The sequence below is a fragment of the Hibiscus syriacus genome, unplaced genomic scaffold (genome assembly GCF_006381635.1).
Source record: "Hibiscus syriacus cultivar Baekdansim isolate YM2019G1 unplaced genomic scaffold, ASM638163v2 tig00116959_pilon, whole genome shotgun sequence".
Lineage (NCBI taxonomy): Eukaryota > Viridiplantae > Streptophyta > Magnoliopsida > Malvales > Malvaceae > Hibiscus > Hibiscus syriacus.
In genome coordinates this window covers 4,901,511-4,973,599 of record NW_024063485.1, presented here as the reverse complement: position 1 = coordinate 4,973,599, position 72,089 = coordinate 4,901,511, and the positions used below count along the sequence as shown (strand labels likewise).

At 34.6% G+C, this 72,089-nt stretch overlaps 5 protein-coding genes across 7 annotated transcripts; 4 read left to right on the top strand and 1 right to left on the bottom strand.

Annotated features, from left to right (window-relative positions):
* Positions 1–18,770: 18,770 nt before the first annotated feature.
* Positions 18,771–20,214, top strand: LOC120189746. The gene is made up of 2 exons (XM_039192952.1): positions 18,771–18,863; positions 19,157–20,214. Exons 1-2 carry the CDS (start codon positions 18,771–18,773, stop codon positions 19,655–19,657), a joined length of 594 nt encoding a protein of 197 aa, XP_039048883.1. The 3' UTR covers positions 19,658–20,214.
* Positions 20,215–22,714: 2,500 nt separating this feature from the next.
* Positions 22,715–23,717, top strand: LOC120189769 (protein DETOXIFICATION 24-like). The gene is made up of 3 exons (XM_039192966.1): positions 22,715–22,833; positions 22,920–23,462; positions 23,613–23,717. Exons 2-3 carry the CDS (start codon positions 22,927–22,929, stop codon positions 23,701–23,703), a joined length of 627 nt encoding a protein of 208 aa, XP_039048897.1. The 5' UTR covers positions 22,715–22,833; positions 22,920–22,926; the 3' UTR covers positions 23,704–23,717.
* A 211-nt stretch (positions 23,718–23,928) lies between these two features.
* LOC120189770 (protein DETOXIFICATION 24-like) lies at positions 23,929–37,426 on the top strand. Of its 3 annotated transcripts, XR_005522552.1 has the most exons (5): positions 23,929–24,049; positions 24,135–24,380; positions 24,524–24,642; positions 24,721–24,816; positions 37,371–37,426. XR_005522552.1 is itself a non-coding variant. In XM_039192967.1 (4 exons), the coding sequence occupies exons 1-4, from the start codon at positions 23,988–23,990 to the stop codon at positions 24,838–24,840; spliced, it is 540 nt and encodes a 179-aa protein (XP_039048898.1). In that variant the 5' UTR covers positions 23,929–23,987; the 3' UTR covers positions 24,841–24,845. The 3 variants fall into 3 exon arrangements, 2 of the variants coding, with proteins under 2 accessions (XP_039048898.1, XP_039048899.1); XM_039192967.1 differs by lacking the exon at positions 37,371–37,426 and having other exon boundaries at positions 24,135–24,371; positions 24,522–24,642; positions 24,721–24,845; XM_039192968.1 differs by lacking the exon at positions 37,371–37,426 and having other exon boundaries at positions 24,721–24,845.
* On the bottom strand, positions 32,291–34,258 carry LOC120189745. The gene is made up of 5 exons (XM_039192951.1): positions 34,156–34,258; positions 33,206–33,829; positions 32,900–33,084; positions 32,559–32,755; positions 32,291–32,459 (listed from the first exon to the last, which is right to left on the bottom strand). The coding sequence occupies exons 1-5, from the start codon at positions 34,256–34,258 to the stop codon at positions 32,291–32,293; spliced, it is 1,278 nt and encodes a 425-aa protein (XP_039048882.1).
* A 9,036-nt stretch (positions 37,427–46,462) lies between the features above and the next one.
* Positions 46,463–47,917, top strand: LOC120189744 (ubiquitin fusion degradation protein 1 homolog). The gene is made up of 3 exons (XM_039192950.1): positions 46,463–47,201; positions 47,246–47,422; positions 47,589–47,917. The coding sequence occupies exons 1-3, from the start codon at positions 46,463–46,465 to the stop codon at positions 47,915–47,917; spliced, it is 1,245 nt and encodes a 414-aa protein (XP_039048881.1).
* Positions 47,918–72,089: the final 24,172 nt, after the last annotated feature.

Sequence of the window (72,089 nt, the reverse complement as noted above, 5' to 3'; positions counted from 1 at the left end):
TTTGCTCCGCACCTGTATCCAGAGGAATACTTCATCCTGTTTGCCTTGGAGCACTCTCCCGATGTTGCCTTTCTAATTTTAGCTCTTCTTTGCTTTGCCTCTTCTCAGTTTCGAGCTCGTCGATTTTTGCTTTCTAACCTCAAGTTCAAGTTGTATGTTATTGCCTTCATTCTGAGTTCTTCAATATTAGCATGCAATTCTTCTCTCGCTTCTTGCTCAAGGTGTACCTTTGTTAACTCTTTAGCCTCTGTCCTTTCGCTCTTCAGTGCCCTAACCCAGGACCTTCTCTCGGACTCAAGTTCTTGATTTTTTCTTCTTCTTCTCTGTCTCTACTTTTCTGACTCGGTGCTCTCTCTCGGCTCTGACGTCTCTAACTCGACGATCCCTCTCAGCCCGGAGCTCTAACCGCCACTGCTCTGAAGTTCTCCCGAGGCCAGCAATTGCCCGTGCTCGACTCATCTTTTGGTAATCGCTCTGTAAACTAGTGAGATTGGCCTCCACTTCATCATTCTCTTGCGCATAAGCTCAAACTGTGTATTATAGAACCCCCTATCGATGTCCAACATGAAATTCTTTTGTCTAAGGGCCTCACACTCTGCTTCCTTCTTGGCGATTTCCACTTCGAATTCACTCTTCAGTATCTCCAACTTAGACGGTACGTATTTAAACTGTGCTTCCAAAGGAATTGTTTGGTCACGATCTGCCAACGGAAGGATATCATTCTTTCACATCGCCCTCCATGCCATGTAATCTAGCGTCAGCATGACCTCAGCTGCTATGAAATCAGTTCTAAAGGTTGACTTCCACACCTCTGACATTGCACGAGCAGTCTTCTTGTAGTGATCTCCACAGTACACAAATTCAGATGCCTTCAGACCGGATGTAGCTGGGACGAATTGGCGTGCCCCAAATTGCCTCAGTACCATCAGTGGCGCATAGCCTACTCCACCCCATATCCCTAATAGGGTTACCCAATCGAAATCCCCGCATTTGTACAACATATCCACAAAAGCTAACCAGGGGACACGCCACACTATATCATGCTCATGTAAATTTCTAAAGAGTGAAACCCAATCCTTCCTGGTGAGATGCTCTGGCCACTCTTTAGTGAGGAAATCTTTTAAGGGTGAATAGGCCGTAGAAAACCGTCGACTATACTCTCGGTCAATTTTCCAGAAGTGACTGCGTATCCAACAGTAAGCAACTGGACACACCCGTGAAGCGGCTACTCTCAGCTCTTCTGCAACTGCTAAGTGCTCTGAATGTTTTGGCCAAAACTGCAGGAACAGGGTTTACCTTCCTTTCCAAACGCTCGAATAAATCGACCACTGCGGCTTCCACGTGATAAAGAACTTTCGGGAAAATCATCAAACCATAAATTCCCAAGGTGAACATCTCCATGCTCTTCTCGATATTGCTATGCTTGACGATAAGCTCCTTGAGGCATGACCAAGGGAAGCAATCGGACTCTCCCTTCTTTTGGATTCGATCAGCAACCCACTTCTCTCCCATCCCAGTAATCCTTGCGAGCTTGTTCTTAAAGGATTGTGTCCTTGAGGGTTTGAGTAGATTCGGTCCAAGTGTATCGTCTCGAAATGAAACAAGGAGGGTATTCTTCTAACGTGGGAGTCTGTCTTCCTTGTGAAAGTGAAGCACTATATGCGGGATTCTAAAATTGGATGAGAGCTTTGATTAGGGGTTCGTTTACTTTCACGTACAACAGAAGGGCGATGTCACCATACTTTTTCCAGAAAGAGTATTTCACATCAGAATTCCAACTTTCCCAAATTTCGCGTAACACTTGCAAATCGTTTTGCTTTAGACTGACCGGAGCAACCTCTGGTAGTACTGATATGTAATCTTCAGTCAAACTATCGCCTTTCTTCCTCTTTTCTTCGGACCATGACCTCACTTCCGCGTTATCCATTTCCTTGTTATGAAAGCTCTTGTCCATTTTATGACCGCCTTCTACTTTTATGACCACCTTGTGAATCAACACCTTTCTTCATGAATGATGATGCAATGCAGCAATAATAAATAATAAAACCAAACAAAAATAAAACTGTGTTAGTATATACAATGAATAGTCAAAGAATAAACAAACAACATGAAAATAAAAAATATATACATCCTAAACCTTATTCACATGGTATCTACCCAACATGGCATCTACCGAATCATGCTTTAGTAGATCCTACCCAACATGATATTTACCCACATGCTTTGTTACTCATAAAAAATCCTAACCGCATGGTATCTAATTCACATGCCTGTTCGAAAAATAAACCTAACCACATGATCTCTAGTTCGCATACTTTTTGCAAAAAAATAAATTCGAGGGAAAATTAGAATGAGTTTCCCCTTTGTGTCTGCGGACAGAGATTCAGCATAAGAAGGGCAGGGTTTTGGTATCACTAAAAGGGTCCTCGAATTGTCCTTTGCTGGTGCCCCCTTGAGCTTGCCAGACCCTCGATCCTCACCCATTATAGGCTTAAAACGGATCAAGTTCAATTTCGAGAGGATACATTTCCCTATGTCCATGCGAGGAAACTCAATGTTTCACTCGTAAACATAAGGCATGTACCCCAGAGGTTACTAGCTAAAGCCCATGCGGAGAAAAGTAATTTTTCTCACGTAAGTGTAGCTTTCACCCCTACCTAACGGGACAGAGCACAGTTAGAAGGCTCTAAATATTAAAGGTTTACAACAACAGTGGGGAAACTCATAATCCTTTGCCTCGATCCAAGAGAAACAATAGACTAAAGTGAAAGTCAGAAAACTGAAACATGTAGATCACACGTTAGTACAACTATTTATTCATTAGCCCAACTTACAAATTAAGAGGCAAACAAAACAATTCAAACAAACAAGGGATCAAGAACCAAATCAAAGTGAACTTATAACTTTCGTTTACAAAGACAATTAATTAATCGACTATAGGTATGACTCTCTAAAAAGTCCCCAGCGGAGTCGCCAAGCTGTCGAAACGATTTTTAAAACCGGGGCGGGGGCGAGATTTTTGAAAACCGCATCATTTTTAATTATTCCCTTTTCAATTGAATTTTTAATTAAAACAGTGCGATATTTAGAAAACCTCTCGTTTCGAAAATTTGGAAATTCCTTTAAGATAAAAACATATGGTTCGAGGAGCGCCACCAATCTTTGATTAGGGTGATTGGGCACCCAAAAACATTGTCATTTAAATAAAAATTATTTTAATTAAAACGACAAATTTACGGTCTACGTTACCAAAATCCAAGTTCGGGAGTCGGTTACGCGTGGGGAAGGATTAGCACCCCCACAACGCCCTAAATCGGTACCTAGTTGATTAATTAATTTCTTTGCAACGAATTTCGCAAGTTTAAATTTAATTTGATTAATGATCCCTTTAAACAACAAACATGCAAATTTGCAACATTCAAAGCAACAAAATAGATTTAATTTAAAATTACCAAGTCATTAGAAAGATAAAGAATATTCGATTATTTAAAAATATCGAGACCAGATCTTTAGTTCAGTTCTAACGACCTTTTCTCGAAAAGTTTAAATAGTCGAATATTTCCTTTTCTTTCGCTCCCAAATTTTACAATGATATATCCAAATTTAATTAGGCGTTACTGACGGGATACCATTTTAATTTAAAATCGTCAAAACAACTTTCCTGTAAGTTAAGAAAAGCCATTCTGATAATTTAGATTAAAAGGGCATTACCCTTAATTCCGATTATGTGATTAGATCGAGTTATTCACGTGAGGCTATCATGCAATTATGCTGATTGAATGTCATGCAAAGAGTAATAAATATTATGATTAAAATATCATGTAATTTGAAATACAAAAGAAAAAATATATACATATATTTTAATTTCAAAAAAAATAAATAAACCACACATATTAACATATAATGTACAAACATGACTTAAATGTAATAATAAAAACATGACATGCAAAACTACAAAATTAAAATATATATAGATATATACATATTTAAAAAATTGACTAAATATGAATAAAATCAAAACTAAACATACTAATCAAAAGTTAAACAAGGGTTAAAATATAAAGAAACTAAACAGTAGGCTCATTTCATAAAAAATTCATTTCCATGCACTGCAAGCATAATATTACAAAAGTGCCATGCAGGATCACAATGCACATTTACGAAATTACATATCCAATGTCAAATTTGCACAAAAATGGCCAACACAGGTAACTGGACTAAAATAAGATGCGCTATAAATTAAGAGCCGAATTTAAAATTGCAACAAAGCTCGGTTAAGGAGGTAAGGGTTTTGTTTTCCTTTTTTTATTGATTTTGTTCTCCGGTTGCTGATGATTGGTAGACTAGGGTTCTCTTTTTTTTCCCTGATGGTTGTGGGTGATTTTTGGCTAATGGCCCTCTATTCATTGTTGATGGCTCCTGTTGCTCTCTCCCTTTGTTCGTCCTCTGATTCCTGAACCGAGAGCCCTCTGAGCTTTTTCCTTCCGTTCGTCGACCTCCCCCCCACTCTATATCTGTTTTTGTTGTTGGTTTTCTCTCCTCGATTTCTCCGTGCCTCTCGTTCTGTTTCTTGTTTCGTGTGCTTGCAGGGCACTGGCGAGAGTAGATCACGGGCGGCAGCTGTGGGGAGGCGAGCTATTGTCCGGTTGGGCGTGCGTGATCTGGCAGCAGGGTTGGCTTCACGTGAGACTGCAGCTAGCTCGGGATGTTTGGGACATTGTGAGCCGTTGGATCTTGATGCCAGATCCAACGGTGGTAGCTTGATGGCGCTGGAACCTTGACCAGAAACCCTAGTGGTCTTTGATCTGGACCGTTGGATGAGAAGCAGATCCAACGGTCCAGGACAAGCAGCAGCTAGATCCATAAGCTGGAAACCCTAACGGGTTTTAGGGTTCTTCAAACAGGCTTGAACATCCAAGCCTGATTATTTTGATTTTTGGGCCACTTTGGTCCAGCTGATTGTAATTTGGTATAGGCCCTGTAACAAACATTTAATTAGTATACTCATATGTATTTTAATTGCTTAACATTCATTATAATTGCTTAGTTGCTTATATATCATATATAAATATAACCAAACATTATTCATATAAACGATAGTAAACCCAATTCAACTTCGGAAAAGATCCCGGACAAATCGAGCATCTACAATATCCAAAGTTTCTTGACATTCATCATTCCAGACTTCAGAATTGTTCTTTCGAAGTAATTTGAACACTGGATCACATTTGTCAGTTAATTGAGAAATGAACCGAGATATATAATTTAATCTTCCCAAAAAGCCTCGAACTTCTTTTTTTGTATTGGGTGGTGGAAGATCTTGAATTGCTTTTACTTTATCTGGATCAATCTCGATTCCTTTTTTGCTGACCACAAATCCCAAAAGTTTCCCAGAAGTTACCCCAAAAATGCATTTAGCGGGGTTGAGCTTTAATTGATACTTCCTCAATCTCTGGAAAAGCTTTCTCAAATGTTGAATATGTTCTTCTTCAGTCCGGGATTTGGCAATCATGTCATCTACATATACTTCAATCTCTTTGTGCATGATGTCATGAAACAAAGTTACCATGGCTCTTTGATACGTTGCCCCTGCATTTTTCAATCCAAATGGCATTACTTTATAGCAGAATGTGCCCCACATGGTTACAAATGTTGTTTTTTTCCATGTCTTCAGGATTCATTTTTATCTGATTATATCCTGAAAAGCCATCCATGAATGAAAACCATGCGTGTCCTGCAGTATTGTCCACCAAGGTGTCTATGTGGGGTAATGGAAAGCTATCTTTCGGACTAGCTTTGTTGAGATCTCTGTAATCCACACACATTCAAACTTTCCCATTTTTCTTTGGTACTGGAACAATGTTGACTACCCATTCTGGGTATTTGGCTGCCTGTAGGAAACCTGCATTAATCTGTTTCATCACTTCCTCTTTGATTTGTAACAACATTTCTGGCCTCATTCGCCTGAGCTTTTGTTGGACCGGTTTATATTCTGGATTGATTGGAAGCTTGTGCATCACTATATCTGTACTCAAACCAGGCATATCTTGATAAGACCAGGCGAAGATATCTTTGAACTCTTGAAGGAGATTTATCAATTTTTGTTTTATCTGGATTGTCAGAGTAGTACCAATTTTTACCTCTTTCATTTCTTCATTTGTTCCCAGATTCACAGTCTCAATCTCTTCTTTGTGAGGTAAAATTTGTTTATCTTCTTTTTCTATTAGTCTTAATAATTCAGTAGGAACATCACATTCCAGTTCATCCTCACACTCATTGATTTCCTCCAGACATATGGGCTGCTCTAAATTTATCTCTCGATTAAATTTAGGAATAAACATGCTATTAACATTGTGACACCTGCAAATTTAAGTCGGACATATTTCCGAAAGAATATAGTAAATTTATGAAATAAATAAATGTAAAAATGTAAGAAAATGTAAAGAATGATTGCCATCTGAAAATTTTAAAGAAACTTTCTTATATTTAATATTATGTGAACTTAACATAATTTCCTTTACAAGATAACAAAAAGTTTTCATACTTTTGGGCTAAACATAAAGATTAGTTCTGAATATTACTCTGTTTTAATATTAAAAACTACAGGAAAGTCTTCAACGGTCCAATTGTTGAGTGTTTCTCCAGGAAAACATGAGCGAATCTTATCCAAGTATTTGCCAGTCTTGTTGTCATTCATGATCATGTTGATAAATAATCCATTCATAGCTTCTTCAACTATGCTTTGATCTTTCGTCAACTTTTCTTCTTTAAATGCCTCAACAAGCTCTTGTTCTACATTAATTGTTCCCCCTGATCTGAATGTGGTCTTCAACTGTGGGAAAAACATGTGTTCCCAAAGGATTTCTTCTTCTTTCAACCTTGCCTTTCTGTCTTCACACCTTCTTTTCATCTCTTTGTTCTTTTGCTGAAAATTGGGCTTAAATCCAAGCCCAAAATGATCTTTCTTCATCTTTATACTTACAGGAACTGAACTCCCTTGAAGATTCTTTCCTAAACCTTTCCCAGTTTTAGCTCCGATGCCTAAAGTATGTCGTACCGTCATCTTGGTGCAATCAGACAATCTGGGATATGGAATTTTGCTTCCTTCTGCAATAAAGGTTGCATTGACAAATTCAAGAGCTCGGAAAGAGCATTCAAGAGCATCATCATTGGTTTCGATATATGGAACATCACTTGTTATAGACGCAATGATTTCTTCTTCAGCTCCTACGCATATTAGTTGTCCATCAACAACGAATTTCAATTTCTGATGTAATGAAGAATGAACGGCTCCTGCAGAATGAATCCATGGCCTCCCTAATAAACAATTATATGTAGGGTGGATGTCCATCACCGCAAAGTCAATATTGTACACGACTGGTCCGATTAACAATGGTATTTCCATTTTCCCAAGTACCTCTTTTTGAGTGCCATCAAAAGATCGCACTACATTCTGATAACTTTTCATGTGTGATTTATCCACAAGCATTCTTTGAAGTGTGACTAGAGGCATCAAGTTAAGAGCGGATCCATTGTCAATCAATACTCCTGGCAAAACATGACCATGACAATGTGTGGTAATATTCAAAGCTTTTACTGACCCCATTCCGCCTTCAGGTATTTCATCATCCGTGAACGTTATGTAATTGTCAGCGGCTATATGTCCCACAATTCTGTCAAGTTTATTGAGGGATATATCTTCAGGGATAAAGGTTTGATTAAGCATTCTCATCAAAGCATTTTTGTGTGCTTCTGAATTCATCAATAAATCAAGAATAGAAATTCGCGCTTGTTGTTTATGTAGTTGTTCAACCACACTATACTCACTATGTTTCAGGAATTTCAAAAATTCTTGCGCTTGTTTTTCTGTTACAGGCTCATTGAATGCTGGAGGGGATTCATCATCAAATACCTTTTGGGGTATTACCATGGCTTTTCCTTTTGCTTTCACTTGTTCTGAGGCATTGGATGTTTCGGGAGAGTAACATCTCCCACTTCTTGTAAAGAATCCGACTTCACTCACTGCTTCAGACGTCGAATCCAGACTCTTTATTTTCTCTTCTGTTTTTTCTAGAGAAACAGATCCTCCTACCATTGAAACATTGGTAGTATAATTCCAAGGTACTCTGCGGGTGTCCTTGTATGGAAATGGTAGAGGAGTGGTGATAACTACTTTCGGCTTTGTTGGTGCAGGAATCACCGTAGATGATTTCACATTAATGATCACAGGATCACTTGTTCTCTGACTAGGTTTAGAATCTTCTGATGAGCAAACATCATCTTCTTTTTTTCCTGGTTCTTCTTCAAAGAATTCTATCTCTCTGCTATTCATTAATTTTTATACCAAATCCCTAAACTCAGGACATAGTTGAATTTCATGCCTCTTCTCTTGATGATACTCACAATAATTCTTGCCTTCATTATGCTTTGGCCTGAATCTTTGTGGAATTATATCGGCTAAAGAGAGTTGTTGAAATATCCAAACAAAAGGAGATTTAATTTCAGAAATGTCAGTTTTTGCTTTCTTTCTGTTCTCTTCCTGAATTGCATTCACGTTTTTATCTACATGATTTGGCAGCGGATGATTTGATGTAGATGGTGAATTGAATTTCAACTTTACAGTGTTGATCAAATTTTGAACCACCCTTTTGAATGCCAAACAGTTTTCAATAGAATGACCTGTAATTCCTTCATGGTAAACACAGTGTGCCTTTACATCATACCATGGAGGGAATGGTGGTTGCATGGGAACCAAAGGATAGGGCCGTATGACATCTGCTTTTAATAGCGAATCATAGATCTCAGCATAGGGTACTGGTAAAGGTGTAAAAGACAACCTTTCATTTTCCTTTCGAGATCCTCTGGACTCTGCTCGATTAATGTTTGTTTCTTCTTTCTTAACCCTTGGCTGGGTTATTGTAACACTTTTTGATGAATCCTTGTTGTAAGAGTTTACATTGTTGACTTCATTCTGTTTTTTTCGGTACATAGGTCTTTTGGAACTAGACCCCTCATTTGATTCAATTTTGCCACTTTTTAAGACATTTTCAATGAATTCTCCAGAAATGACCAAATCTGCAAAATTTCTGGTTGCATTTCCCATTAGATGGTTTAAATAAAGAGCTTTCAATGTATGGACAAATATTACTATGGCTTCTTTTTCTGACAAAGGTGGTTGAACTTGGGCTACTGTGTCACGCCATCTCTGAGCATACTGTCTGAACGTTTCGTTATTCTTTTTTCTCCAAATTTTGGAGAGTCCATCTATCAGGGACCATGTCTGTTATGTGGCGGTACTGCTCTAGGAATGCTTTAGCCAGATCTTTCCAAGATCTAATGTTGGCTTTGGTCAATTGAGTATACCATTTTAAGGCTGGTCCTGTCAAACTATCTTGAAAGCAGTGAATTAACAATTTCTCATCTTTCACATATCCCGCCATTCTGCGACAAAACATAGTAATGTGGGATGAAGGGCATGTGGTACCGTCATATCTATCAAATTCGGGAACTTTGAACTTGATGGGGAGGATTAGGTCTGGAACCAAACTCAACTCACTAGCGTCAAACCCATAGAATGATTCAGTTATTTCCACAGATTTCATTCGTTCTTCTAAGCTCTTGATCTGTCTGGTCAATTCTTCATTTACTTTTTCTTTCTCATTCAACTCATTCAAATCTGGGATTAGATGCTCAGTATTAAAATCCCCTAGTTTTATATCTGACATAAGTGGATTTTTGCTTGAAGATGCAAGATCCACTTGTCGATTTTCATGTGGTTTGGCTTCTTGAAATGCTGAGGTGTGGGCATTGATTTGTATAGGTATAGTACCAGAGTGATAAATTGGATTTCTCTTTTGGCCAGAATAACTGCGATTGAAAAATCTTTTGATATTATTTTTTCAAATTTTTAATTAATGAATATTATCTTAATAATAAAAATTATACATAAAGAAAATAATGCAATGAATAATGAATGTATGCAGAATGTATGTATGCAAAAGGTATTGATCCCAAAAAGTTAACTGTCATAGAACAACTTTCATCGGCATACAAAAGTTTCTTTATAATAGTTCATAACTACAGATAAGGCGTAGCTTTCCTATTAAGCTCTATAATTTCTTTCATTAGCCATAACACCTTCTTTCCGAACTTAGAAACTGGATCAACGTAATGCTCAATTATTTTTGCTTCAACAGCTAGTTCCCCAACATATCTAGCAACTTCACTCATTTGTACCATGGCCTCGAATACCATATTACTTCTTTCTTCACTTCTTTCTACATAGAAATCAGTTGATTTTTGCCATTGTTCATTAGTTCCTTCGAGAGTTTGCTCTAACTCAGTGATTCTGACTTGACAATTGTGCAGAGTTTTTTCAAGATCTCTAATGCGTCTTCGCAGTGAAGTACTTTCCTCATTACTTTCTTTGAGATCACTAGGTCCTAGACGAACCTTTTCTTGAAATAATGACTCTTCAAGTTGCAAAATGTAAGAATTAAATTCTGAGTTTTTGTTTCTAGACTGATCCAAATCCTCTTCAAGTTTTGTTCGTGCTTCTTGCGTTCTCTGATTAAGCTTCTGGATTTGAACATTCTTGTTTCTGCATCTTTGCATCCAATTGCTAGCCACTTCTTGCTCTACCTCAAGTTTGGTGTTGAAATTCTTTCTTTCCAACTCCCATTTTTCTTTTTCAACCTTAAACTCTTCAATCCTTTGGCCCCTGACTTCAAGTTCGGCAATCAGATGGTTCATTTCAGATTCAAATCCCTTGAACATGATATTTTTCTCACCTTCAAATTTATCAAAGATGCCATTCTTTATCTCTTCTAAATCTTTAGCTCGATCCCTTTCTCTTTGTATTTCATTCATGATCTCGCGGTGTTCAGCTTTGTGTTTTATAATTCGCTCTCTTCTGTCAACCTCAAAATCTTCCATTTTTTGCTTTCCTTTCTCAAGGCTTTTGAGTAGACGGCTATTTTTTCCTTTCAGATCTTCAACTCGACTTTTCTCGATGTTCAATTCTCTGGTCATCTGTATTGTTGATCGGCTCGGTCCTGATGCTTTCCGGGATTTATATAACTCCTGGTAATTTTTCTTTAATGCTCTGAATTCACCATCAACTTTTTCTTTGTTTTCTCTCAACATTGCACATTGTGATGAATGAAAGTCAATGTCAACACCCAACATAGCTTTATCTCGTCTCATTTGCTCTAATTCTCTCGACTAATCTTCTCTTTCTGCTTCAAACTTAGCTCTCAGGATTTCAATCTCTGATGGAACCACCTTAATACGATCTTCCATAGAGATATCCTCAATTTGGTCTGGTAGAGGAATATTTTCATTTTTCCTGACAGATCTCCATTCCTCATAATCAGGAGTTAGCATTTCTTTTGCTGCTTTAGCTCGGATACAAAAAGTTGTTTTCCAAGCTGTAAAGGCCTCCATGATATTTCTTTTATAAATTTTGCTGTGGAATGCGAACTCCGATGAATGTAATCTGGCAGTGACAGGTACAAATTGACGACCTTCATACTGTCTTATGACCAGAAGTGGTGCATATCCAATTCCTTCCCACAATCCGAGCAGCATTATCCAGTTGTAATCACCACATTTATAAAAGAATTCCCTTTGGATTTGCCACGGGGCTCGCCAAACAATATCATTGCTTTGCAGATTTCGAAAGGCATTAATCCACATATCTTTCTTAATTTCTTTCGGCCATTCTTGCTCCAGAAATTCTTTCAATGGTGAGTAGTCCGTATTAAAGCGTCGGTATAAAACCTTTTATGTTCTCCAGAAATGGCTACGTCCAGACATATAACAATTGGGTACACCCTGAGAATCTTCCACCTCCTAGCTTTCTACAAGCATTTAATGATCTGAAAGTCTCTGCTAGAATTGCAGATGCAGGATTAATCTTTTTTTGTAGCTGCTCAAACAAATCTACTACGGCAGCTTCAATATATCCCAATACTTTTGGGAAGATGACCATACCATACATACCCAGAGCAAAGAGATCGAATCGTACTTTAGTGTCTGGATGCCTCTGAATAAGTTCTTTAATGTTGGTCCAAGCAATGCCTTCGCTTTCGCCCTTTTGTTTTGTACGGGATGCCACCCATTCTTCTCGTACTCCAGCAATCTTTGCTAATTTAACTCGAAAGGGTTGAGTTTTAATTGACTTTGAATAAATTTGATTCTCCAAAGCCCCTTCTATATGTAGCAAAGTTGTGTACTCTTCAATAGTAGGGACCAAGTCCTCTTTATTGAGAGTGAAGCAATTGTACCCTGGATTCCAAAATTGAATTAGGGCTCAAAGTAAGTCCTCATCAACTTCAACATAGAGCAAATATGGGATGTCTCCGTAAGTCTGATAAAACGACAACTTTTTGTTTGAGTCCCAACTTTCCCAAATGCTTCGCAAATCTTGCATATCATTTCTTTTTAGCGAAACTGGAGCATAACTGGCCAAATCAGATACATAGTCATCTTGCAGACTGTCTCCTCCTTGTCTTTGTAAGTCTTCAGCCCACTGTCTTACTTCTGAGTTTAGAACTATTTGATTTGAACACTTTTTATCCATGGATGAAGGTTTTTCAATGAGACAATTAACACGAGGATCAATGCCTTTTATCCTGTATGATGCTATGCAAACAAAAGAAATAAAAAACACACAAAAAGAAATGAATTAGTTTACATAAAAAAATAATTTAATAATAATGTCTACCTAAATATCTTTATTTAAACATGCTTTCTTCATACTTTAAATAATTTAAAATTCACATGCAATTTAATCAGTAAAAAAATAAATAAATTAAAAGGAAAGTTAGAATTCATTTCTCCTGTGTGTACACCTATTTTGGACAAAATTTCTGCATGGCTTCAAATCGAAAGAGTTTCTAGGGTTTATTATATGCAGGGTTTCAGATCTAAGAATAAAGGTACCCGAATTGTCCTTGTTAGTGCCCCATTGGGCTTTTAACCCTCAATCCTAGTCCATCACAGACTAAAGTGGATCGAGTTCAATTCGAGGGGATACACTTCTCTATGCCTGACACGGAGAATAAATTCTCACTAAGACATAGAGCATATGAACCCCGAAAGTTACTTGCTAGGTCTGACACAGAGAATAAATTCTCACGAAGACGTCGCTTTCACTCTCACTTAAAAGGGACAAACTCAATTATAGAGCTTTATGTTATGCAATGCAAGCGTTGTGTGTGAGGAGAAATGTTCAAACCTCTGACAGAAAAAAGAAATAATGAAATAAAATACTTGTAAGTAAAATGAAATATAAATATAAATATTATAAAAATAATAAGTATATAAAAAATTTGAAAAGAAATAATTATAAATTAAATATATGAATTTTAATTTATAATTAATAGAGACAATTTATAATTGATTTTAAAAGTTTGACCAGTCCCCAGCAGAGTTGCCAAGCTGTCGTAACCGGTTTTCGTCCAGGCACGAAATTTTTTATTTGGCGGGAAAAGTGATGTGAATAAATGGTTTTTAAAATAATTTGGGAGTCGCCATCGGCCTTTTGGGTCAGGTAGGTCGAATACATAAAAAAAAATCTTTTAAAAGAGTTTTTAAGAAAACATCAGTTAAAAGGTAAACTGATCTGCGTTTTAACCAAAAATTCATTCTTTTTAATGATAAAAAGGGATTCGTGGTCGGTTACGTTTAGGGACGGATTAGCACCCCTACAACGCCCAAAATTGGTACTTTTTAATTATAAATTGTCTCTATTATTAAAAATTTAAAAAATTCAAAAATATATTTAATTTATAATCCTATTTAATTCAAATATTTTTAATAAAATATATTAAACATAAATAAGATATTTACTTATTTAGAAATATCAGAAAATGACTTCTAGGTGCCTTAAGACAACTCTTTTCTTCGATATTAATAAATATTATAATAATTTAAATAAAATTAAATTATAATTTTTTTATCATAATATTTAATTTTAAAATACCAGAATAAGACATCTAGTTGTATTAAGACTACCATTTTCTTTGATATTGAAAAATAAATATATATTAAAATATGATAAAAACATAATTTATGTAAAATCAAATTAAGATTTAATATAAATTATTATTTATTATATATATTTATATGACTATATAATAATAAAAATAATATTTAAATATAAACAAGTAAAATTAAAACATAAATAAATAATAATAAAAATAAAATTAGAACTATATATTTAAAAAAAAATAAAACTTTATAATAAATGAAAATATTTAAAATTAGTGACTAAATTATAATCTAATAAAATTAAATACCTAATTCGTAATTAATTATTTAAAATTACAGGGATTAAACATGCTATTTTCCCTATTTATTAATTTGGTGACTAAAATAAAATTATATAAAATTCAAATATCAGATTAAAATAAATTAAAAATATATACTCGAGATTAAAATATTAATTATTAAAACTAAAAGACTAAATACGTATTTTATCTAAAATATTTATAATTACGGATAATGGCTAAAATATAAATAAATAAAATTTAGAGACCAAATTAAAAGGATTATAAATTTGATTAAGTGACTAAAATATAAAACATATAAAATAGAGGGACTACGGACAGGGTTTAAGATTTAAAAATTACACAAATAGCCCTCCCCAAAACGACGTCGTTCGGGAAGGGCTATTTAAGCCCGAAACGGCTGGCCTTTCGGGCCAGCTCTCTCATTTCTCACTTTATCTCCTCTCTCTAAACAGAGAGAGTTTAAACTCTCTCTCGTCTCTCTCTAGCTTCCCTCATCAGAAGGAAGCCGGCTACCGGGCGGCAGCCATCTACCGCCATAATTCTCACCGCCGGCCACCGCATCCGGTGGCCGGAAAATTTTATTTTTATACCATAACGTAGATCGGACCGTCCTAATGACGGTTCCGGTGTTCCTTTCTCCTAAATAGCTCCTGATCGGAGCAAATCTAGAAAAATACCTTCGATTTTCGAAGGTTTTTGGTGACGTTTAGAGGCTGGTGGTGACTCCGATTAAGGCGTTGTCTTCCCCGGTAAGTTTCTCTCTGTCTTCTCCTTGCTTATTTTGGTGTTTGTGGTTGCTGGTTTGTTCGTCTTTTCTCTTGTTTTTTTTTTCTTCTCTCTCTGTTGGTTGCTGTGGTTTTCTTCTCTCCTCTTTTTTTCTTTGCAGGTTGTGAATGGCTTTATAGCCATCACCGGTGTGGCCATCGGACCGGGTAAAAGAGTGGAGTCTGGTGAGTCACCGGACTTCCAGTGGTGACTCACCGTTGGGGCGACATGTGTGCGGCTGGAGTAGCGCTTCTGGAAGCTTTCGACGAGACGTGACAGCGGTGGAGATGGTGGGAGTAGCTGCGGCGGCCGCGTGGCCCTAGGGTATCATCACCCTAGGGTTTGTGCTGGATGAGTGTGGGCCGTTGGATCTCTCAGATCCAACGGCTGTGATGATGAGGCGGCTAGGGTTAGAGATCAAACCTTAATCTGGTTTTAGAGTTTAGTTGGGCCATCTGGATTTGTAATTGAGCCGGATAATCTGGGTATGTTTGTAATAATAATAATATTAATAAAAATAATATTGATAATAATATTTATAATAATAATAATAATATAAATAATATTAAAAAAAATGAAGAAAAAAATGAGTATCTTCAACCGCGATACCCACAATCACCGCAATAGTATTCACTATGTCCACAATCGCGATAAATACAAAGCAACCAAAAATGCTACCGCAACTACAATTTAAATCCATGCACTCTTACATTCATTTTCCGACACCATGTTGAAATAGATATAACTTGTAAAAATATCGAATATCGGGGAAATTAATTTCCTTCTTCTTTTTGCAGCTACTGGAAACAGTAGTGGATGATTATTGTTTTTCGCTTTAGTATTTTTCCAGTTTTCGTTGACTCAACATGGAAGCTTTTTGATATTTCTTGGCTATCATAGCATTCTTCGATTATATGTGTTTAGAGGGATTTTTAATGGAATCCACTCATATTATTTGAAAATTGACATTGAGAAAATGCGCAATATGTGAATTAGGAGAATCAGTGAAGCCAAACAATGAGCTATGAGATTGTTCTCTTTTAAGCTATTGAGATGAGGTCAAGCTGAAATCGATGAGAATTTGGTCGAAGATGGGGACTCGGGACTTGACTTTTGAGTGCCTTGATTTTTGTTAGATTTATTGCATGGCTGCTAGGCATGTTATAAGCTGAAATTACAGAGGACAACTTTATATTTGGTTCAATGCTATTCATCTTGAAAGTGAAACGTGATTTGATAGAAATTTATAGCCAAATCTGGTGGTTAGATCCTTTCTGTAGATGAATGAAACCTGGCTTCAGTTATTTGTGCCATAATGTAACAATTGGACTTTGATGTTCACCTATTTCGAAGTTGCTTATGCATATCTATAAAAAAGATTTACGGCTTTGAGTGCTTTGATAAAAAGCTTTTTATTATGTGTTAGACTTATGGCAGCCGATGATCCTGTCCTCAATCGTCGCTGCATGAGTGCTTTCACAATCGGTCATCTTTGTCAGTTTCGTTTCATTGTCCGCCATCTTCATCTACAACTCAGATCTGAAACAGATCGGAAGTTATTTTTTTTTCAGTTGCTCATCGATTTTCCAGATCTGGAAATCTTCAAAATTATTTTCTTCCTCAGTGATGGCTTTGCTTTTTGCCGTTTGTTGTTTCTCCTGTCATCAGTATCATTTTTTATCAGCTGTGTTCTATCACTGCCGATGAGCCATACGGTCGGTTTGCAGATCTGGAAGCTTCAGATCTCTGATCCGATGAATGTTGTTGCTTCGTTTTTTTTTCTCGTCTGCTTAGTTTGGTTACATTGGTTGTTTCGGCTGTGTTATTGAATCTGGTTCGTTGGAGTTCATTTCACCGTTCGTTGTCGGCGCTTCAGTTCAAATTCGTTCCTTTGCTTATCTCTTGATTTGTCACCATTCCAACCAATCAGCCTCATCTAGAAAAGAGGAGGTGAGATCGTTGCATTAGTGCCTTCTATTTTAAAAGCTCTTTTTCATGTATATATGATATATCTAGAAAAGAGGAGGTGAGATTGTTGCATTAGTGCCTTCTATTAAGTAGATGGAGCTGGAATATTTCGTTTAGGAGGAATTTATTTGATTGAGAAAGGGCTTAATGTGCTGCGATGTTTCATCTACTTAATAATTTTGTAGGTTAAACCTCAAACGCGGATTGGATAAATTGGCTTGGGTATAGTGACGGGCTATATAACCCTTTTTCGGGGCCCTAGCGATTCAGTTGAGTGTAATTGGAAGAAGGTTACTTGGCTGGGAATTGCACCGCTCAAAATTGGGGCTTTCGTTTGTCGGGTGCTTCACCGGAGGGTTCCAGTTAGAGTGGAACTCGAAAAAAGAGGAGAATCTTTGTTGTCAGATTCTAATTGCCCTTTCTGTTTGTTGCATCAGGATTCAATAGAACATTTATTCATCACATGTGATGTTTCCTGGAAAATATGGGGGGCTTTCCTAGCTTTGTGGGATGTTTTGTCTGCTGCCTCTAATGATCCGAAAAGCTTCATGTTGGCGTGGAGTGAGGTTCTCCCGGATAGCTTTCATCAGAAGATAGTTTGGTCCATCCTTCCTTTCGCGATTATATGGACCATATGGTTGCATAGGAACGATCTGGTTTTCAAAAGAAAATGGTGGATGTGCTGCAAATGGTGTTTCTTGTGAAATTCCGTGTGGCCTGCTGGTTGAAATCTAAATCTCCAGCTGCTCCGTTCAGCACGGAGGTGTTGATGGAAGACCTTACTCTCGCGGATGACGCTTTAGTGACGAATAAGCCCGAGCATCCCCATTCTTCTTGGCTGCCACCCACACGGGGGATTCTTAAATTCAGATGTGGACGGTAGTGCTGGAGGTATTGTGGGTTCTTCGCGATCATACTGGAAAGTCGCTCTTAACCTTCTCGGTCCCTATCGGGAGTGGATCCTCGGTATTAGCGGAAGTCCTGGCTGTAGAGTATGCAATAAAGGTGTTCATGGATTCGGAGTGTTACAAAACCTATGGTATGATAGTGGAGAGTGATTGTGCTGTGGTGGTGAATTGGCTCTGGAATATTTCAATCATTCCCACTGAGTGGACTGCTTTGATACAACCCATTGCTTCTTTGTTACTCCAAGAAAACTTTGTGGTTAGATTTACTCCAACGCGGTGCAACTCGTTGGCTGATCTTTTGGCTAAACAGGCAATCGATTAAGAGCTGAAGTAGGTGTAGATAAGAGGTGTTTAGTGGTTTTGGTATATTACTACTCGGTCTCTGCGTAGGTGGGATCCATTTAGCTGCTGGGTTTGGTATAGAAGGTTTTAGCCAGAGGGCGTTTCGCTTTGCAAGTTTTGGAAGAGGATAGCAAATTTTCTTTGATCATCATGTTTTGCTGTTTGTTGCTGGTTGTTTTATTCATGTAGGTGGTCTTCGAGGCGTTTAGCCCAGGCACCATTTCTTCTCGTATGGCTGATTTGTAGTTCCCGTCTGTCATTGTTTTGGGTGTACTCTTTTTCCTCCTCTTTGAGCTAGGGGGTTTTTTAATGAGACCCCTAACAATGTTTGTTTCTTTTGCACTTAATAAAGTTCCTACCTTTCAAAAAAAAAAAAAATTATCACGTTTTCAATGACATTGAGATATCTGATGTGCATACATAAAAGATTTTACACATAGTATTAATTTTGCACTTCTGGTTAATCATCCCGAGAATTCGCAATATCACAATGATTGCTGATGAAATTGACAAAATTAGATTTGTTGGTCCTGTGTGTTCGCTTTATAGTTTCGAGTTCTTTGTTATTGAGGATATTGAACTGGTCTTCACGAGCAAGATTATACTTTCTGAGAGAACCAACAACATTTTGAGAACTTAGAGGCTGATTTTGTTCGTTCACATCATTGAGGATGATTGTTTCGGTGCTATCGGTTAGATTCCAGCGTTTGTTGAACCATCCAGTGATGCGTGTGAGATATCGTTTTGTGAATTGTGTTATGAGCTGTGGTTTTAGTTTGGGCTTGTTTTTTCTTCATTGCTTTTCAAAGCTCCACTTTCAGATCATCAAATTCTTCATTGTGTTGGTTATTAGTCAAGTGTAATCTGTTGGGCCAGCTGTTGCAAGCTATCGTCTGTTGCTCGAAAAGTTTCACTCTTCTAGATTACTTTTCTTCTACGCAATCTTTTTCTTTACATATATCCCTTTTATTGCGTTGTCACAGACACTTGCGGCCACATTTTTCATCCTGGTGGATTTATGTAACATGGCTCCCAGATGGTGCTGTCACTGTTGAAGATGATGCCGCTGCAGATGAGACTAGTGTTGTCGAAGAAACATCTTCACCCATTTCATCGTTGCTTCAATCATACAAAGAAGCTTTGGCAAGTAATGATGAGTCAAACGTTGCTGACATAGAAGCATCTTTAAAATCCATTGAAGACGGGAAAATTGACTTTGAAAAGAAAATGGCTTCTCTGTTAGAAGAGTTGTTGACGGGGAAGGAATGGTTCTTAGGATTAGTGCAGACTTTGACAACTTTCGCAAGAGGATGTAGAGAGATCGCCTTTCTTCTTTATGAAATGCCCAAGGAGAGTTTGGTTGCCTGTTTTGGATAATTTTGAGTGAGTTAAGCCCAAATTAAGTTCGAGACAGAGGGAAAAGAGAAGATCAATAACAGCTATGAGAGCATATTCAAGCAGTTTATGGAGATTCTGGCTTCACTCGGTGTTGAACCTTTTGGACAAAGTGGGAAATCCTTTTGATCCAATGGTGAGTTAACTCTTGTTACTCTTTGTTTTCCCACCTTTCGTAGACATGATAACTAATTATTTGTTGCATAATTCATGTCTAAGCCTCATTCAAATTCTCATTTCTTGTCCTTATCAACAATGGGTTGGGGAGGCAGTTCGTGAACGAATTGCGCTAACGCCTCAAGTATATGATGCATTTGATTACTAATGAGAAGACTTTGACTGACTAGGAAATAATTATGGCAGAGAATACAATTAACTTGGCATATTCAATTTAATCTTCGAATGATGGACAGTACATTTGAATATTAGATGACCGGCTTCATTTTTGTTTTTTATTTGGCATGATGATTATTGGCTTAATGCAGATGAAGTACTGAGTTGGCTCGTTATTCAGTCAAGTACTTGATGAACATTCTCGAAAATTTGGACGAGTTTGTTCAGGATTTGTGAAGACCTGGTATGCTTTTAATACAAACCAAGTCTCGATTGATTCGAGCTGACTGTGAGTTTGAGTAATGATATGATATATTACGAATATAAGATCTTAGTTCTGGCATGAAACCTTAATTGTATTTCCTTAGGCAGGTAAATACAGATAGATGACAAGGAGAAACTTCATGGGAGTTTCTTTTATCTTCATGAATACTCCAATCTTCTTCTTACAAAATGATTTTTGTTTCTCTTGTCAAGCTGCATGAAGCGATCATGCGCTAGGATTCCACAGAATTCGAAGAAGGTATCGTTCTTCAAGAATTTCGCAAGGGTTTCAAGCTTGGAAACGAGCTGATGCGCCCTTCAATTGTTAAAGTATCGGCTGGTCCAGGGCCTCCAAAGCTCGAACAAGGAGACACTTCAGAGGGCACATATGAGGAAATAGGATTGATATTCTAATCTTAAGATTTTTCTTTGATACAATATGTCCTGATTTCAATAATAGAATGTTTTTTTTTATTTAAACAATTTTTTAAAGTAGACAAATAGGCCCCAGTATAAGGTATTGGTTTGTTAAGTCTCCCGACTATTAGACATTATAAAATGATCCTTTGATTATAGGGTGTTGTTTAGTTGAGTCATTTGATTATTGAAAATTACAGAATGATCATCTGACTATTCATACTTTCCGAGCGGTTGTCATTACTTGCTGAATGATATATGATAAAATCATATTTTAATGGTCAGATGACCATTTTGTAACTTCTTAATAATCAAGGGACTTAAGAAAATAACACTGATTTTATGACTTTTAATAGTTAATGGACTTAATAAAGCAACGTCTTATAGTTAAAGGACTATTTGTTTACTTTACCTTTATTTAATAGTTTAGTTAATTATAAAGTAGTATATATTCATAATCTTTTTTAATTATTAACAACATACATACACATTGCTTGAACTCAAAACTTATACAGCTTAATGGACTTTTAAATTAAATTGCATTAAATTGAATGCAATTTGGTAGGTACATTAAATTATAGTACCACAACCAAAAAACCTATGTTTCATGTGCGTGACCAATGATTTCGATCAGTTGATATATGTAGTAAAACTTAAATTCCAACAGGAAACCTACAAAGTTCAGTTGACGTAAGAGAACCCCGGGAAAGTTGGGCAACTACCAGTCAACTTTTTTCCACGTCAGGTAACCCCTAGAAATTAAAGCAACTAACGGTCAACTACTTTCTTCTCTTTGCTGGAGGGTGCAGGAAAACTCAAACTTGGAAGATATTAAAGTCTCCATTTTGTCCAAAACTAAGCAAGTTCAGTTAGTGTTCCAAAATTGTCTCATTCAGTTTCATATCTAATTAGCCATGGATGACAATTTGGCGCAGAGGTTTCTTGCAGAAGGAGAAGAAGAGGAGACTGATCTAAAGAGCTATGTTTTGAAAACCGGACCGGACCGGCCGGTTCAACCGGAAACCGTTGCTTAGTCCGGTTCAATCTAAACCGGTTGAACCGCTATTAGTGAACCGACTAAAATCGTTGAACCGTTTGAACCGGACCGGTTGAAAACCGGAAAAAATCGGGATTTTTTTTATAAAAAAAAAAAATTAAACCAAACAACGTCGTTTGTTAAACGAGCCAAGTCGAACTCGAGTATTGCTGAGCTCAACTCGAACTTGAAAACTTTAAAAGTAAGCTCAACTCAACTCAAACTTACAAGCTAAAAATTATCAAGTTCAACTCAAACTCGAAATATAATATTGAAACTTGAACTCAAAAAGGCTTGAACTCAAAAAAAATTAGAAGCTCGATTGAAGCCTAAAATTCGAGCTTGATTGAAGTGAAAGAATAGTTCACTCAATGCTCACCAAAAGGCTCCATGATTTTGAATGCCAAATTACCTCTATTATTTATAGAAGTTAGTTGTGATGCGCTTCTATGTTTTCTTAGCAATGTGAGATTGTTTTGTTCTCATATTTTTACTCTTTAGACTTTTGGGATGTTATTCTATATTTCTTAGCCATGTGAGATTGTTTTAAAAAAAATTAAACCAAACAATATCATTTTGTTATGATTTTTTTAATCCCAAATTTATTTTTTAATTATAGTTATATAATTATATTTATTATTTAATATATTTTACCTTAAATATTATGTTGTAGTTAATTTGAATCATTTTGTTTCACTTGATTTTATGGTTTTTAACTTATATATGTTATGACTTGCTTTGAATATGACTTGTGATATAAAAAATTATTTTTTATTAAATATTTTTGGTATTTTTATTTAATTTTTTAAATAATTATAACGTCGTCCTGTTCTTCTGACCGGTCGGACCGGTTCAACCGGTTGAACCAGTGAACCGGTAGCATGACCGGTTCGCTAACCGATCCGGTTCTGAAAACCATGCTAAAGAGAAGAGTTTGGGTTGAAACAAAGGCAATATGGAGGGTTGCTTTCCCTTTAATGTTGACGAGTGTCACTTCCTTCGGGATGATCGTCGTCATGCAGTAGTTTCTTGGTCACATTGGCGAAGTCGAGCTTGCCACTTACGCACTCATTAAAAGCATTTTCGTTAGGTTCATCAATGGTATTCTTGTAAGTAATCGATGTACAGCTCCCATTAGTTAACTTCACATTCTGTTTTTGGATGTAAGCTTTGTTTTTTTCATGTATTGTGACGGATTGGAATGTCGAGTGTGACCGAAACACTATGCGGGCAAGCATTCGGAGCAGGACAATACCACATGATGGGGATATACCTGCAACGCTCGTGGATCGTCGATGGCCTCACAGCGACTATCGTACTCCCGGTGTTCTTTTTCACTACACCGATCTTCAAACTACTCGGGCAGGAAGAGGAAATCACAGAAGCAGCCGGGAGTATATCTCTATGGTTTATTCCCATGCTTTACGAAATGGTCTTTGCACTCACCATGCAAATGTTCCTCCAAGCTCAGCAAAAGAATTTGATCGTTGGGTGCCTAAGTGCATTCTCCTTCACTCTTCACTTGTTATTTTCATGGATCATGGTGTACAAGCTTAACTGGGGTGTTGCTGGGGCAATGGGCTCCTTGAATGTATGTAGTTGGCTAATGGTTCTGGGCGAATTTGTGTTCATCTTCGGAGGGTGGTGCCCCAATACATGGGAAGGATTCTCCAAGGCTGCCTTCTATGATCTCTGTCCTATAATAAAGCTCTCCATGGCCTCTGGCCTCATGATTTGGTAACCTACACTGCTTTTATATGTTGTCCTCTGAATTTGTTTACTAGGATGAGATTTGTTAGCATTTGTTTCGGATTAAATGTAATCTTTATATTCGAGTTGGATTTCTTCGCGACGTTCCAAAGCAACTGATCGGTTTCGAATTAACAGCTTAGAGTTGTGGTACACTGCCATTCTTGTGTTGCTGGCTGGATATATGAAAAATGCAACCATTGCCATTGCAGCATTCTCGATATGGTAAGTTAATTCTTTAATGGGTAAACTACAAGCCCAGTACCCCAACTAGTAGTTTTGTTCTGTTTTGGTCACTTCACTGTTATTTTTTTCAAAATCATACCTAAAGTTACGTTTTGTGGTAGCCTCAGTTAAAAAATTAACAGAACTATTGACATGACGTTTTTAAAAAGAAAAATCAATGATAACGTGGTATTACCTTATGGTGACACCTTAACATCACCATAAGTTAATTCTTTAATTTTTCTTCTTCTTTTTCCCCTGCTCTAGTTTACTAAAAGCTCAAATTATATGCAGCCTCAATGTCAATGCAGCGAGCTAATGTTCTGCATAGGCTTCCTTGGTGCATCAATGTAAATTCTCTTCTTCTTTATATTTTCCTATCTAACTTATGATATTTTCCCCCTTTGAAGACACATTTTTGTGTGGTTTTTGCAGAGTAAGGGTGGCCAATGAATTAGGAAGAGGGAATGCAAAAGCATTGAAATTCTCAATAAAAACAATAATGAGCACTTCGGTCTGCATTGGGATGACATTCTTTGTTCTATGCTTAGTGTTCTGGCATCAAATTGCTCACTTGTTCACCAGTACTGAACAAGTTGTACAAGTTGCATCAACTCTCTCAACCTTCCTTGCCATCTCAATGTTGTTCAACAGCATTCAAATAGTACTAGGAGATAAGTTGTAATATGATGGTGTTTCAGGTAGGGATGGATCGAGTAGGGCTGGCGGGAACAGTCGCCTACCTGAAATTTTAGATATTATTTGGTTTTGATAATCTGTTTTCAACCCGTAACATAAAATCCTACATCCGTCCCTGATTTCAGGTATAGCAATTGGGGCAGGATTCCAGAGTTTGGTGGCAATGGTGAACATGGGGTGTTATTATGGTGTGAGAGTGCCTGTTGGAGCTGTGCTTGGTTTTGTGTTGAACCTTCAAGTTATGGTAAGAACAATAGGCATTTTTATTGGAAGCTTAAGTAAAAATTTATGGTTAATCAAATTGTGGTGTTTATTTTAATAGGGACTTTGGATAGGATTGTTTAGTGGAGTGGTATTACAAACACTCATTCTAGTGATCATAGTATGGAGAACAAATTGGGATGAACAAGTTAAGAAGGCTTCTGAACGTCTGAGCCGTTGAGAGGATGAACAACATAATCAAACCCTAACTCGACCTTAATTTGTACTTGCTTCATCTAGAAGCAATTTTTTTCAGTGTGCAGGGATGAATCAAAGGGGCGATCGAGGACGGTTGTCCCCCTAGAAATTTCAAATTATAATAAATTTTAGATATTTTCTTTGTATTTTCTATTGATAATATGTTTTCACCCTTTGGATTTTATATATTCGTCCTCCGCTAATATAAAATCTTGTGTATATTCTTGCTTAGATAATTAAATGGGTGGTTTTCTTATAATAAGATTTTTTTGTTATATTTTGCCCTCCCAACATTTTTAAGATTTATATTTGGGATTCTTGAGAATTCTTGTCTGTCAATTATATAGTATATCATTAAGTTAAAACTTTCAATAAATTAAAGGCGTTGAGTTAAATTAAGACTTTTTTTTAATGTGGACATGTGTATGAGTTGAGCTTCTAACACAATATGAAAATACAATCTAATAGGTAGAGGTGCACAAAAATCCGAATATCCGATTTTACATAAAAATATCCGAAACCGGATTTGGGAAAAACCGTTTTTTTTTAAACCGGATCGGATATTTTAAAACCGGATAGTATAACCGGTTTGGGAAAAAATTGGACGACCGGATTTTTTACCGGATTAAAAACCGGTTTGAAAAAACCGGATAAAAACTGGTTTTTTTATCTGGAAAAAAATCCGGTATGGGGTTTAAAAAACTGGTTTTTTAAAAAAACCGGATTTTTTCAAACCGAAACCGGTTACACCGGTTACATCATCCGACCCTCCAAACCGGTTATGATCCAAACCGATTTTTTATAAACCAATTTTTTGGCTTGGTGAAAAAACCGGATCGATTTTTATCCGATCCAGATCGGATTTAAATCCGGCTATGTGCATCTCTACTAATAGGTAGTAGATATTGTCACACCCTGATTTTCTAGATTAAATTTTTATTCGCTATATTTGAGGACCCAAATTGTAGCTTTCAAAAATCCAAAGACTATCATGTGAAATTAGCAAAGTGGTAAGGGATTAAATTAATCAGCACTAAAGTTTGATATCTAAATTGAATAAAAATTATAAAAATTAAGGGAAAAGTTGAATTCAGAGAAAAACTTGGGATTTAAAAGGTGAGCTTCATAAATTTTAGTGGCTTCATGTTCAATTTAACTATTGTTATTTTGATGGTACTGATGAGTTATAGGACCCAGGGGAAGGTCGAAGATCATCATACTTTACAACTCATTCTACAGTGCGTTTGAGGTATAAGTTGTTCCGAATTAAATTTAAATTATATTCTTGGATAAATCGACTCATTGAGGGAGTATATAACCTAAACTTTATGCCGAAAGATATTTATTTCCCCAGAATGTTTTCCTATTTCCCCTCGACCACAAATTCATGTAGCTTCCGATCAACGAACGTTCGTGTACGACACCGCGTTTGTCAAGTTAATTGATATGTTGTTCTTCTTCTATCAATGTCATCGTTATCATGTTGTTCTGCTTCTATCAGCGTAATCGATATTGTTGTTATCGTCCATTGATATGTTATTCTATTTTTATGAGTGTCATCATTATCGTTGTTGTGGAGAGAAACAAAAGAAATTTGGTCGTGCGTGAAAGGGATATACAAAACAACGATGATAAGAGGTTGGTGAAAGGTTTGTTCCACTTCATAATTATCATTTGATTGATGAAAATTGGATAATTTTCTTTTAGTTTATTTATTATGCTGCGTTAAGACTATATTTGGAATACAATAATCATATGCAAAGTCGAAGTAAATAGAAAGAAATAATTAGGTTTCTACTAGTGTTTCATGAATCAGCTATATCCCCCGCCGTTGGCGGTGGCCAACTTTAACGTTTCGGCGCCGTTAGAAAGACCGGGCTCCCCAATTCCCGTGGAGGTGCAACCGGTGTCAAAGAAAGGGAAGGAGGAATCGTTGCGGAACGTAGCAGCTCTTGCTCTGGTTTCGGGTGATATTTCTGCTCCATCTGAGATGGACGTTGAGTCGTCTGGGGATTTGCGATAAGGAACAGGAGGTAGTAGAATGGATCCTCCACAACCGTTGGTCTCTTTGGGAAGGGTAGAGGTTACTAAACAAAGGTCTTATGCTGCTACTGTGGCTGGAGGAGATGGTTTCCAATCATCAAGCGAAGTCTTCGGCGATGTGGACGTGGTGCTACAAGAGGGAGATGCAAAGGTGGATCGCAGTGGATTCTATCCGATAATCAATTTCTCTGATCGAGTCCATGAGCCCATTGATAACAACATGCGACGTTCAATCATTGTACGTCTGTTGGGGAGGACAATTGGTTATCGCATGCTTATGAATAAGATCAAAAGCTTATGGCATCCGTAAGGTCGATTTCAACTCATTCATTTAGATAATAGGTATCATCTGGTCCGGTTGGAACTCGATGGTGACTACAACAGGATTTTGACTGAGGGGCCTTGGATGATTTTTGGAAGCTATCTAACGTTGCAACCATGGTCAAGGAATTTTAGCACGTCCGAAAGCCATCCATCGCATGTCATGGTTTGGTTACGTCTCCTGGGATTACCATATCGATATTATACGAAGGCCCTTTTCGGGTTTTTGGCAGCTGAGATTGGTCAGGTTATCAAGATTGATTACAACACGAATGCGGGGGAGAGGGGGAAGTTTGCTAGGTTGGCTGTGGCAGTTGATCTGAACAAGCCGCTTCTTCCTTGTATTGGAATCGATGGTTTCGTTCAAAAGCTAGAATACGAGGGTCTCCCAACTATTTGCTTTAAATGTGGTAAGTACGGGCACTCGCATGAGATGTGTAAACCTCCTTAGCCGGAAAAAGAAGCCGAAAGTAGTGAAAATCAGGCAAATGGACAAATATAGGACATACAAATGGACAAGAAAATACAGCCAGAGTTACCGAGGATCCAGGAATTATTTACCGCCCTTGGATGATTGCTGAAGGACGAAAAAGGAGACCGAGGAAAATTCAGGAGGATCGGGATGCAGCCACAATAACAGCTACTCGGTTTGATGTCCTAGCATCGAGCCATACTGAAAATGAATCAGAGAATGTGAATCCGATTTAATAGACGTGGTTTTGGCGGATGGTAAAGTAATGGACGTGTCGACGGGAAGTGATGTTGCTGGGACTGGTAGCAGCCACTCTTAATTTCTTCTTTCCCATGTTTAGTTGCATGACTTGGGATCATGTCATTCATCACTTGGGATTTCCAAACTCATTTCGAATGGAAGCAAGGTGGTTCAGTGGTGGAATTTGGCTGCTTTGGCAACCTTCTATTAAGATTTATATTCTTCGGGTGTCAAATTATTACATTCATACTGTGATTCGTTTTTCTCAGGTGGGCAGAGATTTGTTCATAACATTCGTACTGTCATTCATCAAGTTATTGTTTGCTTGGAGGATCAGTTTGAATTTAGTGTGGGTTGAATCGGATTGCAAAATGCTATAGATGCGATCAAGGATACTTCGAGGTGTTAGCCTACTTTTGCACTGGTCCACCACATTCGAAGTTTCACAAAGAAGAATTGGCAGCTGGGGTTCGCCTATGTTCCTAGAGAAATGAATCGAGTTGCGGATCGCATAGCACGACTGGCTTGGACTAGCGATTCTATGTTTATTCGCTACCAGGATCCACCGGTGGCCATTGCTGATATGGTGCACAAGGAAGCAGAAACAGCAATCTCCTGGCATGTGAATCCTATCCACTTAACTTTTTATCATATTCACAGTAGCTGCATCGACAATATTCTCATATTTTATATGAAGAATACTGCACTTTTTATTTTATTATTATTTTTACACAATATCCACTTAAATCTAAATATTTTTTCTTTTAGTTTATTTAAAATATTAATGGAAAATTAATAGTTATTTCAGTTCAAATTTCAAAACAGGAGAATTAGATCAATTGCAGTATGTTTTGTTTTGAATTTTGGACTTGTATTAGGGTAAACTATACTAATATTTCTCTTTGTTTTCATCCTGGCCAAATTTAATCATCGATTTAAAAATTAAATGTGTTTGGTATTTAACGTTATCGGTTTGTTCGGCTTAAGTTTCTCGATCATTAACTTTTATTAACTTATTAACGGTAGTTTGAGTTGACAATTAAAAAATGGGTAAACTACACCAATAGTCCCTTTTATTTTTTATGTGATCGACTTTAGTCACCGATTTTTTAATTATGTGAACTTGATCCTTTACGTTACCTGTCTGTTTGGTTTAAATCTCTTAATTGTTAACTCCCGTTAACCTATTAATAGAAGTATTATTAGACAATTTTTAAAATAATAAAAAAATTCACATTCATCAATTGGAAGTAATATGATAATTTTAAAATAATAAAAAAAGTCATACTCCTTCCGCCAACAAGACATAACCCCCATAACCCAAAACATCCGCTGTAAACCCCAAAAATTTAAATTCTAAAGTCAAAGATTAACCCACTCTCACACATTCACCACCATCAACGCCAAAGCCATTTAAACTGACCACCCAAACCTCGATTTTTTGAAACTATAACTCTCATATGAACTTCACATATACCTCACCTCATCGTTAAACCCAAATCTCGTAGCCACAGTAGCCAAAAAAATCAAGCGAAAAGAAGGAAACTATCGTTCGATCTTTGGGTTCTCAGAAATCCGACGGTCAGTTGGTAGATCTGAACGGTGGGTAGACGCGTGGAGAAGATGGTAATAACATACTCCGAAACCAAAGAAATCCATCGGTGGAGACGGCAGATCGACGAGGAGACACCCGAGAGCTTCAAGCGTAGATCTATGCCATTTGGATCACTTATTTTTAAACTGGTGACTGGATTCATGTTCTCCACATTTACCGAGCTTTGATCCAGTCGAGTTCGAACTGCTCACGAGTTACTCAACTCATTAAGTACCCCTAAAAGTGAGAGGAGAGAAAGAAGAAATGGTGAGATTTTTTTAATATTTTAAAATTGTCACGTCACTTACAACTTGTGATTGTGGATTTTTTTTATTATTTTAAAATTGTCACATAATAATTTCATTAATGGGTTAACAGTCGAGGAACTTAAACCGAATTGATCGATAATGTAAAGGATCAAGCGTATTTAATTAAAAATCGGTGATCAAAGTTGATCATATCAAAAACAAAAGAGACTATTAATATAGTTTACCCTTAAAAATAATAATTTTTTTTCATAACATGCAAAAGAGAATAACGAACCATAAAATCTCATGCTATTTCAAATTCAATCACTTTAGTGTTTTAAAAATTACAATATCATCAAATATTGTACTCCCAAGAGAAACAAAATTAAATATGGGTAAACATTTTTGCTCAAGCCGTTGAGATTAAGGAAAGCTAATTGTTGTTAACCTCAAACTATGCACGTTGGTTTTACTTCCCTTTCACATTAATATATGCCCACTGCTCTTATTGGTCCCGATTTGACAAATTAAAACATGTCAAGCAATTGGCTTGCTGGAAGGACTGGTGGGGCTTCAAACAGGGTCGGTCCAGTGAGTTTTAATGTCCTGAGCGAGATAATAATTTTATGCCCTATACTTGTACCGTATAATAGACAAAACATAAATAATTTTTTTAAAACAAAAATGTAATAGAAATTATAGTCAAACAATATCAATACTAATACAAACCAAAACCTACAAGGCTACAAATAATTTTTTTAAACGATGCATTCGTGCATTTTTTGAAGCAAAAACCTCTATTATTTTACGATAATCAAGACTTTGTAAAAATTGACTTTCGATGCTTAGAATTGTTAATAGGTTCAATCTATCTTGAGTTATCGTGCTTCGAAGATAGAATTTCAAGAGCTTCAATTTTGAAAACTTCTTTCCGCGGAAGCAACCGTAACCGATACCGTCAACAAAATTTTATATGATATCAACACATTAGGGAGAATTGATTAAGCACCGTTTGGCGTCTGCACTTCCAAGGGAGAATTATTTTTTTTGGATCTTCGTCGCCTACTCTAAGCCTTCCATCGACCGATCAGGTGTTCTGGGCTAATTTTGTTGGGCCAAATATATATATACACACTATAAGCACTAGAAAACTAATGCCCCCTCAAACATGCTGCCCTGAGCTAAGGCCCATCTGGCACATGCATTGGGTCGGGCCTGGCTTCAAATTGGTCACTTCGCTCCATCAATAGCTACTAAGCTTCAACCAGCAGTTTCATGTATATAGTTTAGATATTTTTTGTATTGATAATATGTTTTTAACCCATTAACATAGAATCCTACTGGGCTGGATTCCAAAGTTTGTGGCAATGGTGACTGTTGGTGGTGTGTTGTGTTAGTTAGAAAAAATAGACAGTTTTATCTGAAGGCTTAATAAAAAAAAGCTTAAATATACAAAAGGTGCACAACCTATACCCCTTTTTCTAATTTAGTGCTTAACGTTTATTTCGTTTCAGTTTAGTGTCTAACGTTTCATTCCGTTACTCAAAAATGGGTCAAGTCATGACGGATCGTTAAGTTTGACCATTAAGTGACACGTGCCATAACCTGGTAATTTTAAAATTTTTATTTAAAATTAAAAAATTAAAATTATATACAATTTTTTTAAAAAGAAAACACAAATTTTGATCCTAGGAATTTTATGGGATTTTCATCCTAGGATTCGCGGGGTATAAAACGTTGATTTGTCATTTGATCGACCGTCGATCGTCATAATTTTATGGGGTTTTGGTCACCGAGGGGAGGTCAGGTGGAGCTTCATCAACGGTAAAAGGCATCCGCGGACGTGGGTTTAGGGGTTGAAATGAAGGTTTTCAAAGTTTTGGGTTTATTTCAAAAAATTTGTGTTTTCTTCAATGTTTTTAAAACCGGACCGGACATTAAATCGGTGAAGGTACTGGTTCACTGATTCAACCGTGTTTAAACCGCGGTTGAACCGGTTTATATAAAATAATATATATTTTTTAAAATTTTACATAATATTCAAAACAATATATATATATAACACTCTTTTTAAGTTCACAATATTAAAAGGTATAAAAATATCACAAGTCATAACATATATAAATTAAATACCATAATATCAAGTGAAACAAAATGATTCAAATCAACTACAACATAATATTTAAGGTCAATACCTAATGAAATTCATCAACAACTAAATAAAAAAGTACATAATTGATACAAGTATGAATCATCATAATATTCATTGAAATTGATTTCCTCAAATTCCAAAATATTGGGAAAAACTTCTTCATTAGTTGAACTACACCACCATCACCACTTTGAACTTGAAAGGTCACAACATCAAGATCTTCATCACTTAGCAATATGATAAATAAATACAAAGTTAAATTTAAATTCCCAAACAATACTTAACAATTAAAAGTAAAAGTGTAAAACATATTAAATAATAAATATAATTATATAACTAAAATAAACAAGCAAAGATTAACCTTCATTGTTTTTTTGATGATTGACCAACTTGAATTGCATTCTCATGATAAAGAAAATTATCAATCTCATCAATATCAAGCTCAGGAGGTGTTTCTACTTCAATTACCCAAAAATCAACATGATCAATAGATTCATAATCAATAGGATCATAACATGGCTTCTTGAGCAACCTAAAATTAAACATCACAATATCAAGAAAGAAGTTGATTAATGATTAATTGATTATGCTTAAAAGGATAAGGAATTGAAATAATATTTTGACATTATACCTATTCTTTAAACGCAAGTTATAAGTAACATAAACTAGATCATTTAGTCTTTGATGTTCTAGTCTATTTCTTCTCTTTGTATGGATACGTTCAAAGACACTCCAATTTCTCTCACATCCAGAAGATGAAGAAGTTTGGCTAAGAAGACGGATTGCCAACTTTTGCAAAATTGGAGCACTACCTCTAAACAATGCCCACTATTGATCTACATTAAATAAATTTAATGATAAAAAAATGGAAGTATAGAACACAATTTATACTTAACTATTTAAGAGTAAAAATATAAATTATAAACTAGAAAATATAAAGTAATATTTACCGGGTCGAATTGTCTTTGTTACGATAAGAGCACTTTCTCGACCAAAACTTCCTTGTCGTTCCCGGTACATATTCATCTCACTAATGCCTCTAGTTAAGTCATTACAAAAAGCTCTTTTTTCAAGTAAAGAAATGGATGCACTCATGACTTTGTTCTTGCTACAAAATTTCTCATCATAGAAGAATGCAGGATTTACAAAGTAAGCTGCTGCATGAAGATTGAGTTTTAAATGTTTATCCCATCGAGCCTTAATAATATTTGTGCAAGGCTTATACAAAGCTCTTCTATTTCTAAACATCTCCTTTATAACATTTTTCCCTTTGCATGCCTTCATTAACAAAACCAAGAGAAGGCTTTTCATCCCCATCTATAATTCTTAGTAATCGAATGATAGGAGCCACAAGTTTCGCTATCGTCAAACAATCATTCCAAAACTTTTGATCCATAACAATAGCACTAACAATTTTTCCTTCTGTAGTCTTTGATAATTTATGGCCAGTGAAATGCTTGTCTACAACTAAAGCTTGCAAATCATGTTTGTGATCAAAATTATTTTTCAATGTAATAAAAATAGTAGCAAAACGAGTCACTCCTGGACGTACAATTTCTTTCCAACCTTCTCTTTTTCTCATCCAAGATAAGAATACCATGTGATTATAGACAAATACTGTAATCTTGGAAGCCTTTGAGGCAAGGTCTGCAACATGAGGCATACTAGCAATGTCCTTCAAAAGGAGATTCAAACAATGAGCGGTAAAAGGAGACCAAAAATTATTTTCATATTTCTCTTGTATCAATTTACCAATAGCTACATAATAAGCTGCATTATCAGTCACTATATGGACAACATGTTCAGCTGCAACCCATTCAACCACTTCAGAAAACAAGCCGCATAATGTCTTAGCATCTTTTATGACATCTGATGCATCAACAGATTTCACAAATACTACACCTATAGTATAATAAATTAAAAAGTTTATCAAACATATATTAAGTATTCTTCATATGACAGTTAACAACAAACTAAAAAAAATAGTGAACTAATAAGTAATAACTATACTAAAGACTATTAAAATTTCACATAAATGATACCTGCAGGACAATAAACTAGAAAGTTGATCAAAGTTCTTTACTATTGATCAGTCCATCCATCTGCCATAATTGTATATCCACTCTTAGCCCAATTTGCTCGATAACCTTCTACAAGTAAGCAACACTATCTCTTGTAATCTCCCAACAAGTTAACCCTTAATTCATGATAAGATGGGCCTTTAAAACCGGGACCAATAACATTGATTGCATCTAAAGCAGGTTGAAAGTATGGAGATAGTGTTGCATGAAATGGAATGCAGGCATCGTAAAACCAATGAGCAATTGCCATCTTAGCTTTGTGAATTGCTTGCTTGCTTAATAATACACTTTTCAAACTTGGTTGGATATTGGAGTAGTCCTTGGAGCAAAATAATTACTAATTTCAACATTAGCTTTCTTTTCAATGTGGCTTGCATCTTACTCTTCTTATCCATATTTGAGCTAGGTTAAAATTCTTGTGCTTCCTCTTCAATATTTTGATCACCATATGCTTCATTTAGGTTACTATCACCACTCTTACTTTTTTCTTTGATTTCATCCAATAACTTAAGCATTTGGTTACGAACATCATGAGGCACTTTTCTGCAAGAGCTTATATTACCTGGAACCCCCACAAGATGTTGATTCATTCTATTTATGCCCCCTCCTTTACAAGGCTTACTACAATAAAGGCAAGTGTATACACAACTTTTTCCCTCTTTTTTAAATGAAACATGATCCCACGCAGGATCACTTTTCCCACAAGTTGTACTTGAGGATTCTATGGATTGTTTCTCAGATGGCATATTATTAGCATTATTATCTTGAGAAGCATTCTCTTGTAGAGCATTCAAACTTGGTAATTCCTACATGTTATAAACATAAACTGATTAGTGATTAATAATAAATAATTGAATAATTGAGAAATTTATATGCAATTATAAATATAACAAGCAACTAAATTTGTCATAGAGGGACAATCTCACTAGCACCAATTTCAATATCCTTGATATAGATAGGAGCTAGTTAGACTGTTAGAGAAATTGAGAAGCACTATAGATGAAAGTGAAAATGTCAATTAGGGGTGTTTATTTTTTGGTTTTAACCGAATTAACTGACCGAACCGAATTAGTTCGGTTAATTCGGTCGGCCACCGAATTAGTTCGGTCGGGGAACGGTTAATAATTTTTTTATAATTTTGTTAACGGTTAATTTAGTTCGAAATCAGTTAATTAATCGAATTAACCGAAATTAAAATTTAAATATTAAATATATTATATATAACACATGGGCTCAGCTCAAACCATTTAAAACCCAATTAATAATTTAAGATATAATGACTTTTAAACCTAAATCAATATTAATTAATTAAAAAATCCATATAAAATTTTTATTTTATAATTATATATTATTTAAATTATTTGTAAATTGTTTTTTTAAATTAAAAAATATTCAATTTTTATATAAAATAGAAAAATTTTTAAAAATTTCGGTTAATTTGAAAATTAACCGAAATTAATTTAGTTCGGTTAAAGGTTAAAGAAAAAAAGTTCGATTAATTCGGTTTGGTCGGCCATCGTTTTAATCGAATGAACACCCCTAATGTCCATAGGGTAGGAAAAGAGATCCTAAAAGTCATCCTCGAAATGAAGAGTTGTTGAATAAATTAAAAAAGTGTAGTAACATGGGACAAATTGTGTGAATCTATCAAGATTTTTTATCTGTGATGTCTAAGCTAAAATATAAAGAAAAAAAATGAAAAGAGAATACATGTTCCACATATTTTTGTATTATAGTTCTTATAACAATTATTTTGGAAATCATTTTCAAAATTTAGTCATTTTTAGCTTAAAAATGGATGGTTGAAAACTGTAATATTGCTTACCAAAACAATTTTTAAAATAATAATTAAATTAAAAAAACAGAGAAGAGAAACATATAGGCCCTTATAGTGAGTGCACTAGTGTAGCGTTTAGAAGCAATGATAGTTCTATAAAAGTTAAACTTCTAATAGTAATCTTTAGGCACAATGGTAATCTTTAGGCACAACAATTGTTACAAAGAGTTAAATTTTAGTATGTCAAATAATTCATTAATGTGTAATAACAATTGTTACATAGTTAAATTTCAGAATGCTGCTTCATATTAAGCATGATGGCCAGTGAAAGATGTCAAAATCTTGCAATGAATTCACAACTCAAACAACACATGGTAGTTGGGTTTTAGATGACACCTAATAAATGCATTTAAGGATCATCATATCTCAACACCTCAACAAATAAAGCTATGCTTTCATCCTTTCAATTTGGACTTCGGCTTATTGCTTATTATATAAATAACAAGACTCTTCACTTAAGACCAATCAACCATCGAAAAGATTATTTGCTGCAACAACCCAATAGTATTTATAAAGAAAGCAATAACCCAATAATATTTTACGAAGAAAGCAACAACATAATTTTATGATTAAAAAAAAACGAACAGGAAAAGAAAAATGGAAACAGGAACGCTAAACAAGTAAACATTATTAGCAGGAACTCAATCAAGCACAAACAGAAACACTAAAAAAATACTTGTGATTAAAGGAAATACTTGTGGTTGAGACATGGTAGGAACCGAAATGAAGATGATGTCGTGATGTTGTGCGAAATATGAGTAGAGTGCGCCGGTGATAGAGTAGGCTGTTGATGACGGAGTACGACGCCGGTGAGGGAGTATGATGCCGAAGATGGAACGGTGATGAAGGAAACCAAAGTGGAAAAGGGATAGGGTTCACCACTTGCAAACGTTCGTGAAAATGGCTTAACCCAGATGCAAAATCAAAAAATAAATTTGGGGCTGAAAAAAATCATAACAAACGAAGTCGTTTGGTTTAATTAAAAAAAAACAAAATCGTGTGAACCGCTTCAACTACCGGTTCACATCGGTTTTGTCGGTTCCCAATCGGTTCTGCCGGTTTTTTAGTGATTTATTGCAAAACTAGTTTTGGAGGCTGATTGGATCGGAAAGGGAACCAGTTCTCGGTTCAACTGGTCGAACCAGTCGATCCGGTCCGATTTTGATAACATTGGTTTTCTTTATATATATATATATATATATATATATATAATTTTTGTAATTTTAAAGAAAAATTTTAAAATTACCAGGTTGTGACATGTGTCACTTAACGGAGAAACTAACATTTTTAACGACCCGAGCTCCTAAATGAATAACGGAATGGAACGTTAGACACCAAACTGGAATGAAATAAATGTTACTGGAAAAAATGGGCATAGGTTGGGCACCTTTTGTATATTTAAGACTAAAAATGTTATGGTTAATCAAATTTTGGTATTTATATTTTAATAGGGACTTTGGATAGGATTGCTTAGTGGAGTGGTATTACAAACAATCATTCTAATTGGGATGAATAAGTTAAGAAGGCTTACGAACGTCTCAAACTTTGGCTTGTGGAGGATGAGCAACATAATCAATTAATTTGTACTTGATTCATCTAGAAGTTTTTTCATGTGTTCTTAAGATCAGAGATGGATCAAAGGGGCAGTTGAGAGTAGTCATCCCTAGAAAAAATTCAAATTATAATATTTTCTTATATTTTCTATGTTTGTACCCTTAAAATTTTATATGCTCATCTTCCTCCAACATAAATCATACGTTTATCCTTGTTTAAGATAATTGAATGGAAGATTTCCTTATAATATGATTCTTTTTATTATATTTTGCTCTCTCCTCAAGTGACTTCAGTAGTTAAAGGTAATAGGATTAATGCAGTTGAATTTGCCAAATAAAATTTTGGAGTATGGAGAGAAAATATAGACAATTTTCACAACAATTTAGAGTGGTTCGATGTAACACCCCAAACATCGGGTCAGTGACCAAAATGTAAGAAATTAAATTTAATGGTTTAAGTTGAATAATTTAAAACGTTCAAGGACTAATTTTAGAAATTTTGATTAGGACTTGTTATCGGAGATGAGATATTGGAGGGGCATTAAGGTCTTTTTGAAGGAAAGGAAATTTATATTCCGCTTTTGAGAGATATAAATATGTAGAGTAAAAAATCAAGGGAAAAAAGAAAAGTCTGGAACATGAGTCATTTTCTCTTCTTTTTTCTCTTGCCGTGAACCTTCATTTGCAAAGATAAATGTTCAAGCTGGTTGTTTCTTCAAATTTTGGTTTGGTTTTGAAGACTTAGGTGATATATAAGCTTAAGAGAAGCTTTAGGTGGATTAAAACTAAAAGATGAGTGAATTTGTGATGAATTTATAAAATGGGTTGTTTGGTGATTTGACGAGATTAGGTAGTAATTCAAATTCTAAAGGTATATTTGACTTGTCAAAGGTCTAATTAAGGGATTTGAAGTATTAGAAATGATTTAGAACATGTTTTAAAATATGGTATGATTTTTAGATTTAAGTGTTCTAGTGAGATTTTGGATATTTAAGAGTATTAAATTGAGATAAGTTGTTTTTGATAAGTGAAGTTGAGTTTAAAGGCATGAAAGGAGATTAAAGTCGGAGATTTGGGTAAGTTTTGGTTAAATTTTGAAATGAAAATGGTAATTTCTAGGCAAGTGTATCGATACTAGAAGAACATTACCGATACTTCAAGGAAAAACTAGTTTGACTTCGAGGATCAGTATTGATACTGATTGATGAAGGTATCGATACTGAAATGGGGGTATCGATACCAAGAGTAAGGTATCGATACCATTATCAAGTATGAAATTCCAGAATGCCAAAATGGTATCAATACTGAAGTGGTATCTGTTGAGTTAATCGATCGACGGAATCGGCCAAGAGGGGGGTGAATTGGCAATAAAAATTTTGGTGGAAGCTTTTGCAGAAAATTGAAAAGATTTGCACAGCGATTTAGAGTGGTTCGACTTTCTCAACCAAAGTCTACGTCCACTACCTTAACTATCCACACTAAGGATTTTCCACAAATTCACTTATTTGTCTTTCTTTTGAGGAAAGAGTACCTTACAAAACCCTCAAGAATTATACCCCAAATTCTTGAGAAAACTCTCTCCCAAAGAGAACAATACAAATTTGCAAACTTACAAGGAAATCCTCACAAGGTAGATTGTTTGCACAATTCTAGAACAAAGAAAAGAACACTCAAGAATGAATACAATTGAGTACAAAAGTGTTCTTGAAAGCAAAATGAATATTGAATGAAAAATAGGCTTGAAATGCTCAAACTTGAGGTTTAATGCTTTCTCTTTGATTCTCTCTTGATTCTAGTTGCTTGATGTTTCTTGTTATTGATCAATGGCTTCTAAGCTTGTTTAAATACACCTTGAATCACTTCTGAACGTTGGGGATGATTAGAGGAGTCAATAGAGCCGTTTAAGTGTGAAAACAATTAATTAATACAGTTAGGAGCGTCAGTGCATCGATGCATACCTATGGTGCATCGGTGCATCGGTGCATCAGTGTAAAATTCAAATATTTTGACCGTTGGAACCTTAGTGCATCGGTGCACTAAGAGTGCATCGATGCATCAAGTGCATTCGATGTTTTAAAATAGCCCGAGTGCATCGATGCATGGCTGGTGCATCGATGTATCAAATGCATTCGATGTTCTTATAAAATCCTCAGTGTATCGGTGCATGGTGTGCATCGATGCATGAAATGCATTCGATGTTCAATTTAATTCATGGTGCATCAGTGCATCACTCTGAAAAATTGATTTTAGGCTTGCTTTTGGTTCAAAATACTTTGTGAAAATTGTTTCAAAAATAGTTTAAGTACAAATCATAATTTTACACATTTAGTAAGGATTAAAATTGTTTTTGAAAGACTTGGAGTAATAGTTTGACATTCGATTAATTTGAATCGAATATACTTAGAAAATCATTTATAAAATCTTAAAATTCATTTAAACTTAATTTGTTATATCGAAATATCAAAATGTTTTCAACAATCTCCCCCTTTTTGATATAACAAAACATTTGTGTTATTTTACGATTTTCTAAATTTGAAATCAGTTTTGAAAGATTACTCCCCCTTACTAAAACACTTTTTCCCCTTTTAAAAAACATTTCAACACTTAACATTTATTTCAAACTTAACATTTCTCCCCCTTTTGTTAAATAAAAAAGCTTCAAAACGTTTTAAACAAGTTAGTGAAAAACATAGCCAATTGATATTATATCTATATTAGGCTGCTAAGATCACAATCAAAAGAGAGATTAGCCATTAGTTTCATAATCAATATTTATAATCATAAATGGATAATCGGTCATAATGCTACTATGATGATGCAAAAATTAATAACCATTAAGCTCAAAAAGAAATTTCAAACCAAACTAATATATATATTAAGTAAAATTCATAAAACAACCAAATCATATATCCAAACAAAGTCAGACAAGGTAAACAAAGTTTAACAATAAACGTTCAAGACGATCCTAAAACAAGATCTACTCATCCATAGAAGGATCAGGAGGAGGCGGAGGAAAACGGGCTTGCATCTCAAGCGAGAGATTATCCATGCGTGCAAGCATCTCCCATTGAAACTCTATCTGTCGAGCTTCCAAAGTGTCTAAACGTTGATTTACTGCTTCGTGAGTAGCAGTCAAGTGTGATTTAATGGAAGCACATCGTAAATCAAATGTCTCCAAGAACGATCGAAAATATGGAGGCATTTGATCCTCTTGTGGAGCTGGTTCCGGTGCATGCTCGTCATCGGGTACGTGATCATCTATGTCTTGCATAAGCTATTGGAATTCAGGATCATCGTCATCAGCCGGAGCCGAAGGAGGAGGAGGAGGAGGAGGAGGAGCACGAGAGGAGCTAGGAGCAGCTCGAGAGGAACTAGCTCCAGGAGTTTGCTTGCCGGGTCTAAAACCCATGACGGTTACATCATCTTGTTTCCAACACGCTTTCTTTCAAGGATGTGAGATTTATTTGATTTTGGAGTGGGATAGGATTGTCGAGAGAGACGTCTAGACCAAGTTGATAAAGAGGTTACTAAGAGACAACCATTAAATTAATGTTTCAACATGAGGAGCTAGGAGCAGCTCGAGAGGAACTAGCTCCAGAGTTTGCTTGCCGGGTCTAAAACCCTTGACCGTTACATCTCTTGTTTCCAACACGCTTTCTTCAGGATGTGAGATTTATTTGATTTGGAGTGGGATAGGATTGTCGAAGAGACGTCTAGACCAAGTTTGATAAGAGGTTACTAAGAGACCATAAATTATGTTCAACATGTTTTAAAGGAACAATGTTTATGATGTCCACTAGTTGACTGAAAATAATATGGGGCAGATTTATTTTGATTTTATTTTTGATACAATACATCCACCATCCCTGGCACGAAGTGTGGAGTACCTACCTCCGGATGGTCTAAACCACCAAGAGATCATCAAATGGAGAAAACGATCGTGATGAGATCGTAGAGTACTAAAACTTGAGTTTGGAACATAGAGATATTCCACATTATTAACACCACTATCATCTAACCCAAAACGGAAAGCTATAGTCTCGGGGTCAATATTAATATATTGGCCTAAGAGATAGGATCTAATGGCTATAGTTCCACATTGGGTTTCATTTTGAATACACACCGCATTGGAATAGAAAATACGGACCAATTGTTAATAGACTATGGGTTTAAGCTGAAACAGTTTATCATACTTCCAAGTTTTAAGAATTGGAAGGTATTCAAAGTCAATGTCAACCATGGCTTGAAGCGAAGGAATACGTTCTTCACGAATTCTATAAGTTTGGAAAGAATTTCTGTACCTAGAGTACAGTTCGTCTCTACGACGCTCAAGCATGTTAAAACAAGAACCTAATAGACTAGTAGGTGATGGAGGAATGGGATTTGGCGGTTGGTTTGAACGACAACAACTAGACGAAGTTCTAGGACATTTGGGATTAGACATGATTAAAGGAAACAGAATAAGGAATATTACCTGCAATTTTCATTTATGCACAATCAATCCCAAAACTCAAATGAGTCCTCAATAATTCAAGGTTCTCTAAACCATATCCTAATGGGCATGTTTTGAAAACTATTAAAATATTTGATAATCATAATAATATAGTTTTCACAAAAACAATTAAATCAAAAATCTTACTAATTAATTTTTTTTTAAAATTTCGAAATCCAATTTTTTTTGAAAAATTGTTTGTTTTGGACGAAATTGGTAGTAAAATCTAGTTTATAACCAACAAACAATCAATGCCCGATATAATGTACATCATAGAACTAATTAAAACTAGTTCTAAAATCATAAATTTGTAAAATAGAGGTTTTTAGAAAAATATCTTGAAAATTCGGATTGAGAGGGATGAGGAGTTGTTTTGCACGATTTAATGATTGAAGCAGGTTTGAGAGTTGAAAAGCTTGAAGATTCTGATGAAAAATCGTTGATTTTGAGCAAGAATGGAGATTTTAGAGAGAGAGAGAGACGAACGGCTTTGAGAGAGGGGTTTTTAGGTTTTGAGAAAATGAAAAAATGAGGCATTTTACCCAAAACCCGACGGATGCATCGATGCATGACCCCGTGCATTGATGCACATTCAAGGCGTGCATCGGTGCATCAACATGATGAATCGATGCACATTCAATGGTATGTATCGATGCATTAAATGCATCGGTGCATGAGGCACAAAAATGTTCAAAAATCTGTTTTAAAGACTCAAAATGCTAAATTAATTAGCTTTAGTGGTCTTGGCAACTCATATATTGAAAATTAACCATGTTCAATCAATCAAGTTAATCTCTTAAATAATTAATTTTCACCAAATAACATAAACTCCACCTAACTAATAGCAAATAATGCAATCAAAAATTATCATTATAAGCATTTTTCATTTATTCTTAAAAGTGCTAAAAACTATTTTAAACACTAAGTGAAGATAGGTCAGTTAAACCTAATTCTCTCCTAAGTGTCCAAAATCTTTCTTTGTCTAAAGGTTTTGTAAAGATATCAGCTAATTGATGCAAAGTATCAACAAATTCTAGAACTACATCTTCCTTAGTGATATGGTCTCTAATGAAGTGATGTCTTATTTCAATGTTCTTAGTTCTAGAGTGTTGGATGGGATTTTTAGTGAGAAAAATATCACTAGTATTGTCGCACTTGATAGGAATGGTACCTACTTTAATTCCATAATCAAAAAGTTGTTGTTTCATCCATAAAACTTGTGCACAACAACTACCGGCTGAAATGTATTCTGCTTCAGTGGTAGATAATGCAACACAATTTTGTTTCTTTGAAAACCAGGAAATCAGCATATTTCCAAGGAATTGACAAGTACCATAGGTGCTTTTCCTATCTAATTTGCATCATCCATAATCCACATCAGAAAAAGCATGCAAGTTAAAGCTAGAGTCTCTAGGATACCAAAGTCCTAAACTAGGAGTGTCTTTAAGGTATCTAAAGATTCTCTTAACAGCTAGTAAATGTGATTCCTTAGGGCATGATTGAAATCTAGCACATAAGCAAACACTAAACATAATGTCTGGTCTACTTGCAGTTAGATAAAGTAGAGATCCAATCATTGACCTATATAATTTAACATCTACACATTTACCTCCTTCATCTAAGTCTTGTCGCAAATATCCGTGGCATTTAAATAAGAGGAAACTCTTCAATATTCATTCAGACCTAATGCACAAAACAAAATGTGCATGACCTTAGCATTGAGTTGGAACTCTTTATTCTCTTCTTCACTCCACTTCATCATAACTGTAGTTGAAGTAGACTGACGGTCAAGATAGAGCTCCAAGCTCCTAGATCGTTATCTTGAATGAAGAGCATCATCCTATTCTTCCAATAAGCATAATTAACTATATTGAAAAATGGTGACTTGTTGACCGGTTATGAGTCTTCAATGTAGTAGGAGTTGGACGTTGAAGCCATCCTTTTTGGTTGATAGAGGAAGTGTATATATCTCACCTATGACATTCTCAAGGTTGTTAAATCGTCGATAGAGACTCACTTTGATACCAATCATTAGGATTAATGAAGCTCAATTGATCAACCAAAAATGGTGCCAAGAGTGGGTGAATTGGCAAAATAAAATTTTAGGAGTATGGAGAGAAAATATAGAAAATTTGCAAAACAATTTAGACTGGTTCGACTTTTCGACTAAGTTTACATCCACTACCTTAGCTCCACACTAAGTATTTTCTAACAAATTCACTAATTCGTTCTTTCTTTTTCTAGGCTCAAGAGTAACATTTTACAACTCCCTAGTTTTCAATGGCCAAACTAGAACCAAACCCTTTTTTACAAATGATAAGAATGTAAACAAGAACCTCTCAAGGAAGGTGTTTACACAATTAAGCTCACTAAAACACTTATGTACAAGAGAAAAGAAAAAAGGGAGAATAAAATAGCTTTTATTTTGATGTGAATTGCTTGGATAGGTGTTGCAAACTTCTTCAAGTGTCCTCAATTTGTTTTTATATGTTGGAATGAGTTACTAGCCGTTTCTAACCGTTGGGATGTTTTGCAGCCTTTGGAAGCCTTAATTTTGAGCATTAAATTCTCACCTACAACTTTGGTATCGAGACCAGGAAGTTGGTATCGAGATCGAGCATAAAAACATTTAAAATATATCCATTGAAACCCAAAGTATCAAAACTACAAGGAAAGTTTTGAAACTCTTGTTAAAGTTTTGAAACTCTTGTGAAGTTTTGAAACTCTTGTGAAGTTTTGAAACTCTAAAGTCTACTAGAATTTCAGTCTCGAGACTGCCATGTTGGTCTCGAGACTGACAAGGGTGTTTGGCTAATTTCAAGAGTTTTGAGCTTTAAAACAGTACTTAATAGTTTGACAAAGTTAGAAACCATTTAAAACAATTTTTTTCAAATTTATTTAGACTTTGAATTATTTTTGAAAACTTTGAATAAATTCAATTTAGTCCAACAAACATTTTGCCCTAATTTGTTATATAAAAATATAGATTCAACAAAAGGAAATGTTGTTCTCCTCAGAGAATTTTAATAGGTCAATTATTTAATATATCATTCAGTTAAAACTTTTAATAAATTAAAAACATTATTTGTAAAAATAAAAAACAAAACTTCACTAATATTGATACCCTTCATAATTATCATTTGATTAATGAAAATTGAATAAATTTTCTTTTAGTTTATTTATTTTTCGGCGTTAAGTTAAATTGATATTTTTATTACGAACGCCGATATGTGTATGGGTCAAGCTTCTAACACAATTACAAAATACAATGTAAAAAACATTACTACAGAGTTTATAAAAAACATTAGAAACAAAATTAAAGTAAAGAGAAAGTAGGATATTTAAAACATGGTTAACCTTACATGAACCAACAATTTCAATAAAAAAGAAATAATTATTATATTTTAAAGATTTAGAATTCGAATACATCATCTGCATTAGTTAGACTTAGATTTAGACTCTAAACTTAAAGATTTAAATTAAATCCATTTGGGAGCAGGGGCGGAAGCATATGGCCCCCATAGGAACCAATGTATACACATTTTTAGATTATATATTAATATAGTTCAATATATTAAAGGAAGAAGAAAAATAAGAAATTTTGCATACCCATTATATTGAAAAATAGATTATTAAAATTTTGAACATCATTTTTTAATTTCTAGATCCGTCATTGTCTGGGAGTTTAGATAAAATTATTAAATATTAAATAAAACTATTATTCTATTTTTTAAAATTAAAATTATGAGTGGATTTAAGATAATTTATGGATAAATTTATGGTTAAGGAAAATTCGGTAAACTTGACTAGACCGGTCGAATCTAATCAATTAGTTTTTCAGTTTGGTATAATGGGTTATATCAATTTAATTTCAGTTTTAAAATTTAAATTCGTTTTAACTAATAAAAGAGACTTTAATTTATTATATATATATATATATTTAAACATGAAAATACATAATTATATGAGTCCCAAGCAAATTAAAAAAGACACGAGAACGACTCGATTGTAGAATGTAGATGTTGGAAAAATAGATGATTATCCCTTATCATTCTAAATTATTATCCAGATAAAAAATAATATAAAATAATTTCTGATTAGTTATTATTAAATAATCTTTTTCGTATAAGGACTCAAAAACTAAATCCATCCATTTTTTATTATTATTTAGAGGTCAAACCAAACAAAAATACATAAATATATTTAAAAGTTCAGATAAAATTATCAAATCTCAAGTAAAGTTATTATAGTAAAGTAAAATTATGAGTAATTTTTCAAAATAATTTATGGATAAGTTTAAGTGTTAACAAAATTCGGAAGGAAGATTAAATTAATCAAAACAATTCAATTTAGTAGAAACCTTTTCTCAATATATATATATATATATATATATAAATTATTTAAGAACTAAAACCTCATCGAAATTCTAAATATTTAATTGTTTAAAGATTTAAGCAAACAAAATATATAAATCTCTCTTAAAGTAACAGAACTACTTAGCTTTTTTGTTTCGGGATTTCTGTACCCCAAATTTTAATCTCGTGAATCGATTCATCATTCGATTGATTCGGCATGAACAAATCTTCTGAATATTATGATCAAGTTGAAGCTTCAAATCTTTCCCCTGATAATCTCGATGGAAGCTCTTATTATTCGAATGAACTCTGTTTCAATACTCGAGATGGTGAAGTTATTGTCATCGAACAAGAAGATTTGTTAAAAGAGACTGGAGATTATGATCAAGTTCACGATTCAAATCATCCCACCCACAATCTCGATGAAGACAACGCCGTCGAACAAGATGATCCTTCGGAAGAAGTCGACGATTATTATGAGTCTCTGTTAGAAGAGTTTGAAGATGATGATGAAGAAGATTACTACAATCATCAATCTCAAACAGACTCTCCATTGTTCGAAGGAGACTATCGATGCCTCCCTCTTTCTTCCTGCAACAAAACACATCTAGATCTGGGTAATAAGATAATCATGCCGGAGGATTCTCTCAGTTCCATCATAGAAAATCAAGTCCCCATGCCTTTGCAATTCGAGATTCGTAACTTATCTGCAGGGAAAGTTTCCCATTGTGGGGTTTTCGAGTTCACCGGCCATGGCGATGATGTCGTGCTCATGCCGGATTGGATGATGGAGAACATGCAGATAGAAGAGGGAGATTACATGTACATGAAGAACAAGATGCTGGAGAAGGCGACATACATCAAGCTTCAACCGCACAGCAATGAATTCCTGGAGATCTCGAATCCGAAAGCTGTGCTAGAAGAGAACCTGCAACAATTCTCTTGCCTGACAAAGGGTGATACTGTAAGGATCAGCCATGGAGTAAGATGCTTTACATAGACATAGTGGAAACGAAGCCGGCCGATGCTATTAGCCTCATTGATACAGATTGTGAAGTCGATTTTGCTCCTCCTTTGGATTACAAGGAGCCTGTAAATCCTACTCCTATGGAATCTTCTTTGAACAAAGAGCAAGAGGAAGAAGATACTGAGAAATCCAAGTTCAAACCTTTCACTGGTTTAGCTAGAAATTGGGTGAAAATCCATATTCGAATTTAGGCTCCTTGCCTGACAAGCAACCATCAACTACCCAATCTGATGAAGAAAAAATGGCCGGTAAAACTGAGTTCAAACCTTTCACGGGTTCGGCTAGAAAATTGGGTGAGAACCTCGTTCCGATTTAGGTTCCTTGCTCCACAAGCAACCACCACCTACCCAATCTGATGAAGAACCAACCAAGAACCCCAAGTCCGAACCTTTTACGTGTTTAGCAAGAAAATTGATTGAAGAAACTCATTCAGACTTGGGTTCTTTGCCTAACAGGCATATGTCAGATACTGCCCTGGATCAATCTGATTTAAAGAAAGAAGAAGAGAAAGAAGCAACTGATACACCCAAATTCAAACCTTTCATGGGTTTGGCTAGAAAATTGGATGAAGAAGCTGAATCGGACCCAGATCGTAGCTGCAGTCCTGACCGAAGAGAAAGGAGGCTGTGCACAATGGCCGGTTGATCCATCAAAAGATTTTTCCTTAGTTTTTAGCTTTTCCGTCTACAGATTTTCAAGGTTGTTTTCGTTTAATTTTCTTTTTCTTTTAGTTTGTTTAAGATTCTAATTTGTTATGTTTTGTTTAGGATTTATGGTTACTCTTTTATAAATGTTTTATTTAATATTTCAAACCATTAGCATGCAGGAGATCCAATTATCCTTTGGTAATTATTCGGACGTGTTAAGTGATTCTCTCTCTCTCTCTCTATATATATTACGATTATACGAATCAATTATAACATTTATTTTTTTATAATTTTCATATTAATTTTATTATATTTTTTAATTTCTAATAATTTATTCAACTTGTATTAATGTTTAATTTTTGAAAATAGAACTTAAGTTTATTACTTTTTTTTTAATTTTATGATATTTTTTTAAAAAATAGATTTTTAAGATTCTTAAATCAATTTTAAAGTAAATTTTAAAAAATTAGAACGGACATTTAAACTTGGCAAATTTACCCGTATCCAATTACCCGAACCAATTTACCCAAATCGAGACTCGATATATAACCCAAAATTAACCTGAAACCTAAAATAAATCGAACCGAACTGAAACTAACCCGAATTATAGTTTAACCGAGACCAACCAGAATCGAAATCAACCCAAACAGAAAATAACTCAAACTTAAAGCAACCCGAATTTAATTTACCTATACCCGATCCGAACCAAACTTTGACCCGATTTTAACATGATAACTGAGTCTTAATAAACAAATAATTTATTATTATTATTACTATTATCATATATTTTTAGTAATTAGATAAATAGTAGAATGATATATAATTTATTCTCATTTTATATAATACAATTAGGTAATCACCATCTTTAATAATTTTTTTTTAATTTGGGTTGAGAATTTAATACGTAATGTGTTATTACTTTTTAGTAAAATAATATAAACAATTAAATTAAATTAAATTAAATTAATATATATATTATGTATTTTTTAAATATGATAAATGATAATCGATTATAGTAAAAGCAAAAAAAATGTTGAGGATTAATACTACAATCAATCCTAAAATGTATTATGATTTATAAAGTTGTTTTTATACTTCCAAATATTCTAATTTGACATTCAATTTTAGATTTTAAAGATTTATTAATTCTATTCATTCAAACTATAACTTTTAGCTTTGAATTTGGGAACTGAAGATATATAATCACATAAATTTTCTAAATTAGAAGTTATAAAAGAGCAACACCGATGATTAAGACATAAAGGGTGACGACGGTTGATCCAAACCGAAACAATTTGAATTAACTCAAAAATCTAAAGGTTGATCCGAACCTAAACCAACCCGAATTGACTTGAAAATTTAAAGGTTGATCCGAACCGAAATCAACCTAAATTGACCTGAAAATCTAAAGCCTTACCAGAACCTAAACCAACCGATCCGATATTGACCCGAACCGAAAACCAATCGACTCGATTTGACCCTACTAGGTACCTGACTCGAACTTAATTTCCATATACCCGAACTTAACCCGAACCCGATCTGACATGAACCGAACGAAATTGGATCCAAACCGATGCAGTTCTAACCCGAAATAACCCGATCCGAAATGACTCGACTCGAACCTGATCCGAATGACCCGATTACAACCTCTATGGACATTGATCGAGTTTTGACAAATCTAATTTTAACTTCAGAATTTTTATTCTTGCATCCGAACATGATCTGGTCCAACATATAACCCGCCTTAGACTTTAGAAATGAGGTTTAACCTGAATGGTATAGTAAACAGAGGGATTTGAGGGTATAATATGGATAAAAATATGAATAAAAACGGAGATACTTTTCTTCATTATGGTGATAATATAATATATATTATATTTGTTTGAGAATTGGTTTTTTGATTCACATCTAAGTCTCAGTATTAGAGAGTTTATAGAAAATATTATTCATAAAAGAGATTAGGCTATTAAAACATGGGCTAGGCTTAAATTTAGGCTATAAACTTAAAAGATTTAAATTGAATCAATTGGAAGTTTAGATAAAATTATTAAATTTTAAATAAAACTATTATAATATTTGTATAATTAAAATTATGAGTTGTTTTTAAGATAAATTATGGATAAATTTAAGTGGAAGCAAAATTCGGTAGAAATTACTAAACCGATCAAATTAATCAATTAATTATTCAATTTGGTATAGTCGATTTTATGAATTTAATTTTAAATTCGTTTTCACTGATAAAATAGATTTTTTTTACACTTGATAAAATAGACTTTAGTGTACTATTAAATACATATTTAAACATAAACTAAATATTTTAATAAAATATTATATGGTTAGAGATAGATATTTTACTCAAATTCGACTAGTTTTAATTTGATTCGACGAAATTCGATTTGATCAGATTGGATCAATTTTTTATTTTGAAAATTTAATCAATTTTGTTCAATTCTTTTAAAGGTGGATTCGAGTCAAATTAAAGTTTAAGATGAAAAAAATTGATAGGATCTGAATTTAGGCTATTTTAATAAGCATAGCTAGAATCCTAAATGAAAATTCTCTATGGAATTTTCTCCCATTGGCGCCCCTTCCTCCCCCTTCATTGGAATTCTATTCTTGCGCCGGAGGCAAGGATGAGATTTTCTATAGTCATCGTTACCACTCTCGTGGTTTTTCGATGCAACGCAATTGGTAATTTGGTATAGATCGTGGATTATGGTTTGCTTTGAGTTTAGGTTCTGGTGTTTTGTTTCTGGCGGCGCATCCCGATTATACGTGATGACGATTGAGTTTATCGTCGCCACAGTGACGATCACATTCGACGCCGGGCTTTCTATTCAGGTTTTTCTTTGTAGTATATCTCGCTTAATAAGGTTTTGCAGGTTTCGGTCTCTGGTTATTTTCAATCCCCTACCTATTTGATCGATGTGATTGACAAGAAAGGTTTAAAAACCTATCGCCATGGATGAATTCGAGATAACATGATCAGGCGCCCATTCTGGATATGATCATCAATGAAACTTTGGCGAGTGGATATTCTGGCTATGGCTGGTAAGTACATTTTAGATCTCTTTTTTGTTTCATTAAATGTCAGTTTTTCCATTCCTAGCAGAGATTTAAATAGCGTTTGCGGTCGTGTTTTCGGTTGTGTTACGTTTATCGCGGTTGCGGATGGATGTCATCGCGGTCACTGCTGGTGTCACAATCCTGAATTTTTTTAAAATTCGTACAATTTATCCTAAATCATAATAATTATAATTATAATTTTAAAGAGTCATTTTTAACGATTTTTAGAATGTTTTCTAAATGAAAATAACATATATATATATATATATATATATATATATATATAATATAGTTTAATAAAATATTAAACTCAATGATAGGATAAAATAATTAATTAATAATAACATTGTGAATACATTATTATTTTTTAAAAAATAAGAATATCAACATAGGAAAAACTCTAAAAAAATAAAATGGATAAAAATAAATTACTGGTCATTATTCACTTACCAAAATCAACATATTATAACTTAGAACTCATAAAATTAAAAATAATCTATTATTTATTTAAAAAAACGCATATCATAAGTAAAACAATATAAAATTCCAAAAATAATTAACTTTGTAGGTCTGTTTTGGTTCAAACACAAAACATTAAGAGTAAAAATTAGTTAACTTATTATTGGGTTTGTTTTGGTCTAAACCTAAAAAATTAAAATAAAATAATTATTTAAAACATAAAATATAACTAAAAAATTATTAAATCACTTCTTTTGTATGGTGCATGAGTGAGAGGGGAGGCAGAAACGAAGAGTAAAATTTGTGAAAAATAGAGGTTTTTTGGGTTAAAGTTCGTCCCTTTATTCTTTATTTTATGTAAATTTAATTGCTAGCTTGATTCCTACCAAAAATATCCAAAAGACCTTATTTTGCTTTTGCATGTTACACCAAAAGAAAAGCAAGAAGAAAGATAAAATAATCAGGTACTTCTCCACAAAATGAGAGACTTTTTCTGATTTTGAGTTTGGACAATGCAATTTGAGAGAAAATCTTAAGTTTTATTTTGAGTTCGCTGTTGACTTGATGTAATGGAAAATAATGGAAATAACGGGTTGTTATCGTCGTGATCGACTGTTACCTGTTAAGTTGCGGCCCTTATTGGTGTGATTTCCGCGTCACACAGTTTTTTTGAACAATACACTACAAGAAAATTTTCAACAGAAATTCACTCTTCCAAATCTTCTCTGCAGGACCACGCCAACAAAACCACTCTTCTAAATCTTCTCTGCACTACCACACCAACAGTCACACCAGAATCTTTGTTGAAGGTAAATGTGTTAGTTTTTTTTTTATTTCTATTATATATTTCTTATATTATTTTTCTTACAATTTTTTGTGTGTAGAATTTTAATATTTTATGGTGAATGAGTTTTGAAGGTGTAAATTGATTCATGTAAGTATTTCTTTTTTTATTTTATATTTCTTAAATATTTAAATTTTTTTCATTTATATGTCCGCTTGAAATTGTAATATACTGATTTATGGATTTATACTTTATTTTTGTATTTATATGCATTTTTTTTATTTGATATTGTAATTTTAGATTGGAGAATGTTGTTTATCTAAATGATTGAGATATTTACTTTCATAACTTATATATAGCATACTTAATCATCTTGTTATAAAAAATAAAAATTTTCTCTACAAAGGTTATTGCTTTGCATAAGCTCAATGATAATATATATAGTGTAAATTGATTTTTTTATAGTTAATGCAAGTTGCTTTTGATTAATTAATAAACTTCTTTGTAATGATATTGATAACATAGCTATTATTTTTTACATAAAAAGAAAAAGAATATTCTGAATTTTTATTTTTGGTGTTTTTTTGCATAACTCTGAAATTTTCTACTGAATTTGTGAGCTGAGGTAATTTTTATTTATTTTTTACAACATAATGCTATCAATTTATTAGTATTAAACTTTTAATAAAAAAGGTTCAAAATATATAAAAAAGTAGAGAAATTTTTTTTGCATGTAACATAGTCTAACAATGTTCTTTTTTGCATGTTAATAAAAATAATAATTAAATTTTTTCACATGTAATTTACAATAATTATACCATAAGTTCTATTTTTTTTATTTGTTAGGAAATTTAAAAAATAAAAATTATTATTTAAAATTTTACTAATTTAAGTATCTTAATTTAATATTACAATAGAAACTTGTTTTGGTATTCAGTATGGATCGATCTTTATTGATAGTTTGATAAATGGTCACATTATTAATCTTGATTTTGAGCGACCACTGTTTGGAATTCATCACATTTGTGTTAAGTAAGCCTAGAGTTGTGGGTCGAGGAAATATTAGGTGTCCATGTAATCGACCTAAATGCAGAAATAAAAGTTTTCGAGATCCAGAAACGGTTAAAGTTCATGTGATCACTGAAGGTTTGTTCCGCATTGACACAATTGGGTGGATCATGGAAAGCCACATTTTTCTTATACTAGTTACTATAACCATATGATGGATTTTAATACTATAGTTCTAGAGGATGCATACGATTTTTGTGGTAGTAATCATGAATCCAATGAAGTAGATGTTGCTGGTCCTGAATTAATTGCATATATGATAGAAGATGATCAACCACCAACTGCTTCGACATAGATGTTGTACAACAGACTTGGTGCTTTTTCTGAATCGATATGGCTTGGTAGTAATCAATCCAAGTTATCAGTGGTTTCTGAATCAATACACTTGAAAGCACAATATTGGATTCCTAGTGCATGTTACGATGACCTTTGTCGAATAATGCAGAGGTTAATGTCCGAAAATAATGTCATGCCCAAAAACATTTACGAGACGAAGAAGTTGGTTCGTGATATGGGTTTGCCGGTTCAAAAAATCCATTGTTGTAGAAATGGTTGCATGATTTACTGGGGCAGTGATTTTGAATTGAGTGAATGTAAGTTTTGTGATCATCCTCATTACAAGGATAATGCTGGTGAAGGATCTAGTAACAAAAAGGCTTACAAAAAGATGTATTACTTCCCCTTAACTCCTCGGTTACAAAGGTTATATGCCTCATAAGTTACTGCTAAGCATATGAGGTAGCATGCTGAGCATCAAACTGATGAGAAAAATCTCATGTGTCAGCCTTCTAATTCTCTTGCTTGGAAGCATTTTGATCAGGAGCATCCAACATTTTCTTATGAAACTCGTAATGTCAGGCTTGGGTTATGCACAAACGGTTTTCAACCTTTTGTTCAATCCAGACAATAATATTTTTTGTGGCTAGTTATAGTAACACCATACAATTTCCCTCATTCTATGTGCATGAAGGATGAGTTTATGTTTTTGACAATAATTGTGTCAGGTCCTAGAAATCCAAAATATAATATAGACGTGTTCCTGCAACCCTTAATTACTGAGTTGATACATTTGTTGGAAATAGGGGAGGTAACATATGATTTGTCAATGAAGCAAAATTTTCTGCTTTATGTTGCCTTGTTATGGACTATCAATGATTTTCCTGCATACGACATGATGTCGGGTTGGAGTACAACTAGAAGAATGACTTGTCCATATTGCATGGAGGAATCTGAACCATTTACTCTTCCGCATGGTGGGAAACAATCTTGGTTCAATAATCATCGTAAATTTTTACCTCATAATCATCATTTCAGAAGAAATACTATAGCTCTCAGAAAAGGTCAAAAGGTTCTAAACAATCCTCCACCAATTAAGTCTGGAAGCGAAATACTAAACGAGATTGATAATTGGAGTTTTGTAAACGTGACTAAGTTGGACGCCGTCGAAATTAATGGCCAATTAGCTCAATTATATGGTTGGAAAAACGTAGCATCTTTTGGGATCTGTCATTTTGGTCTTCAAATTTGATCCTTAATAACATTGATGTGATGCATATGGAGAAAAATGTTTTTGAGAATATATTCAACACAATAATGAATGTTGAAGGTAAGACAAAGGACAATGCAAAATCTAGAGAAGACTTACAGCTTGTGATCGTCCTGAGTTGGAAAATCAAGATGACTATGGTAAATATCCAAAAGCATGTTACACACTAGACAAACAAAGGCAGAAATTGTTATGTGATTGGGTGAAAGATTTAAAATCCCCTGATGGCTTTGCATCCAATATTCGTCGATGCATTGACATGAAAAAGTTAAAGTTATTTGGAATGAAAAGTCATGATTGTCATGTTTTCATGCCAAGGTTAATTCCTATAGCTTTTCAACAGCTATTACCGAAAAATGTTTGGGAGGCATTGATAGAGCTGAGTCTTTTTTTTTTCAAAGACTTAACATCAACTGTAATCAAGGAGGTAGACATGAGAAGATTAGAAAAGGATATCCCAATCATTTTGTGCAAATTGGAGCTATTTTTTCCTCTAAGTTTTTTTTATTCAATGGAACATCTATCGATACACGTGGCATATGAAGTAAGGATTGGTGGACCATTACATTATTGTTGGATGTATCCATTTGAAAGGTAATTTTTAATATAATTTAAAAGCATTGTTACAAAGTGAATAAGCGTTTTTATTTACATTACAATCTTTTGTTTCCTTTTAATTTAGGTTTTTTTCGAAAGTTAAAAGGTTTTGTACAGTGGGAAATATGAATTTCAAAAGCTTAGTTATTATAGAAAACCAATTGGAGTGGCTATAAAGAAAAATTTTCATCCACATGGCTTTAATTGGAAAGCTGTTCTAAAAGAGACAAAACCGATTTACTTTGATGAGTTCAAGGTAAGTGTAAAACTACTGAATTTAATTGTACAAATTATTAGTACTACTACTGCTAACATATACTAATATTTCACTTTATTGAATTTTACAGAAAATATTTTGGTGGGAGCCTGATAAAGAGCGACATGTGATCAAATGTTGGCACAAGGTAGCTAGGGTCTCATACACTGAGGCATTAAATCATTGGCATTGTAATATCAAGACACGACCTCAATATATGTCAGAAGAGACATGGCAATCCTACTTAGATCATTGGAATTATCCAGAGTTCAAAAAAATAAGTGAGCAAGCCAAGAAAAATCGTCTTCGTTGTGATATAGAGGCAAAACCATTGGGCTCTCATACAGGAGGTTCCATTTCCGCAATAGAATAGAAGGAACGACTGGTATGTTTCTCGTAATAAATAATCTTTAGTTGAAAAATACATTATCAATATATTTAATTCAATTATGTAAATGAATTTGTTTTAGGAACATCGTACTGGTGAGACAATAGGTACATTTCCTCTTTACAAGTTTACTCATACGATTAAGGACAAAAAAGATGATGGGTGGTTCAGTGACAATCATCGAGAATTCGCTGTACGCTATTCTCAAAATTATAATCAAAAGCTTTTCATTAACTAATATTGCTTATTTTTATTTATGCTAAACTACATAGTTGATCACTTTTATTTAAATTTTATAAACGTATGATCATTGGATTAACATATATTTAGACTCTATAAATTACTTAATAGTTATTGGGTAGTCCAGTTTTTTCCCAAATTTGGTGCTTTGTTGTTTTGAATTTACATTTGATAATGGTTGATTACTTTATTGATTGCTCCTTGTATGTATTTGCATATTTTGGGTGTCTTTATTTATTTAGCAGAGCCTATTAAGTGTGAAAATGTTTGGTTGTTGTTGTTGTTGCTTAGTATGACTGATAGGGAACAAATCAGATGTACAAAATGTTTACCCTTTTAGTTACTAAAATACATTATCATTTTTTGTAGAACAAGTATTAGCAGACACTAGCAGCAGCTCAGGAGGCTACAAGTGTGGATGAGTTATGTTCAACATCATCTGATCCAGATAAGATATTTTCGGAGGTTACTGGTGGAGTAAGCTCGAAGGGTCGGGTGTCTGGTGTTGGATTCGAAGCTCCCATATACTCTAATACGTCTCAGACTTCTGGTTCTTCAAAAAGATTTATACCACAAAATCCAGAGCAACAGAAGAGATCGATACATTGAAAGAGCAGTTGAGGCAAGTCCAAGAACGTCAAATATGCTAATGAATTTAGTAATGTCACAACAACAAGGATACTCTCAGATGCTTTTCGAAGCAAACTATAATGGACAATCAGGTCGTAAAACGCTATTTCAATCAAATATTATATATCATTATAATTATTATCAATCACAAGTTTTTTTTCAACTAATTATTTGTTTTTTTAGGTTTCTACCCTTCGATGTATCTCCTCGACTTTATCAAGGGTTCAGTTCCATACAACATCCTATGTGTCCAACTTTCAGAGGCTCAACTAGCACTTCGATGCCTTTTCACCCACAAACGAGAGGTAGCACACCTTTGGCACCTTTTGTCCATCCACCCAACAATCAAGAAGAAGCTTATTATTTGATTCCTCCATCACAACAATGCAATGAGGATAATGCTTCTTGAATTTCATATGATATTTATTTTTAGGTTTCCAACTTTACTTCAAGTTTTTTAATATTATATGATGTTTTGTTGAATTGTAACACTTATATACTTTTATTTTCTTATAAATGAAAATACAACAAGGTTAATGCGTTTTCCTCCCTTAGGATATAGAGGGAGGTTTTTAGACACAATTACCTTGTTTATTACAAAAAAAACTACAAAATTTTAAAAAATAATATACTACAAACTCAATTTAGATAATACTTCTTGAAATTATATTTTATTGCTATATATTTTTCTAAATTTTTAAATAATTTTGAATTTTTTAATATAACTATTTAGACAACTATATTAGAGAGATGGAGTTTGTTATTCGATCCAGCTTGTCCTGTAATACCCAAAATTTAGATAGTGACCAAAATAAAAATTTAGAAAGTTTATTGGTCAAAGTAGAAATTTGGGAAAAGTTTAAGAACCTAAGAGGTAATTTTCCAAAAAAAATTTGTTCCATAAATGAATTTAGTTAGTGACCAAATATAAATTTTTAAAGTTTGGTGACCAAAGTATAAACTTTAGAAAAGTTTAGGGACCAAAATAGTAATTTTAAAAGTTACAAATTGGCCCTGTAAATAAATAGTTTATCTCAAGAATAACGTTTCTGTGGGAATCAGAATGTTAATACGAGTTTTGTAATAAAAGTTACAGAGCAAGGAAGTTGAGGAAAAATTCAGTAAATCGGATCGAATAGAAAATCAGGAAAATCTGAAGGATGATACATTAGACCTGAAAAATATTATTTTTCACATTTTTAAATATTGGAAAATAATATAAATCTTGAGATTTAAGGGTTTAATTTCCATGTTTATTTTGGACCGTCGGATTAAAGTGGTAAGATTGTGATTTTTGGAAAAAAGCAAGGGCAAATCGGTAAACTAAGATCTTATTTGTTCATCTTTGACTTATGGGAGATGATAAGGTTGAGGTGTCTTGGTTTAATGATTATGAAGTTTCATTAAGGGTAAATTGGTAATTTCCTAATTTAATGAATTTAATATTCATTAAAGTTAAATTAAAGGTAGATTAGCATGAAATTAAACTAAAATTTCATGCCAAAGTTGTTCATCATCTTCTCCATTGTCGTGAGGTTCCTAAGGTAAGGGGAAAATATTTGTTTTCCATTTTTAAGTCATTTTCTATGGAATTCAAGTTATGCCGTGAAATAGGAAAGTGATCTAGTCAAGAAACGCTATCTTTCGGTACCAATTATGCTTGCTCAACTTGTTTGATTTCAAAGATCCCAAATCTTAGGGTTTATGTTCATGCTAGGGTTCATGAAATTGATGATGAATATTGATGTTTTTGAGGTTGTAGAATCATTTTCAAACTTGATTTATGATTAAAACATGTTCAAGCTTCCTAGAAATGATTCTATAATTTTCGGTCAAATGAAGAAATTATAGAACTTTGGTTATGATGAAAGTTGATTATGGTTTTGATTGTAGAGATGTTGTAAGGTTGATTGAAAGTTGATTTCATGCTTGAATCAAATCAAAATCGAGCAAAATCATGAAAAATAGTTTTAAAGGATAAAACATTCGGACATGATGTCTTTGAGTGAGAAAAATTATGGAAAAATTATATAAGGGCTGTAAATGATGTAGGAAGTATTCTACAAGCCTTATAAAAATTTGGGGACCATTCTTTAATTTTTGAAAATTTAGGGGACCAATTCAATAATTTTGGAAAAGTTATGAATAGTTGTATATTTTTCTAATAGTTGATGTACTATGCTGGAAATTACTGTTTTAGAATTGAAATGAGTGTTTAGATGTGAAATATGACCATTTTGGAAGTTTGAAAAGATTGGTGATTTAAGTGCAACATTTGTATAGTTGAGGGTGCTTAAATGTAATTGTACCTTTGTAAAAGCACTTGAATGGTAATAATTTCAATGCTGGAATTTTTGGTATTAATAATCTAAGTGATAAAATGGTGAAGGACCATTTTGTGTAAATTGGAAAAGTTGGTACCAATGTTAAAAGAAATTATTAAGTGTTAAGTATTTTGGTAGAAAATGAGTTTCAAGTATATTAAGGATTTTATCTTGGGATGTGTTTATGTTAGTACAATACTAACATATGTATTGTTATGAATTTGTGATTTTATACATATCGTGATTAATTTGTGATCGAAGCAAGGCAAATATAAAAGGGTTTATTGTGGATCATAGTGAGGAACATATTTTGGAATTTATAAAGTGTCAAGGTGAGTGCAATACATTCATGACATTGTACATAGATGTTTTATACATCATGTACATAGATGTTTTATACATCATCAGGAAGACTTGCAATAAGTCGACCTTGTTTATATCAGCATGATATTATGTCATTTTTTATAACTTCGATGTGACATTGATATGTCACATTGTGAAATTATAATGCATTGATTATGAATAATGTGATATTTTACTATGAATGTTATTTCGGGTATAAACTGCCCTAATGTTAAATTATGATAATATACTTTGCCATGGATAAATCAAATAAAATAGACTATATGCCCAAGTAAGTCATTGAGGGACATGGTATAGTTGGCATGCCATAGAGTATAGTAGCTGCAGGTTTATAATAGCACTATAGTGTGTAAGGGCACTAAGTGCGGGAAGGTGGATACGACCTCATGTATCATGTTTGGATAAGCACTAGAGTGTAAACCTAGTGTAGGAGGTGGGCACGACCTTATGTGTCATATCTGTATTAGCACTATGGCGTAAGCTTAGTGCAGGTTTAGCACTACGGTGCAGGTATTTTACTCGAATACCCAGGGTCCTCAGGGTTTAAATTGGGCTATGGTTTATTGGTTAATAAATGGTAATCATGCAAATAAGCTTACGAGCTTATGGGATAAATGGTAAGTATATTGGTAAGAAATTTTATATTCGGTTATATTATATTGATTATGGTAAATTATTGGACATGCATGTAACATGATCTTATAGCATTTTGTTTATGACATTAAATTTCATTCATGAGTTGTATTGCATTGTTTATTGTTTTAAATCGCCTCACTAAGTATATACTTAGAATGTGATGATTTTAACGCGTAAGTAAAAAGCTAAGAGTAGAGTAAAGAGTACAGAGCACTCCAAGTATCAAGGAATATACTATAATATTAGTAAGACATCCTATGATGTAATTTTGACATAGTTAGTGGCATGTACTTATCAATGTCCTAGTTGCTCTATTGAACTATTTTGAAACTGGTTTGTAATGACTAAACTAGATTGTTTTACTCTATTTCAATATGGATATCATAAATCCATATTAATATATGTTCTAAATAGTATGTGATAGTTTGATGTGATATGATATTTTTATATTATCAGTTACATTTTTTAAAAAATAAATTTTAAATTACTATGAATGGGAAAATATTTTACAAAATTTCATATACATCTATAATCTGTATAGGTATAATTATACGGGTTTTAGGTGTTACATGTCCGCCTTCGTTATACTGCTTGTTGCATTAATTACTACAGGAAACATATTTTTTAAGTGGTTGGGTGATTTTTTATATATTATAATTTTAAAAATTTCAGTTTTTTAGAAAAAAAAAACTTTTAAATTTGTGATGGAATATGTGGGTCCGTCACAAATTTCTGACAGATTCATCTATTCTGTCACAAATTTCTGACATATTCACCTATTCCGTCACAAATTTCTGACTGGTCCACATGTTCCGTCACAAAGTTTTGAGTTTTTCACCCGCTCTGTTTTTTTTCAGTTTCCCTCCATTGCACCATCAAATTTAAAACTTACCCGCTTTCCCCCCCTTATTTTCTCCTATTTAAACCTTTCTAAACTCAATCTTCTCTCATTTCCATCATTTCATCTCTTCTTAACTTTTTTTTTCTCTCCAAAAGTTCTCTTAATTTCATCCTTTTTATTATCATCAACTATCAATATTGATGTAAGTTCTAATTTTGTTTAATGTAATTTTCTTAATACATGCTTTATTTATTATATTATTTTTAATTATTCACTAATATCTTTCATTATATTTTGTAGGTTGCTTAAAAACTTTTAAATTGATAATACAAACTTTGTATTTCACTCTTTCTTTATTATTCAATATTGTATTTTTTATATATAGTGTACTATCATATATTTATATTTATTAGAAACATTGTATTGTGAAATATATGTTGTAAAGTCATGTTTATCTTAGTTAATATGATGAATTTAATTTTTATCATATGTTATTATTTTCTTTTTAAGACATTATCAAAATACAATATGGACTTGTTAGTATTATTATTATTATCTATTTTTTTAAATTAATGTAATTATTTTAATTATATTATTATTAATTTTCATTTTTTAATTAATTAAATAAAAATTTGGATTCATAATATTTTTTTGGAGGGAATGTAATTTTTTTGGGTAGAATCCCGATAAATTTTCCCTCCTTTTTTAAAAAAATTAAGATTTAAATTTCTGACGGAAAATATGTAATCCATCAGAAATTAAAAATTCAAATTTTCTTTTTATATTTTTAAATATCCCGACAAAAAAGATATGTTCGTTGGAAACATAAAATATAATATTTTATTTATATATAACATTCCAACAGATTTTAAATTTTCCGTCAGTAATATACTGACAGATTTCCGTCAGCAAACTTCTGACGGGTTACTTTATTTTCTCGGAAATGTTGGTTTCAACCAACGTTTTACTAGCCACTCTCTTCCCTCAGAAATTATGTTACTAAACTTAAATTCAGTCCCAAGTTCCCTCGGAAACTCCATAAGCAATTACACATTTTTTGTAATGATATCGGTTTCGAACGAAGGGGCTACCGCGAAATAACAACCACAATAGTGTTTTCGTTATGCTATTTGAAACCAGCATGAGTAGTTTGATGCGTGTCCCGATTAATTTCAGTAACAAAGATTACATTGGTGACATAAGAGTTGTACTGAGTTTAAATTATGCTCATTTTCAAGGGGACATAAAAGGTTATGATGTGTTTGGCAGTTCTTTGAACTCATGGTCCTGTCTGCCTTGTAGGATCTTACTCTATATTGCTATGCTGTTTCGACAAAGGAATAGAGATCCCGTTGTTTGTTTTGCATTGCGTTATGTGGCTATTGGGCTGTATTACATGAGACATGGTTTGTCGTATGTATGGCGGAGTATCTGCTATAGGTCTTGTCAGGTTTATCATAAAAATAGAACCACAGTGCTCCTTCTGCTAATTTATCTTAACAGTTGGTATGTTTTTCCTGGGTATTATTATTTTGATTATATTATTAATCTGGGTATCTATCCTTACTTGGTTAGTAAGGTTGAGATATTCTTTAGTCATCATCATTCCATGTGAATGTATCGATGCAACGCAACTCTCAATGGAACTGGTTCGTGGTTCTTTTGTTATGTTTTAAAATGATCACGGTTGTATTTCTTATGTTTTGTTGGATTCCTACACTGATGGCTTTTATGATACAAAGAAGAAGAAATCTTTGAATATCGTATTATTTGTCGTATTGTTTTTCTGATACGGATATATCTCCAAGATTTTGGGAGTTGGTATCTCCAGTATGGACCTAGGCGGGGGATTGACTCCTCTAACTTAAAATCCTTTGTTCATCTCTAGTTATCTCTGACTGATGATCAGATTGATCCACTAGGCTTATTTGGATTCCAAAGTGAGCCCATAGTTACGTGTAGTAATCTATTCAACATTAATTGGTCTGCTATTATTATGTTATCCAGGTTTTTGTATGGTTGTCAAAGGAAACGACATTTGAAGTATCGTTTTGAGAATCCTTGCAAAACATGCAGGCCTTTAAATATAGTTCAACGTCCATTATTGCATGCATTAGCTTACGTAAGAGAATGGTTGCCTACGATGCATGGTTTAAGTTTTGTTGAGGTGCGCCCAGTCAATATGATTGAAAGTAGCGTTTCGTAAATATTGTGCTGCACTACTTTATAAAATTTTCTGTTTGGTTGCATGGAGACAGACATCAGTCCAATATATAGTCTTTGAACTTTGATTAAAAATTTTATTTTCATGATGAACTGGTACTCTGTTTTGACGTGGATTAAGTTGTTTTGGCAATACTCATACAGAAAACGCATGCAAATTTACGAAATACTATCCTCTTTTTTCTTATATACAATTCCCTTAGATATGACGAGGTGAAATTCTATAATTATTGAAAACCAAATTTAGGATTGGCTAATACATACGTACAGTGTGGGTCAAAGGATCCTATTAGCAATAAAACTGAACTACCGGCCAAGAATTTGAAAAAACTGCTTTCAAGGAAAATATGAAGTTGTTAATACAACTACTACGAAACGTTCCAGACTGTCCTCTACTCTGATGGTGGGTGATCGCTTGTAAATGTATATGCTAAGGCAAGTAATTATGTGCAAGTATACACAATCGAATCAAGTAATATAAGGTAAGTGAGTTATCGTCTCCTTAGGGATTGATTGAAAGTTTTTAAGCTTCACCACAACCATAACTAGTTGTCACAAGCTAATTCATACTGTATTGTCAAACTAGAAAACTATTATTAATAAAACAAGAAAATACTATAAAGTATTATTGCAGAAAAGTTTGGTCGAGATAAAATAAATATGCAAATTATCGAAATAAAATAAAACAAAACAAAGGCAAACGTTGATTCAAATATGATTCAAACAACCTCGCATATTCAGACCTACCATAGAACACTTATGCTAATCTTTTGTGTTGACAAACAATTATTCTAAGTCCAGAATGAATTATTATGACATGCTTAAGCTACCCGACAGGATTGCTAAGTATTTTTAGACGGTTGCTATGGCAATACTACTCAGCGTTAACTACAACCCTTGGTTTGTCAGACTATTGTTGTAGCAATACCTCTCAGCGTGAACTATAGTCGTTGTCTATGCTACTCTAGCGTCTATCCCTTTTAGTCGAATGAAACCCGCTCCTTATCTCTAAGGTAGACAAGTTAGAACATTACCATCCCGGATCTATTCCATTGCTCACGTAGATCTATCTTAATTCTCTAGAATCTAAGAATCAATATCTAGAAAAAATGCAATCTCTCGACGCTCTTACATTTCCAAGACATGTTTCACCAAGACCCCAGGCTATCTCTCGAAACTCTTACAATGTGAAGGTAAAATATTCAAACAATGAACAAAACAGTCATGAGCAAAATCATAATTCATCATTCATAAAGCAGAAAATAATTGTCTATGCAAAACAAAGTTTAACACCAAGTATGACAATCATGATGCTATCACAAAGTCATCCAAGTATCATCGTTTAATACAACCCCATATACGTAAAGAAATTAACAACAAAGAAAGAACGACTCCCAAAACTGGGGGCTCTGTCATGACAATTCTGATCAGCACTGCGTCTGCCTTGGTGATCAGCCTCTCTCGAGACCTGATCACCGCTCTACTACATTCTAGATATGAGGACACCAAGGAAGGTTGGTTGGTAAACGGTGGGGAAGAACTACAGTTTCTCGCTCACACTTTCAGTAAAGCTCTAACTTCCTCTCCTCCTCTTTTTTTTGGCGACTATGGCTGGATATTTATAGAGGGGAATCTCCTAGGGTTTCGCATGAGTGGAGATTCCTTAAATAATCGTTGCTATCTTGTCCAGACTAAAAAGGAAAGGCAGCTGAAGGCTATCATAATTTTGAGGGCTTGCTTGCACGTGAAGGAAGTCGTACAGCTGGCTTGTGACATAGGAAATTTCGTCATACCCGCTTCAGACTTTTCAGATAAACCTTGCCTTGGCGAGATAAATCTGCTCCTCAAGTTCTTTTTATTCTCTATTCCATTGGCCCTTACGGATTTTGTTATCGCGACTGAAATGTTCTTCCTAAGTAAATTTCTGAACATACACAATCCACACAACCCTTCTAGCCTAAGCAGCATTAGTTAAACCAAATAAATCTTGCCGAAGCAAAACTTATCCACCACAAGCAAATATAACCTAAATACAACTAAAATGTTGTGCATACTTTGTTTAGACGAGCAATAACTTAAGTGAAAAGACTAGAAATTGAGTCTTTTTACGGAGTTATCACACCCCCAAACTTAAGGTATTTCTTGTCCTCAAGCAATGTACAATAGCTAGAAGAAAATTAAAATTTTCATGGAAAGCAATGTTAAGAAAATCATATGGTTTGAGATTTCAACCCTCAGCAAAAAAAAAAAAACAAATTGGCCTCAACATGTTGACGGTCATATTAGTCAAGTCCCTTCCCTAGTCAGGATTCCTTGCTATTGTGTGTGTGTGATTGTAATCAGTCTATGCATTAAGGTAATTAGAAAACTTAAAGTAAGTGCTTCAGATTTGTCAAGGCATACAATTATTTGTCAGGCTTAGTTTATACTCCTAGTCAGCTCATCACACCTACTTTCCCACACTCTCTAGGTGAAAGGGAGCATACCTTCCACCCCCAAGCTAGTCGGGTAGAGTCATCCTGTGACTACTTTCATTCACTCATATGCCTCGGCAACTCTCAATTTTCTTATGGAGTTTTTCTGTTTATGTCCTTGCATAGAGGAGTTTTCCTTTGATTTTTTATTCAAGTTTTAAACACTAGGGAGTTCAACCTTAGACTTAAAATATTTTTGATGTCTCGGCAAGCAGAAAGTTCTTTCCTAAAATATTTTACTGATTACCTTAAGCAGTGACAACCTACAATCGTGTTTGTAAATTTCAAAGAATCAAGCCTAGGGTTGGTTCTCTTCTTTAGACAGTCTCCACAATAGTTCTGGCCTAGGAAATCAAATTATGCATTCATCATTGGACATCCCTAATCCATTCCAAACAATAAACCTAACATGCTTATGTCATGACAACCAAAATTTTCAATAAAATATCATCAATTATTTTTTTAACAAAGTATGAAACAATTCCTCCCCCAAACTTGAGAGATGCATTGTCATCAATGCATGAGAACTTAAGCTACATGAATCTATATGCAAATGCAAAAATAAAAAAAACTAAAATACAATCTTATTGTGGTGGTGTGGCTTGACTGGACGCCCTTGTTCTGCGTCGTTTAGGAGGAGGGGGACTCTCTGATCCCGAACCTACTCCTACTATCGTCGAGGGTGATGGCTGAAGGACACGACCTTTCGTTCGCTTGATGCGTCTCTTGCTGCTCGGGGCTCGTGTTGGTGTTGGTTGGTCTATGGTAGGAATGGTTTGTACAGGAACTGAGCTTGACTTTGAACTGTTTCGGTACAGTGTTGCTTAATGGACGAGAGACTGTACTGGAGCTTGCTCGGCTTACGTCAGGGCTGGAGTGTAATCTTCATCGGTGAAAAAGTTGGTGGAATCTCTTGAGGGCTTTCAGAGGTTGAGAAGGAGAAGGAGCTGAGGAACTCGTTTGTGTCGCCATGGCCTTCCTCTGGTATAGGCGAGACATGGGTACCCAGTGGTGGAACGTTTATGGGTACTTCTGGGGGAATATTCGATGTCAAGCATGGAATGTGCTGCCTCCAACAGTGTGTTTCAGAATGATGTTGGGGAAAGGCGGCATGTTATCTGTTGTGATCGGGAGTAACTCATTGAAAAAGGTATTGAGTTGGGCGTCCGATGCGTTGACGTACCCAAAGAAGATCTCCATATGATTCTCAAGGTGCTCGATCTTTTCACGCGTTCTAAAGTGTACATGACCACTACTGTCATTCTTGCCACAACAACAAATTTTGCTCATCTCTCCAGACCTTCATGCGGGGCATTGTCATCAAAACTCATCAGTTTTGGTACTTTCTTTTTGGTGATACCTTCATTGGATTTGATGAAATCCTCAAAGGGCACTTCGGGGACCTTCTTTTTCCTGCACATAGTAGTTATCAAGTTAGGAAATAAGAGATTACCCCAGTTTCTTTTGGCACACTCATATTTGCTCGAAGATGAGTTCTCCAACATTAATCTTTCTCTCGTATATTATCGAGTGTAAAAACATCAGTCTTTTCATGAGTACGATTGTGTTATGAGATGTTGGCATGAGTTTGCCCTTAAGAAAATGATTCCACAACTTTGCAATCGGTTTAAGGGCTCGTTGATCGACTTTCTTCCTTGTTGGCCCATTCCCTTCGAACTTAGCCCTCCCGAAACAAAGATCTTCAAGTACTCCGTCGTAGGTTTCTTGGTCTACTTTAGCCACAAATTTCTTACGCTCTCCACTTTCCCCAACTTGAAGTATCTGATGAGTGACGAAGGGAAAAATCGAAGGAGCTTCCCTCCGACATACACCGTGTGGTTGATGGGTCTTCGAGATGAGTGTAGAACTCTCTGACCATCGCTGGTTCTACAACTTTGGGGTGGCGAGCAAACTTCTCCCAGTTGTGCATCCGAATCACGTTCATGACCTCCAGTCCAAATGGCTCTTCATCATCTGATGGAAAGATTAACCCTTCTTTCAAATACACTTGTCGTTTTTGAAGCGTACCTCGCTTCGGCTGTTTGGAAATGCTCAAAGCTTGGTGTTGGGGCTGGGTTTTTCTTCGAACTGGCCATGATACTTGTTTGGTGCAGTGGGTTTAGCAACAACGATGGGAAATTGTTAAAAGAAAAAAATTCTTGTTTATAGAGAGAGTAAACACGATGAAGAAGATGAAGTTAAGAGTGGTTTTTCTAGAAAGTAATGGGTGGTTTCTTTGGGGTAATTTGGTTAAAAAGGAGGGGAAAAGATATGGTATTAATTGCGTGATATTTGATTGAACATAAAGTTGGGGAAAAAAGATACTTTCCCTTCTTAATTTTTCCGCCCAAATTTCTTGCCTTAGGGTTTCTCTCATTTCATACGTGAACTATCTCCCCATGCTGCCACGTGTACTTTGCATGCTCTTGGGTATCATGTGTCGTTGATGTCGATTTATCTCGTATGACTGAGGCTCCTTTTTATTCCTTTAGCCTCTGCCCGTTCACCTTGAAAATGGAACCATTGTCTCGGTTCTTGATTTATATTGCTCTATTGTTAAAAACTTGACGTACGATGAACGATCCTGACCATCGTGACTTTAGCTTGCCTGGGAATAACTTGAGACGCGAATTATAGAGCAGTACTTATTTTCCAGAATAAAATTGCCTAGGAAATATTTTTTTGTCATGCCATCGTTTTGTTTTCTTTTTATATAGGCAGACATTTTCGTATGCGTGTGCTTTGAATTCATCCATCTCGTTTAGTTCCAAGAGTCTTCTTTCTCCAGCAAGCTGAGCATCCATATTTAACATTTTGTTGGCCCAATAAGCTTTATGATCAAGCTCCACAGGTAGATGGCATTCTTTATCATAGACGAGTTTGAACAGGGACATTCCTAGCGATGTCTTGAATGCTGTGCGATAAGGCCATAGTGCTTCATCTAGCTTAGGTGACCAGTCCTTTTGACTTGGGTTGACCACTTCTCAAGGATCTTCTTGATTTATCGGTTAGACACTTTGGCTTGCTATTAGCCTCAGGGTGGTATGCTATAGCGATCATATGTCGCACTCTATATCATTTCAATGCCTTGGCAATTAATTTAATATCAAAATGTGTGCCTTCATCACTAAAGATAGCTCGTGGTGTTTCAAAATGTGTAAATATGTTCTTGTGGAAAAAGTTGAGCACCGTTTTGGAATCATTTTTAGGTGTTGCAATGGCTTCGACCCACTTGGATACATAATCCACTGCCAAGAGGATGTATAAATCTCTAAAGGATGTGGGAAAGGGTCCCATGAAGTCTATTCCCCATACGTCAAAAAGTTTAACCTCCAAAATATTTTTCTATGGCATCTCATGTCGTTTAGATATGTTTTCTGTTCCTTGGCATCTATCACATGACTTGTAGAATTCATGTGCATTTTTGAACAAGGTTGGCCAATGGAATCCAGATTGTAGTACTTTTGCCGCTGGTCTCATTCCACCAAAGTGCCCTTCATACGATGACGAGTGACATTCAAGTAGAATTTCTTTGTGCTCTTCTTCTGGAACGCATCTTCGGATAATTTGGTCTCCACATTTCTTGAATAAAAATGGTCCCAGTAATAGTGTCACACATCGTGTCAAAATTGTTTCCGGCCCTGGCTAAATAAATCAGGAGAACAATAATACTAACAAGAAAATTAACTATGCAGCATACAACGACACAACCGTGACAAATAATATTTTCTCATTAGGGAAATTCTCTTGAATTGTTATTATGTCTTGACAATCAGATTTGTTAACTAGCCTCGAAAAATGGTATGCTACTTGATTTTCTGTACCCTTTCTATCCTTGATCTCTAAATCAAACTCTTGTAGTAATAATATCCATCTTATTAGTCTAGGCTTTGCATCTTTTTATTGATCAAATATTTAATGGCAAAATGATCTGTATGCACAATTACCTTAGTGCTTATGAGATATAGCCTAAACTTATCGAATGCAAATACTCATGCTAAAAGTTCTTTTTTAGTGGTAGTATAGTTTACTCGTGCATCATTAAGAGTACGACTCACATAGTAGATAACAAGAAAGATTTTACTTTCTTGTTGCTCTAGCACTGCACCGACTGCATAATCACTAGCATCACACATGAGATCAAAAGGTTCGTTCCAATCAGGTGGGGCAACAATTGGTGTTGCTTAAAGTTTATTCTTCAAATCTGTAAAGGAATTCAAACAATCATTAGCAAATTCAAATGGATGATTATGTTGAAGTAAAAGACACAAGGGTTTAGAGATTAGAGAAAAATCGTTTATGAACCGCCTGTAAAAGCCTGCATGTCCAAGGAAACTGCGTACACTTCTCACGTTGGTGGGTGGGGGAAGATTTACGATTACTTACACCTTGGCTTTATCGACTTCAATGCCTTGACATGAAATTTTGTGACCCAACACTATTCCCTCTGTTACCATAAAATGGCATTTCTCTCAATTTAGTACTAGGTTAGCTTCTTCACATCATTTTAATACTTTTGATAAATTTCCAAGGCGTAGATTGAAATTGTCACCTGAGATGGAGAAATCATCCATAAATATTTCCATGCATTATTCCACCATATCTGAAAAGATGGCCATCATGCATCTTTGCAAGGTAGCTAGAGCGTTAGACAGCCTAAACGACATTCGTCTAAATGCGTAGGTACCATATCGGCATGTGAAAGTTGTCTTCTCTTAATCCTCCGGTGCTATGGCTATTGATTATATCTTGAGTATCCATCGATGAAGTAATAAAATGCTTTTCTCGCTAACCTATCGAGCATTTAGTCTATAAAAGGAGGGGAAATGGTCTTTCTTTATGGCTTTATTAAGCTTCATGCAGTCCATACATATGCGCCAACCCGTGACTGTTCTAGTAGGAGGAGCTCGTCATGTTCGCTTTTAACCACGGTTACACCACCCTTTTTTGGAAAACACTGCACTGGGCTGACCATAAACTATCGATATAAGGTAAATCACTCCAGCATCAAGCCATTTTATAATTTCTTCATAACTACCTTCTTCATGATTGGGTTGAGCCTTCTTTGGGGTTCCACCGAAGTACTATGGATATCTTCTAAATTGATCTTGTGCATGCATATGGTAGGGCTAATTCCCTTCAAGTATATATTGTCCATCCGAGAGCCTTTTTTTGCTGTGACAAAACATTCAAAAACTATTCTCCTGCTCGGAAAGTTAGATTGGCAGAGATTATCACTGGAAACATTTCATTACTTACTAGGTATGCATACTTCAAATGTGATGCAAAGTTTTAAGTTCCAATTTTGGTGCATGTTGTAAAGATGATTCTGGAGAATTAACTTCATCAAAATCTAAGGGTTCGAATTTCATACCTGATCTATTATGAAGGAGCCTTGATTGTTCCTTTGTCTTTCCTTCATATTCTTCCTTGGTGTCATTTCAAGGAACCCATTGTGTGATTTATTCAAATTATTGTTTCCAGGGCTATAACTCTCAGAATCGTCTTCTGACAATAATTCATAGGCCAAGGTTTTTTTGTTCGTGCACCACAATTAAGGGTCGTGGCAAAAAAAGTTGTATTCGTCTAGCTTTAAGATTCACCGTGGCTGAGAATTACCTTTTCTTCTTCTTCTATTGAGTCCACTTTTCTAATGCATTGACATTCTTCCTAGTCGTCCACGTATTTCATGGAATTGAAGGCATTGATTGTGACACTTTGCTCTCCTACTCGCATTATGAACTCTCTTTTTCGCAATCTATTAGGATTCTTCTAGTGGCTAAAAAGGGTCGTCTCAGGATGATAGGTGCATTTTCATCGGCTTCGCAGTCCAAGATGAGGAAGTCAACTGGAAATACGAACTTGTCCACCTTTACTATTATCTTCTATTCTATCCTCCGGCCGCACATAAGACCAATCGACCAGCTGTAGGATAACTGTGGTTGGATAAGCGTGATATCCTTCTAGTTTCATAAATATGGACTTTGGTATCAAGTTCACACTTGATCCCAAATCAATAAGACCTCTTCTATAAAGTTATTACCCCCAAACTTGTCGAGAACTGTTTAGTTATTTTCCCCCAAACTTGTCAGTTTGGTTAACCTGTGTTCCACTCCTTAGTGTAAGCACACTACACTGCTCCTTTCCCTGATGCTTAGTGATTTTAGTATCACTAGGGAGATTTTCTTGCGGACGAGAGTGTAATGCCGTAGCAATTTTGCCCACTTGATTCTCCAATGCTCTTAGAGATGAACTATGTCTTTGCAAAAGTGTAG

Bases quoted from the DNA above. Each gene is read 5' to 3' on its own strand.
- LOC120189746 (XM_039192952.1), top strand. From the start codon at position 18,771: ATGATTGCTGATGAAATTGACAAAATTAGATTTGTTGGTCCTGTGTGT. The intron at 18,864-19,156 runs GTCTTCACGAGC...CTGTTGGGCCAG, and splicing joins TTATTGAGGATATTGAACTG to CTGTTGCAAGCTATCGTCTG.
- LOC120189769 (XM_039192966.1), top strand. From the start codon at position 22,927: ATGTCGAGTGTGACCGAAACACTATGCGGGCAAGCATTCGGAGCAGGA. The intron at 23,463-23,612 runs GTAACCTACACT...TCGAATTAACAG, and splicing joins GCCTCTGGCCTCATGATTTG to CTTAGAGTTGTGGTACACTG.
- LOC120189770 (XM_039192967.1), top strand. From the start codon at position 23,988: ATGCAGCCTCAATGTCAATGCAGCGAGCTAATGTTCTGCATAGGCTTC. The intron at 24,050-24,134 runs GTAAATTCTCTT...TGGTTTTTGCAG, and splicing joins GGCTTCCTTGGTGCATCAAT to AGTAAGGGTGGCCAATGAAT. The intron at 24,643-24,720 runs GTAAGAACAATA...TTATTTTAATAG, and splicing joins TGTTGAACCTTCAAGTTATG to GGACTTTGGATAGGATTGTT.
- LOC120189745 (XM_039192951.1), bottom strand. From the start codon at position 34,258: ATGGCAATTGCTCATTGGTTTTACGATGCCTGCATTCCATTTCATGCA. The intron at 33,830-34,155 runs GTTTTAAAGGCC...ATTATACTATAG, and splicing joins AATCAATGTTATTGGTCCCG to GTGTAGTATTTGTGAAATCT. The intron at 32,756-32,899 runs GTAACAAAGACA...GTAGATCAATAG, and splicing joins GTCGAGAAAGTGCTCTTATC to TGGGCATTGTTTAGAGGTAG.
- LOC120189744 (XM_039192950.1), top strand. From the start codon at position 46,463: ATGAACAAATCTTCTGAATATTATGATCAAGTTGAAGCTTCAAATCTT. The intron at 47,202-47,245 runs GTGATACTGTAA...TGCTTTACATAG, and splicing joins ATTCTCTTGCCTGACAAAGG to ACATAGTGGAAACGAAGCCG. The intron at 47,423-47,588 runs GTTTAGCTAGAA...GTTCCGATTTAG, and splicing joins CAAGTTCAAACCTTTCACTG to GTTCCTTGCTCCACAAGCAA.